Below are 72,089 nucleotides of genomic sequence, written 5' to 3' on the forward strand. Positions count from 1 at the left end.
TGTGTGTCTGTTTACCAAACTTCATATCATCTTTTTTAAAATTTTAGCCACACCTGGTTACCGTGAGTTATCATTTAGTTCATTTTTTCTACATTGACTCATGCCTCATTTCTTAATAAAACTTAATTTTTAAAACTTTTTATTACTACCATAGATAGAAAATAATTATTGTTTACCACAAATAGAAGGTATTATTAAAAATAAATATGGTAAAATCAAAACATTGAAATGAAAATTTACTTCCAGACACTGTTGCCTGCTCAAAGCTCTGTTCTCTCTATGATAAAAGGAGAAATCATCAAGTCTTCCAGAGACACCAAAAACTAATACTAGAAATTTTATCTTTGATATAATCAGATGTATTGAAGAAAACTGAGGAGGAAATGCTTTCCTAACTCTGTGATTCAATACACTTAATACTGACCTTTTGTCACACCTGACTACTTCACATTTTAGTAAACACTCTTATAATTTATTCTGTAATGTGTGTCTAGCTCCAGAGTAGCATCCCCATATCTTAAGGGACAGTGCCAACTGAAAGGATCTGTAAGGAATTTATTTTGTTCCCTGGACCAAAGAATGCTACAGTGGGGGTGAGGAACACTCTCTTCTGTTGCTACCAAGAAAGCATTGACAGGGTTACACAAACCCCTTCTTGCTGAGGATTGCAGTATTAGGCTCAGTATGTTTTCTGTTGCAAGGAACTTAGGGCTTAAGACAATAAGCACCATTATACATAACTAACGAAATGTAATGGGAATAAGCACTATTGATAGCACCAGTTTGCAAGGAGACTTAATCTTGTTAAATCAAGGTCTAACTTGTCCATTTTTTGTGGCAAATTTTATCTGCAAAAACAAACCCCAATTTTTAAAAATAATTATCTCTGTACAGACCTAACCAAGCATACTCCTAAGAGTTGTTTCAGCACTTTCATCTTCAAATCTTTTAAAAACATCAGATCTAAAATACTTCAAAATCAGTGCATCACCATAAATGCTCTTCTTGATGCATTACAAAAATAAAAATGACAATAACTTTAGTTTATCAATTGTCTAATACATACCAGAGACTTTTCATACATCATTTCATTTACTTCATGTAACAACCTTATTTGAAGTGTTGAAAAAATTTGGATATGCAATGATATTCTATTTGTGTGATTCAATGTTATAATAACAATAAGGTGGTTGGTATTATTATCATCCCACTTTTACTGATGGGAAGAGTGAGGTGCCATGCCTATGCTCTTCCCACTATAAAATATTTGTTTCCTGTGTTTTGGAATCAGGCACACCTGGATCCAAATTTCGACTTCACCATTTTCTGCTGGGATATCTTGGGAAATTGAGTTCTCTGAATTAAATTTCCTCCTTTGTAAAATGCTCTTAACAAAGGTTATTGTGGATTTAGTTGAAAATGTGTCCCTGTACAATAGTAAGTATGCAATCAATATTAGTGGCTTTCATATTGCCTCTGCTATTCCTAGGTGATTTTTCAGTGCAGTTAAAACAGCTCAAATTCCATTCACATGATTTTGAGAAGCATATTGGACTGACTTAGAATATCTGGATGCCTATAGCACTTAAAGCTAGAGTCCTTCAGCTGAACATTTATTATAGTGCCTCTGAAATGTTTCTAGCTGTGAGTCAAAACTCACCAACTAGCTTGAAAGCTCCTAGAAAACAAAAGTCTTGTCCTGTGCCTCTTTGAATTCTACCTGGAGCTAGATGCAGAGTTGGGAATATAGCATAATAGTTGGGCAAAGTGTCTGTAAAGGGTGCTGCTACTATCTTTGTATGATCTTAAGCAAATCACTTAACATTTCTGAGCCTGACTTTTCTTTTTTGTTTGTTTGTTTGTTTTTTGACTTTTCATTTTATAAATGAAGAAGATAACATAGTATCTACCTCATAGATTGAATGACACAATGCATATAAATTATTAAGCATAGTGACCAATACATAATAAATGTTAAAAATGGAGCTATTATTAGTATTAGTATAAAGTTCAGTTATCAATAAAGATATTATTGGTTAATCTAATCCAAACAATATACTATATTAATCAGAGTCCTATGAAGGTTTTGATGAAGATTCCTTATTTCTCTGTATTCTGGCATTATTATCAGTGAGATCATTAAAGCATTGTTAAGATGATAGATTAACCCTGAACAATAAGAAGCAGAGAAATATTTTATTTTGCATTCTTTTAAACCTGTTAGCTTCAGGATGATTTGCATTCTCCATTTCTTATAATTAATTAAGTGGTACCATATGGAAGAAATTCTGAATCAAATATCTTACTTGTTTTAGGTTACAGACTCATTAAGTGGCTGAGCAATGAATTTTTGTTGCTATTCATAAACCACTAGCAAAAACAGGATATAACATCACTTCCTTGGGTTTAAAATAAAAATCCCCTTCAAGAGTACAATCAAAGTGAATATGTAGACCAGCCACGTAAAACTCATTAGTATTCAGCTGCTAATGAAGAAAAGTATAGGCTTGGGAATTTACCATATAATAAATTTACCAAAGAGGCATGACATCATAAAGAGATAATACAGATTGCTCAAGCCTATTCTACTGGGCCAACCTGCCTTATTCAAAGTGAGAATTTGACCCCACTTTTGATAGAGTGGGTAAAGTGAACAGGAGAGCAAAGAAAATCCCTGCCATACACACCAAATCTTAAAATGTGCAGGTTGGCATGCAGACCACTGGTATAAACACATGCCATGTATCTGGCACCTGTAAACCTTCCAAAATTAGTCTCCTCCTTGCTTTTTACTTTTACAAAGAACAAATTGCTTTGTTCAGCCATTTGGTTTATCAATTAGCTCTAAATGATTTTCTTGTGGACTGTTTTGTTCTCTAGCAGCTTACTTACCATTTAATTAGGAAGGCAGTATACCCAGAAAAAAATAGTGAACACTACAAACATTGCAAATGAGAATTAGATAATTCTGAGGCCTCAGAGGTTGATAATTTTTGGACCCAGTGAAAATTTGGAAGCACCTTTGAAGGGTAAAGGACAGTTATGATTTGAATGGGCAGAAAGGTATATTTTTTTTCCCATTTCAGACAACTTTGGTGTTTCTATTAAGATTAGTTGGTCAAGGCACTGGGCATACACTAGCTGTTTTTTCTACCCATGTCTCTTCATTTACCTTGTACTTACTCCATGAATCTAAAGAAATAAGCTTAATCGACAAATGAAAAAATGTTATCTACTAAGCCACAAAGGTTTGTGAACTGAACTCAACTTATGTTGAAATATAACTCCAAATACACAAAACTGAACAAGGAAACCTTGACCACATTCTCCAAAGCAATGATTTTAACTTAATTATGCTTCAATCATTGATATAGAACCCCTTGAAAACATTCTCTATAGCACTAATCACCACCTGCATTTATATCAGTCTCTTTCTCAAGCACAGCCTGGCACTCCACTAAACATTCTTCAACTTTGGCAGACAGCTTAAATTCAAAAAGAATCTCTTCTTCTTTGATTTTAAAATTAACAATAGATTGAGCACTCAGAGAGACCTGATTGCAATTTGAGAAGCTACAACACTTCAAACTCTGTTTCCCAGAGGTTAATGCCTGCAATTAGAGAACTCTGAGCAATCAACCAACTGAGCTCTCTAAGAGAGGACATGAGAGTTCAGACCAGAATATGAAACCTAGTAAGTGCTTTAAATATCAATTTCAAAACCTTGAAATCTCAAGGTTTCAAGTGTAGTATCTCAAAGGGAAGTTTTATATATGCGTAATAAAGAGAAACCAAGTAAATTCCATGGTAATGGACTTTTTTGTAAATTTCTGAAAATTGAGTTTAAGAAATCCAAGAAAAATTATTCTAATAGTTACAGTTACTCTGACAAGATTTCCATTTCCCTCAATGTGCCATTATGAGACTGGAAGAAAATTTTAAGAAAATAAAGTCAGGATCTTTTCTCTGAGCTCCATCTCCCTTCTAAAAAAAATTTAAAATAAAAAGCAAACAACACAAAAATAAGCATTTATATTAATTTTAGTTTTGCTTCAGTGTACAACGCCTGACATTTGAAGCACATTACCTTCTCAGTCACAACAAACCTGATCTCAGAAGCTGACACCTATATCTTTGCTCTGGCCAGTGCTAAAGAAAGCCATTCAAAAGCACTGTTTCTTCCCCCTCCCCCAATTTTTAGCTTTTTATCGCTTCTTCCTTCTTCCCATTAAGCTACTCTTGCCCTCCTATTCTGATTTCAGTTTTAACCTATTCCCTAAGATGCTAATGGCTAAGAACAGCTTACCCATCAAAGAAGACTGACATTTCAACACACTCAAATCTCTACTTAACATCTATTATGTGTAAGGTCTCTTGAGTAATTTGAATGGGGATGAAGGTTTTAAACAAAGACACAGACGTGTGCATGTGTGTGCTTATGCATGCAGACACACACACATACACACAAAGTCTTTCTTGGAAATATTCAAGATCTTAAGTCACGTTGAATAGATATCTGTTGTAAGGCCTTTTGGGTGAATCTGACCACACACTTTAGTAGTTATAAAAGATATCTATATTGAGAAGACTGAAAATCCAATATTTGTCTTTCTCAGAAACAAGGTTTTCCTCATCTTTCATAGTGAGGATGTGTTGAGATCCCAAAATAAGCCCTTTGTCTGTACTGATAAATTGGCTGGATTCTCCAGTGAAAGGACTGCTCTCTCCATCATCCCAATTAGTAAAGATATGAGGGGGCCAGAATTATCTGTACTATCTTACATACACAATAGGGATCAAGACAATTCCTTTAAAATATGTTAACAACAATAGCAATAATTCATTTTATTACCATTGACAAACATGTTGAAAGCATTTACTATATGCAGGATACAGCACTGAATTCTTTTTGAATTGCATTCACATTATTAACTAAGGTGAGCACCCATAACAATAAAGTGAGTAGAACAGGCATTATTTACATTTGACAGATGAGAAAAGAATGGCAAAAGAATCATATACCTTTTTTCAATTCCAGAAGTTAAATAAGCAGCACATCTGAAATTATTTCATAGCTCAATGGCTTAGATCTTTACATACTATCTTTAAAAAACTTGTAATCAGAATTAATTGTATGTCTCTTCTATTGTTTCTGCAGTTGCTCAATAGGCAAGAGCTCAAAACCACATACTTTGGTTTAAAGGAATGTTTGTTGTGCAGCAGAAAAAAGAAGGTGCTGATCCAGAGGTATATGTGAGGTTTTCATCCCCCAAAGAGTATAAATCCTGAAGTTGAAAGGACGGGTCTATGAGAACTTGCAAGAGTGAAAAAAAAAAAGGGCAGCTCACAGCTGGGGGAGAGCTGCAGAGTTATGCATCAAAATTGGAATTTCACAGCTCTGGGGTCAGATATGCAGAGGCTGTGGCCCAAACTTGATGATTGTAGTGGAGTACGGGGAATGTGCCTTCGGCTTTATATGCTGCTAGAGAAATCTACTCCCACCCACCAGGTGGAAATCCCTTCCAGACCAAACCAACCCAGATGACACAGCTGGAAAATAAAAACTCAAATATTTAGTAGAGTAGATATCAGAAATTTTTAGAATTGGAAGTGGCCTCAAAAATCATCTATTCTAACACCTCTATTTTTTATAGAGGAAGAAACAAGCCTGGGTGGATGGAGATAGGGGTAACTAGGTTACACACAGATTTAATGCGAGAGCTGGGGCAAGAGCCCAGCTCAGCACTTTTTGTCTGTATTTCTTTCAATTTCATCCTATTTCAACAACAGCTCTTACCTTGTAGCAAGAAAACAGCAGTCTGAGCAGAGACATTTTGAAGTTAAATGGAGACACCATTAGAAAAAACTTCTGTCTGATTTCAGCTTTATAGATTATTTTAAAAATATGCTTTCTACTCACCAGTTGCCTGGAGAGCCTTAAAAGTGAATGACATAGGTGTGCCTGTGTGCAGAGGGAATTTAGTCAAGGACAGTGTACAAATACCTAGGAGGAAGATAAGAGAGCTTCCATAGCAAGGGAAACAGCCGTGCACAGCTGTGGGATAACAAAAGAGTTACAGATTATGTTTGGAATTTCACAGCTTTGGGGCCAAATTCACAAAAGCTCTATCCCATCCTGGGAACAGTGAGCAGAACATGGGAAACATACCCTGGTGTGCCTGGAGCTCCAAGTAGGAGAGGGCTAGAGGCTTAGGAGAAGGAAGCCTTCCAAAAAGCTCACACATATCTGCTTTTGCTGTGTTTGATATTTTACCAGTCCAATAATTTAAAATGTGCATTTTTTTCTAAAATTGCCTGAAGGTAAGAAACATAATGTTGAAACTATTAAAGTCAGCAAACAAAAATGTTTCAAACTGCATCAGGGGAACCTGGATACACATATCTCTCAACATCCTTTTAGCACTTCAGTGAATCTTCTCTTCCAACACTCCACTCACACTCTATATACTCATTTTGCCCTTTCACTAGTCAAAATGTGTTTCTTCAACCCTCCACTCACATCTGCCCTTCCCTAAAATTTCCAGAATCCCTAGGTAGTTCTCAGATCATAGCCACCAGTTCCCAAATTAGAATTTCCATTCCCTTGGAACAGCTGATCAAACTAATTTATAACATAATTTGGATCACTGGTTAACCCAACTATACCTAGAGCCCTCTGAGATAGTTTTTATCTTAAAAGAAAAAGCTGATTGACTGAAAATAATGTTTATTTAAATAAGGGGTTGGAAAAGGTTTTCTGTAAGGGGTCAGGTAGTAAATAATTTAGGCTTCATAGGCCATGTAACCTCTGTTGCAATTACTCAATTCTGACTTTGAGTTCAAAAGTAGGCATAGACATAAATATATTCATGAATGAGCTCATATATGAATAAGCATAGCTATATTACAATAAAACCTTATTTATAAAAGCAGGTTGGTAGTGTGTGGAGCTCAGCAGACTTTCTCCCCAGAGCAACAAGCATTTAATTAGTGAAAATGATAGAAAACAACCATTTAAACTATATGAAAATTGATCTAAACAGCACACAAGAAATGACAAGAAATTATCCAAGAAAATCTACTAAATCTAGTAACTCTCAGCAATGAGTCAAAGTCTGTGGCATTTGAGCTGAGTTTCCATTCTCTGCCCTCCCCAGCTCTGTGTTATAGAAGCTTTACTCTAAGCATGCTACAGTTTCACCTGACAGGGGCAGGGTATATGCTTATCTCATGCTCTCCCCTAGGTCTATGTTGCTCAAGCACTATTCCCAGCAGACCTGGTTGAGAGGACTGGAGGTTCTTCTGACCACCCAACTTCTACTCATAGGGTTAAGAATTTTCCCAAGCAATGACAGTGAATACGGGAGTCTGATTGACCCCATCCTAGTTTGCAGAGATTCCACTCTGGGAAAGACAAACTGAGAAAAATCAAGGGCTACCACACTTCTCCCCCCTCTCCAAAACCCACTGGTAAAGCAGAGATGTTGCTCCGAGGGAAACAATATGTTGTTTCCACTTGTAGCTCCTGTGCAAAGGCATAAAAGATGTGAACAAGGGAAGAGGTCAGCTACAAGGATAGCTCTACCTGAGGGGACTTTTTGGAATAGAGAATGGAAAACTCCATACCTAAGGTCCTTATCAAAACAATGGAGATTTTGGTGGAGAGCAATTAAGAGGTAGCTGATAGCTCTGATATAAGAAAAACAGCAGAACAGCCGGAAGTGTAATAGAGATTCCTAGAAAAAGAGAAAGCCACAAAGAACCCTCTTGGGATCACAGTCGACTCTGAGGGTTGGTAAGGTTATGTGCATGTACTCTCGTGACCAGTCAGAGTAGGACATGGGGCAGAATTGAAAGCATTCCCCAAACTACATACAGTTCAATCAGCAAAAAGTGGAAGTCTTCTTGGCTCAAGGGGTTTAAGCCCAGCCTCTGACCAAACACTGGTGAAATAATAAACAATCCTGACCCCAGGTAGCTCCTAAGAATCTAGGCAAAAATAAATAAGATCACATTCAATTTTACTGGTCTGGAAGACTGCACATACCCAAGGTTGTGTTACCAAAGAAGGGATTTCTCTCACGGGCAGCCACAGAGGAAACTTCTGGGCAACTCATCCCAGTCTGAAAATGAAGCAAAATCCAAGTTCCCTGAACTACAGCAACAGCCTTCAAGCTACATACACATCCAATGGTAAAGGAGGAAAATGTAACTGGCTTAGGGAATTAAGCACAACCTTTGACCAATAAGTGACTTATGATAAACAAGTGGTGAAACAGAGAAGCCAGCCTAGAAGATTAAAACACAAAACAAAACAAACATATAACCAAGGGAAAAATAATCTGAAAAGGACCATCGGAGACTGCACTATGCAGAAGAAATAGACTTCAAGAGAAGCAGCACAGCCAAGTAACTAAATAAATAAACAAATGTACAAGTAAAGAGCAAAAAACAGCAAGCCCCAGCAATGGGGCTCAATATCCAGAATTGCTACAATATATTATTTGTCCAGTATTCAACAAAAGTTCAAAATATGTAGAGAAACAGGAAAATGTGACATACTCACAGGGGAAAAAAAAAACAAAGAAAACAAGCTGACAGAAAGGACACTTAAGAAAGCCCAGAAATTGGACTTAACAGACCAAGATATCGAAGCAGGTATTAGAAATATGCACAAAGAATTAAAGGAAACCATATTTAATGAATTAAATAAAGGTATGAAAATTATATGTCATCAAACAATATCAAAAGAGATAGAGATGATAAAAATGAAAATTCTGGAGATGAAAAATCTAATAAGCAAAGTGAAAAATCCAATGGAGGGGCTCAAGAGTACATTTAGTTTTCAGATTAAAGAATCAGAAAATTTGTGATAAGCTATAATGGAAAATAATCTGAAAAAAACAAAATTGAATCATTTTGCTGTACATTTAAAACTAATACAATGTTACAAATCAACTATACTTCAATTTAAAAAAAAGAGTCAGCAAAATTGAAAATAGATTAATAAAGATTATGCAATCTGAACAACAGAAAGAAAAATGAAGAGTCTCAGAAAAAATGGTACATGATGAAGCAGATTCACATGTACATAATGGAAATACCAGAAGGAGAGGAAAGGAAAAAAGGGACATAAAAGAATTTTCAAAAGACATGGCTGAAAACGTCACCAATTTGGTGAAAAACACTAACCTTCACATCTAAGAAATTAAAAAAAAAAAACCTTAAAATCAGATTAACACAAGTAAGTCTACAACCAGACATATAATCAAAACATTGAAAGATAAAGAGAAAATCACTACCAGGCAAAGTCAAGATGGTGGAGTAGGAATATGTGGAGTTCACATCTCCTCATAGCTGAGGCACCTGCTGGTTGCTGGAGCAGGTCCTTCAACATCTAAAGGGACCGACCCCCGTGCAACCAGATAGGAAGTGGGAGTGAGAAAGGGAGGGAAGAAGAGTGGAGATGGGACAGGACCAGCGCCCCTGTGGGGGAGTTAGGGGAGAGGAGAGGATCCCATGCTCAGAGGACCCCACTTGTGGCAGGGGGATAGGTGGGGTTAGAGGGGGACCTTCAGGGGATCAGGGGATCAGAGGGGAAAGTGGCCAGCATCTCCCCCACCAACTAGGGATCTGGTGAGCCAGCTGGGGTCGTGGCCAGGGACCCCACTCCCTGGGGCCCCCTCACACAGAGATGACAAGCGGGAATGGAGAGGATACCCCCAGGGTCTCTTCCAGCTTCAGGGGTCCCTGGGCCTGGGCCATCCCCTGTGTGCTCCAGACAAGCTCCAGGAACAGACACTGTTGAGAGGAATACATGCAGCAGTGAGGCTCACACAGCAAGTCCAGAGACCTACCTAGAGGTCTTGGAGGCCTATTGTGGAAGCAAAAGTAGGTCATAGCTCATTCTGTGGGTAAAAACACAGATACAGGAGGGACAGGAATTTTTTTTTTTCATTTATCTTTATTTTTATGTTTTATTTTTTGTTTTATTTTACTTTTAATTTTTTTCTATATATTATTGCTTTTTTTAATGTTATTTCTTATTTTATTTTCCTGTTGTGGTTCTGTTTTTCTGTTGTTGTTGATTCATTTTTATTGTTATTTTCTTTAATATATTTTTTTATTTTTTTATTCTTTGTTATAGTTCAGCTCTTTTCTGTTTGTTTGTTTTTTCTTTTTCTTTTTTGCCACACCACATGGCTTGTGGGATGTTAGTTCCCAGGCCAAGTGTTGGGCCTGAGCTCCTGTGGTGGGAGCTTTGAGTCCAAGCTTCTGGACTAATAGAGAACTTCAGGTCCCAGGGAATTTTAATCAGTATATGGTCTCCCAGAGGTCCTCATCTTGCCACCAAGACCCAACTCCACCCAACTGCCTGCAAACTCCACTGCTGGATGCCTCAGTCCAAACAACTAGCAAGACAAGAACACAGTGCCACCCATCAAAAAAAAAAAAGTAGAGATGACAAAAATATATTTTACAGATGAAGGAGCAAGTTAAAAACCTCCAAGGCCAAATAAATGCAGAGGAAATAGGCAATGTACATGAAAAAGAATTCAGAGTAATAATAGAAAAATGATCCAGAATATTGGAAATAGAATGGAGGCATGGATCAAGAAAATAAATGTTTAACAAGGACTGAGAAGAAATAAAGAACAAACAAAAAGTGATGAACACACAATAACTTAAATGAAAAATACACTAAAAGGAATAAAAAACAGAATAACTGAGCTGGAAGAAAGAATAAGTGAGCTGGAAGATAGAATGGTGGAAATAAGTGTTGAGGAGCAGAATAAAATAAAAGAATGTAAAGAAATGAGGACAGTCTCAGAGACCTCTGGGACAACATTAAACACACCAATATTCAAATTATAGGGAATAAAGAAGAAGAGAAAGAGAAAGCATCTGAGAAAATATTTGAAGATATTATAGTCGAAAAATTCCCTAACATGGGAAAGGAAATAGCCACCAAATTCCAGGAAGCACAGAGAGTTGCATACAGGGTAAACCCAAGAAAACACACTGAGATACATATTAACCAAACTAACAAAAATTAAATTCAGAGAAAAAATATTAAAAGCAAAAAGGGAAAAGCAAAAAAATAACATACAAGGGAACCCCCATAATGTTATCACCTGATCTTTCAGCAGAAACTCTGTAGGACACAAATGAGTGGCAGTATATACTTTAAAAAAAGAAAGAGAAAATCCTAAAACCAAGAATACTCTACCCAGCAAGGATCTCATTCAGATTCAATGGAGAAATCAAAAGCTTTACAGACAAGCAAAAGTTAAGATAATTCAGGTCCACCAAACCAACTTTAGAACAAATGCTAAAGAAAGACACATACAGACTGAAAGTGAGAGGATGGAAAAAGATATTCCATGAAAATGGAAATCAAAAGAAAGTTGGAGTACCAATACTCATACCAGATAAACTAGATTATAAAATAAAGATTATTACAAGAGACAAAGAAAGACACTACATAGTGATCAAGGGATCTATCCAAGAAAAATATATAACAATTATAAAAATATATTACATGCACCCAACATAGGAGCACATCAATATACAGGGCAAAAGCCAAAAGCCATAAAAGGGGAAACTCACAGTAACATAATAATAGTGGGGAACTTTAACACCCCACTTTACACCAAAGAAGAGATCATCCTGACAGAAAATAAATAAGAAAACACAAGCTTTAAATGACATAATAGACCAAATAGACTTAACTGATATTTATAAGACTTTCCATCCAAAAGCTGAAGAATACACTTTCTTCTCAAGTGCACATGGAACATTCTCCAAGATAGATCACATCTTGGCTCACAAATCAAACCTCAGTAAAGTTAGGAAAATTGAAATCGTATCAAGTGTCTTTTCTGAACACAATGCTATGAGATTAGAAATAAATTACAGGAAAAACAAATTAAAAACACAAACACATGGAGGCTAAACAATATGCTATTAAATAACCAAGAGATCACTAGAAAAATGAACAAGGAAATAAAACAATACATAGAAAAAAATGACAATGAAAACACGACAACCCAAAACCTATGGGATGCAGTAAAAACAGTCCTAAGAGGGAAGTTTATAGCAATTCAATCCTACCTCAAGAAACAAGAAATATCTCAAATAAACAACCAAATATTACACCTAAAGAAACTAGAGAAAGAAGAACAAACAAAACCTGAAGTTAGTAGAAGGAAAGAAATCATAAAAATCAGAGCAGAAATAAATGAAATAGAAACGAAGGAAACTAGCAAAAATCGACAACACTGAAAGCTGGTTCTTTAAGAAGATAAGCAAAATTGATAAACCTTTTGCCAGACTCATCAAAAAAAAAAGAGGGGTGGGATTCAAGCCAACAAAATTACAAATGAAAAATGAGAAATTATAACTGACACCACAGAAATACAAAAGATCATAAGAGACTACTACTAGCAATTATATGCTAATAAACTGGACAATCTGGAAAAAATGGGAAAATACTTAGAATGGTACAACTTTCCAATACTGAACAAGGAAGAAATAGAAACTATAAATAGACCAGTCACAAGCAATGAAATTGCAATTAAAAATCTTCCAATGAACCAAAGTCCAGGACCAGACAGCTTCACAGGAGAATTCTATCAAACTTTTAGAGAAGAGCTAACATCCATCATTCTCAAACTCTTCCAAAAAATTGCAGAGGAAGGAACACTTCCAAACTCCTTCTACAAGGCCACCATCATCCTAATACCAAAACCAGAAAGATATCACACACAAAAAGAAAATTACAGACCACTATCTCTGATGAACATAGATGAAAAAAATGCTTAGCAAAGTACTAGCAAACAGAATTGAACAACACATTAAAGGATCATACAACATGATCAATTGGAATTTATCCCAGGGAGGCAAGGGTTCTTCAATATATGCAAATCAAACAATGTGATACACCATATTACCTAATTGAGGAATAAAAACTATATGATCATCTCAATAGATGCAGAAAAAGGTTTGGAAAAAATTCAACACTGATTTATGATAAAAAACTCTGCAGAAAGTGGGCATAGAGCAGACCTACTTCAACATAACAAAGGCTATACACAACAAACCCAGAGCAAATATCATTCTCAATGGTGAAAAAAATAAAAGCATTTCCTCTAAGATCAGGAAAAAACAAGGATGCTCACTCTCACCACTATTATTCAACATAGTTTTTGGAAGTCCTACCGATGGTAGTCAGAGAAGAAAAAGAAATAAAAGGAATCCAAATTGGGAAAGAAGAAGTTAAGATGTCACTGTTTGCAGATGACATTAATCTATACATAGAAAATCCTAAAGAAGCCACCAGAAAACTACGAGAGCTAATCAGTGAATTTGTTAAAGTTGTAGGATACAAAATTAAAGCACAGAAATCTGTTGCATTCCTATACACTAACAAGAAATGATCAGAAAGAGAAATTAAGGAAACGATCCAATTTACCATTGCAACAAAAGTAATAAAATACCTAAGAATAAACCTACCTAAGGAGGTAAAAAACCTATATATGGAAAACTATAAGACACTGATGAAAGAAATCAAAGACAACACAAACAGATGGAGAGATATACCATGTTCTCGGATTGGAGGAATCAAATCTGTGGAAATGACTTTTTGGGGTTCTGATAATGTTCTAAAGTGTTCTAAAATTTGATTATAGTGATAGTGTACCACTCTGAAAATACTCTAAACAGATGAAGTTAATGGCATATAAACATTAGATTTGACCTGCATGTCATACCTTGCCAATTCCCAATTTAAGTGGTAGAATTCCAATTTGTTGGCTAGGGGAGAATGGTAGGTAGAGATGCGGCAATGGTTTGGAGAAGTTATTTTTTTTAACATCTTTATTGGAGTATAATTGCTTTACAATTATTTTTTTAGTTTCTGCTGTATAACAAAGTGAATCAGCTATATGTGTACATATATGCCCATATCTCCTCCCTCTTGCATCTCCCCCCACCCTCCCTATCCCACCCCTCGAGGTGGACACAAAACACCTAGCTGATCTCCCTGTGCTATACAGCTGCTTCCCGCTAACTACTTATTTTACATTTGGTAATGTATATATGTCCATTCCATTCTCTCACTTCATGCAGACTTGAGGACATAGGGAGAGGGAAGATTAAGCTGAGAAGTTAATTTTTTAGTCTTTTTCTAACACATACCACATAGGTAAATCTATACAAATCTGAAATGGGAGTGAAGTCAAGTAAATTTTCTTACTTTTCCTCAATCAATATACCTTGAACATTAAACTTATTAGCTTTTTTTTTTTTAGTTCCTTAACAGTTCTGAGCCACTGAAATACAAGCCTTGTTCTTGTCAGAAGAAAGGTGATGAGACCTCTGTATATGGCAGCAAAATATTATGCTAGTGTTGGATACCTGAAGAATGAGAAAGTTTTTAACCATACTCTGAGAGTGGACTTGGAACTTATTACAAACTCTCATAGTGTCTTTTCATATAATAATGTTAATAATAATAATAGGTAACATAAATTGAATGCTTAGTTACCACTTTGCTTATGTTAACTTATTTATACCTCATAACATCCCCACATAGTGGGTTCTATTATTATCCACATTTTATAAATGAGGGCACTGAGGCACTGAGAAGTTAAATTGTGTGTCCAAGATTAAGGAGCTAGTGAGCAGTTGAATCAAGTTTAGAACCCAGGTGGAACTCTAGAGACTTTGCTTTTGATTATTGTGCTATGTGATCATACTACCTCAAGTATGGGAAGGATAAAAATGATTAATGGGCTCAATCATTTTTTCCAAATATTTTTAAAGTATTCAAATTATTTATTTAAATGATTTTTTTACATAGGAATTCTATATATAAAGCATTTTAACATGGAACTCTTTGCGTTGTGTGCCGAGATTCATGCTTTTGCAGACCCCCTGGGGCTTTTTCAAACGATTTTAGAATCTTTGGAGTAGCCTAAGTTTTCTTCCTTTGCTTAATGCAACATCTCTGCATTAGTCTGCTCAGGCTGACATAACAGAATAGACTGGGTGTCTTAAACAATAGAACTTGATTTTCTCATAATTCTGGAGCCTGGAAAATCTCAGATCCAGGTTCTGGCAGGATTCAGGATTCAGGTTCTAGTGAGAGCTTTCTTCCTGGCTTCCAGATAGCTGCCTTCCAGCTGTATCCTAACATAAGGGAAAGAGAGAGAGAGAGAGCATGCTCGGGTGTCTCTTCCTCTTTTTATAAGGGCAGCAGCTCCATTGAATAAAGGACCCATCCTTATAACCTCATTTAACTTTTACCATCCCCTCACAGGCCAGCTTTATCTCCAAATATAGTCACATTGGGGATTAAGGCTTCAACATATGAATTTTGTAGAGGCTATGATTCAGTACATAGTAATTTCCATTATGAATAGTCTAGCTTATGCTTTCATAACTTTATGGGGACAGGGAACTCAGTTGCTTGCCTAGTTTGTCTTTTTAAACTTTTGTCATAGATAATTGCTTGAATATTTATTTTTCTAACATTCAGGAAGCACATGTCTCTTGGGAGTTTTCATCTACAGCTTCCTATCCTCCCTTTATGATTGTGTTGATTAATCTGCTCATGTAAAGGGTGCATAGTGGTTTCTGAATAAGATATTGTTATTCTTTTGTATAACAGCCACTGAGTTATTTAAAGGTAGAGGTCCTGTGCTCCATTCCAAACTCCCAGATTATGCACACTAAACTTCCTCACTTCTTTCAACTGTCTTATCTTGTAAATATCTTTTTATTATCTTAGATGTTCTTTTCTAATTGTATTATCTCCTCAAGTTGTGACCACCTGAACTTTATAAACTATTTTAGTAGCTAGGAGTGACTAGCTCAGAGTAGAATATAACTATCATCTCCATCATTCTAGATGGCTTATTTCCATTAAGAGGGCATTTACCTTTTGCTGTTGATGGTGATTATTGCTCACTGTTCACTGAGTCTGAGTTAATGTCAGCTGAAATTCCTCAGTCTTTTCTACATGTTATGTTGCTTATCCACATCGCTCCTGTTCTCTATGTGGCTGATTACATTTTTAGATATAGAGTAAGGTAAAGCATTTTTTCCTATTTAAAACCCATCTTGTTAGAGCCAGTCCTGTTTAAGATCCTATTGGATCTGCAGTGATGAACATTTCCTGAAGCTCTGTCACAGTTTCAAGTTTTCCAGAAAGTATCCATTCTATACAGAGAAATCCTGAGCCAAAATGAGAGATATATATGCTGCATTTGAGATATGATACTGTCAGCTTATGTTGGTCCACAGCTAGTTGCTTAAGCAACAACTGGAGTAAAATGTAGGTCTGAAATGATGTGAAGTGTCTGATACAGTCACCTACCTAACTAGTTATGCTACCTTGAGCAATCCTCTTACATCTTTAAATCATCTGTTTTCCATTTTCTTCATGGATAAGAAGAGTATAATAATACCTGCTCTACTTATCTTCTAGGATTATTGGGAGTACAACTAATCATGACTTTTGGAAAGCCTACCTAAGAATGAAGCCAAACCAGAGGAAATAAGAGACAAGATATGACCAAAAAACAAAAACAAAAAAAAAAACACCACCAACAAAAACATATATCTGCTTTGATTGTCTGAGTACCTAAGTACAGCAGTGCTTGAAGTCCTGGAAATTTCAGGTACATGAGCTAGCACATATTTTAAAAATCCAGTTTAATTGGGTTTCAGTATTTTGCATATGAAAGTACCCTGACTAAAACATGTAACGTAGGGCATAGAATGATTTGGTTAATGTGATGATAATCCCTGAAAGTTCAAATGCCTACACTTCTTTTCCTTAACCAAAGCATATGGAAGATGGAGGAACACAAATAGTAACGAGACACATGGGGAGGCTCCAAAAAAGGGCAGATGGCTTTGAATTCAACTATTAGGTACTTGATTAATTACTTGGTAGGGAGCATGGCCTTTTGGGATGGGGGACCAGGGACTCACCTACTCCCTACATAGTGGTGAGGGAAGCAGCTTATCAGTACTACATCATTTACATCTTGCTAAGCTAACATTTTCATACAATTTCAGAGATTCTCTAGGCTGAAGAATCTGCTTTATTCAACATTTCCTTTCCCTTTTTGCCACCTCTCCTCTTCTACCATTACTCAGGTCAGAAAATACCAGCATAAGCCTGTATCCAACACATTGAGCATCCTCTTTTCCACCCACAGTGCTCCTCACAAAGATAATATCAAGGAAAATAGAGGTTAAGAGAGATCATTTCTCATTAGACTCAAAATAATTTCCACTGAGCTCATCCTGATTATACTGTTTTGGACAAGATTTGTAACTCTCTTGGCTTCAATTTCCTCACCAGTAAAATGAGGAAGTTGGACAGATCAGTGGCTTGTAGCCATTTGAGGGATTATTATTTGAAAAACCTCACTCACTAGGCTCTTCCTGCCAGGTTGCACTTCCTGAGAGCAGATAGTCCGAGGTGGCCTCAGTCCTGTACAAGAATCAGATTAAAATATGGATGTTCTCCCCCCAAAAGTGCACATATGATTGCACACAAAAATTTTATAAATGCTTTCAGAGATTCCATGACTTTCTGAACTCCATGCATGGCTCACTAATAAAAACTCATGTACAGAAAGATGTCTAAGAATTCTTTTACTCCAATACTTTGTCTCTTATGTGATCAGTATGTTTGACCCAAGGCAAAATTATGTGGTGGATACCTCCCAACACCCTTCCCATTCCTCTTCAGAATTCCTTTCCTGTTAATTGTCCTGAAACTGCTGAGAGCAGATTTACTTGATAAACTTACACTAAGTAAGGAATTTGAGGTTATACATGTAACACTTCTCAACAGAGTTTGCTTTTGCAAAAAGGACACAGAAGGGGAAGAACCAAAAATAAAACCCACTTCTGAGATACTGACTTTTCAGACCTGGTGGCAGGTATGTGAGTGGGTTTTAGGGGTTATAACACTTGCACTGAGTGTTATATTGTGTACAATAATTGACCTTCTAGTCTGTCTATGGATAAGGATGTTTCTTTCTCTGTAGGACATTGTCCACAGATGTATACCCGAATATAGGCTGTATAAAGTAACCTTGGTGGCTTCAGCTGAATCCCCTATTACCAAAGATCTAGTACAGTAGATACCCTCCCTAACTACTTATGCTAATTATAAGGACTTAAAATAAGCAACAACAAAATCACTCCTGCCTTGAATTCTGGTCTGAGTATGTAGATCCTTTGCTCTATTCCCTTGAGTGATATTTTTGATTGGGGAAGCCATCGCTCATTTGCACTTACACTGTGACTTTTAGTGTAATGTTCTTGAATATTTTTCAAAATAGCAAAATAGGCTCCCTTCAGGCCCTAAACCTGTCCTAATACATGATAACCACTATTTATTACTTTTAACACTGTGTTCTGGACAATTTATCTTTATTTTCTAGATAAAGAATGAAAATTCAATGAACAAATTAAACTTTACTACATTGGCTTTGTAAATGAGTATGATCTTGAACAAACTAGCTCTTTGTATTTGGCCACTGGAATATTTGTCCGGAATAGAAACAACTTTCCACTAATTCCCCCCACACACTTTCTTGCTGGATTCAGTAAATTTCTGTAAAGTGAATTCTGTTTTCTCACCTTCTTCCATGATCCTGTAAGAGTCTATACCCCCAGGAAACACAAAACATACAGGTATCAGATATAATACCTTTTTGGCAAAGAAAGAAGGAGTTGTGTAGGTGATCTACGCTGGGGCTGATTGAAAGTTTGGTATTTAGAGATATATTGCAGTCCATTTAGGACTATGTGGGAGGTCCCTAAGTATGAAATCTCCCTTATGCTGTAACCTCATAATCCCAAGACTATGAGAGTTTTTCTTTTGGCCCTGAACATCTCCTGAATCTCCATTTATAAGTTCTTTTTTTATTGTATGAATATTTACAATAATTAATAGAATTTGGTTAAAATATTACACTTTACCAACTGGTACCACTATAGCCTGAGAATCAATAATAATATTCTCTGTATTGAAATCTTAATTTCAAAACTCCAAATCAATCCTCAGCATTTCTTGACTATTAAAGCTGTGCAACTTGGGGAAAATTACTTAACATCTCTGAACCTGTCTTTTTCAATATAAGCTGGGGACAAATAGCACCTAAAACATAGGGTTGTTTTGATAAGTAAATAAGATAATGAATGTAAAAGAGGTAGCACAGTGCCTGGAGCGTTGCCAAATCTCAGGTCATGAAATACCCTCCCCTTTCACACAGAAAAATGTTTTACTTAAACAAGGAATGAGTATAATTAGTACTTTAACTGGTAATTTCCCAAGGAAAACAGGTTAGGTAACTTATTTTTAATGTATTTTAATCTGTTAATTGCAGCACTCACATTTTATGAATGATGATGTGTTAATTCTGTACAATTACATAAAAAGGCATAAGCACTCTGCAGATTATAGAAAAATGCTAGTCATGATTAAATCACAACAAATAAAAATTTAAGCTATAGAAAATTATTGGAAAGGGAGAACTCTTGGTATTTAAATTGCAGGTCTGATGGTATGAATATGCTTAGAAAAACTATATTAATGATAATCTATATTATAACATGCAATATTTTATGCACAACAAAAAAGTTAAGTTGAAACTTAGTAATGTTAGAATTGTGAGGTAAACGTTAGATCATAATGAAACATTTATTAAAAAGAAAATTATCTCCTCAAATTAATAATAAGAGCTCAAACATTTCCTTTATTTCTACTTTAGTATATTTTATATTTCAGAATTCAAATTTTGAGAAAGGATAAAGAATTATCTTGATCTGTAGATTTGTATCCTTAATTTGAGTGGGCTTGACCTTTTTTTTTTAAGTCAATCTAATGATTTAAAATATCAACCTCTTTTATATATAAAGGCAGAGCCATGGAACTTAGTTTTTTACTCTATTTGATATTTGACCTTTCTTCTGAAATTAAATGACTAAGCCTTGCCACAGGTGACATAACTGCAAACAAATCGACCATTTCAGAGATGCCATTAGGTGTGGGCCAGATAGAAATGACTTTGCTGGGGACATTGTCATAAAAGTCAAGAAACCCAGGTTTAGGTTTCAACTTTACCATTAATTGTCTGCAAGATATGAGATGGGTTCCTTCTCTTTTACCTTCTTCATCTTTAAAATGAAAGCTTAGACTAAAGCATCACTCATATCCCCTTCAGCTCTGATATACAATTTTTACTTGACCAATCTGGAGTGAAATTTAACAATGTTCCTATATGATTATTCCTTTGATTCTAATCAGCCTAAAGTTCCTTGACCTAAATAGGTAAAGTGCAGCCCAGGTCAGGAAATTTTACCACTGGTTGTTTTATTTCAAAATGAAGATTGGCTCTTATGAATTCTATCCAAGGTAGCAGGTTGAAAACTCAAGGAGACTGATATGCCAACACCTAAAGCTTATTTGGTGGAAGCAGACAGGAGGAAAATGAGGATACTAAAAGGTGGGCCTGTTTAAAGCATCAAAATATATGGGTTTTTAGAAATCCAAATAATATCTTTCTATTATTTACTTATTGGAATCCTGCCATTATAAATAGACCCAGCCTATTCTCTCCTTCTCCTGGAATACTTGACTGACTTCCATCCTGAAATTCCATTCCTTACCCCAGCCCTCCGGGATCCCTTACTTCTGTTATGAAATCTTGTGACTCTAAATATGTCATTCTTAGATCCTTATAACATATATGTTGCCACATATTTGAGGCAATTGCATATTGTCTTATCTGGTTAACTAGATCCTAAAAAGCTGTTGGGAGGTGGCACCGATCCCTTTACTATCAGCCCCCTCCCACACATTTCCCCTCATTGTCTCCTCCTAATCTGTATTTGAAGCACTGCTCTTAATTTAGCAGTTATTCAATAAATATTTGCTGAATGGAGTGTGAGGGAAAAGAGCATCATGATAAACTCTAGAGAAACCAAAAGCAAATGGGAATTTTTTTCTTTAAATAAACAAACAAAGCATTACCCCCATATTCTGCCAGACCTTGGAGTACAGAATAAAAAGATAAAGCAGAGGTAATCTATTATGGTCTGTCGTCAACATACCTGACTTAATGCAAATTTAGATTAATTTATTCTTTTCCCCCTTATATTTTCCTCAACTTGCTCATGAATATTTTCACCATAGCTAGCCTAGTGTAAAGTCATTAAAGATTACTTTTTGTTCTAGTTCTGTGAAAAATGTCAGTGGTAGTTTCATAGGGAATGTATTGCACCCGTAGATTGCTTTGGCTAGTAGAGTCATTTTCACAATGTTGATTCTTCCAATCCAAGAATATGGTATATATATCTCCACCTATATGTATCATCTTTAATTTCTTTCATCAGTGTCTTATAATTTTCTGGATACAGGCCCTTTGTCTCCTTAGTTAGGTTTATTCCTAGATATTTTATTCTTTTTGTTGCAATGGTAAATAGGAATGTTTTATTAATTTCACTTCCAGATTTTTCATCATTAGTGTATAGGAATGCTAGAGATTTCTGGGCATTAATTTTGTATCCTGCAACTTTACAAAATTCATTGATTAGCTCTAGTAATTTTCTGTAGCATCTTTAGGATTCTCTATGTATATTATCATGTCATCTGCAAACAGTGACAGCTTTACTTCTTCTTTTCCAATTAGGATTCCATTTATTTCCTTTTCTTCTCTGATTGCTGTGGCTAAAACTTCCAAAACTCTGTTGAATAATAGTGGTGAGAGTGGGCAACCTTGTCTTGTTCCTGATCTTAGCAGAAATGGTTTCAGTTTTTCACCATTGAGGACAATGTTGGCTGTGGGTTTGTCATATATGGCCTTCATTATGTTGAGGAAAGTTCCCTCTATGCCTATTTTCTGCAGGGTTTTTATAATAAATGGGTGTTCAATTTTGTCAAAAGCTTTCTCTGCATCTACTGAGATGATCATATGGTTTTTCTCCTTCAATTTGTTAATATGCTGTATCACATTGATTGATTTGCATATATTGAAGAATCCTTGCATTCCTGGAATAAACTCCACTTGATCAGAACTAGAACAAAAAAATTCACAAGTTGTATGGAAACACAAAAGACCCCAAATAGCCAAAACAATCTTGAGAATGAAAAAAAACGGAGCTGGAGGAATGAGGCTCCCTGACTTCAGAATATATTACAAAGCTACAGTAATTAAGGCAGTATGGTACTCACACAAAAACTGAAATATAGATCAATGGAACATGATAGAAAGCCCATAGATAAACCCACGCACATATTGTTACCTTATCTTTGATAAAGGAGCCAGGAATGTACAGTGGAGAAAGGACAGCATCTTCAATAAGTGGTGCTGGGAAAACTGGACAGGTACATGTAAAAGTACGAGATTAGAGCAGTCCCTAACACCATACACAAAAATAAGCTCAAAATGGATTAAATACCTAAACATAAGCCCAGAAAGTATCAAACTCTTAGAGGAAAACATAGGCAGAACACTCTATGGCATAAATCACAGCAAGATCTTTTTTGACCCACCTACTAGAGAAATGGAAATGAAAACAAAAATAAACAAATGAGACCTAATGAAACTTAAAACCCTTTGCACAGCAAAGGAAACCATAAACAAGGCCAAAAGTCAACCCTCAGAATGGGAGAAAATATTTGCAAATGAAGCAACTGACAAAGGATTAATCTCCAAAATTTATAAGCAGCACATGCAGCTCAATAACAAAAAAACAAACAACCCAATCCAAAAATGGACAGAAGACCTAAATAGACATTTCTCCTAAGAAGATATACAGATTGCCAAGAAACACATGAAAGAATGCTCAACATCATTAATCATTAGAGAAATTCAAATCAAAACTACAATGAGATATTTTCTCACACTGGTCAGAATGGCCATCATCAAAAAATCTAGAAACAATAAATGCTGGAGAGGGTGTAGAGAAAAGGGAACACTCTTGCACTGCTGGTGGGAATGTGAATTGGTACAGCCACTATGGAGAACAGTATGGAGGTTCTTTAAAAAGCTACAAATAGAACTACCATATGACCCAGCAATCCCACTACTGGGCATATACCCTGAGAAAACCATAATTCAGAAAGAGTCATGTACCAAAATGTTCATTGCAGCTCTACTTACAATAGCCAGGAGATGGAAACAACCTAAGTGTCCATCATCGGATGAATGGATAAAGAAGATGTGGCACATATATACAGTGGAATATTACTCAGCCATAAAAAGAAATGAAATTGAGTTATTTGTAGTGAGGTGGATGGGCCTAGAGTCTGTCATACAGAGTGAAGTAAGTCAGAAAGAGGAAGACAAATACTGTATGCTAACACATATATATGGAACCTAAGAAAGAAAAAAAAATCATGAAGAACCTAGGGGTAAGATGGGAATAAAGACACAGACCTACTAGAGAGTGGACTTGAGGCTATGGGGAAGGGTAAGGGTAAGGTGTGACAAAGTGAGAGAGTGGCACGGTCATATATACACTACCAAACGTAAAATAGATAGTTAGTGGGAAGCAGCCGCATAGCACAGGGAGATCAGCTCTGTGTTTTGTGACCACCTAGAGGGGTGGGATAGGGAGGTTGGGAGGGAGAGAGACATAAGAGGGAAGAGATATGGGAACATATGTTTATGTATAACTGATTCACTTTGTTATAAAGCCGAAATTAACACACCTTTGGAAAGCAATTATACTCCAATAAAGATGTTAAAAAAAGACATTCATTTAGTTTTGAAAGACTTTCTCTGAATACCATTTGAAATGATTGTATTACTTTCAGTTCTTGCTGAATTGTTTAAAAAAAAAAAAGATTACTTTTGGCAAGTCAGTTTTCCCATCTTGGGATCTCTTCAGTTTTCCTTTGTGACCTGCTCCCACCAACTACTTCTGTCTTTCGAATTCTAATTAACTCATTCACACCAAGGTTTTTAAGTAAGTATATTTCTAAGACAGCATCAGGATTTGAAAATCAAGACTTCAGGAAGAAGGGAATGCTTACCTCCATAGGGCTAGTGTTTCAGGCATTAGTGAAGGAAGCATTTTGAAGCAGAGAGCCCTACAGGTGCTTCCTATATCATACAGGTATGTCCTGGTGTGAGGCTGGACCTGCACTAACATATTTCTTTCTCCTATGGCCTATGTGAAAAATTCCCTCACTCTGATCTAAAGATACTACTCACGTCTTGGGACTTGCCTTCAGTTGCCTCTTGTTCATCTTCTAGTGGTGCTGATGGTGTTAGTGGTGGTGGTGTGTTAGGTGCCTAATACAGTGTGGTGCTGGGCTCTGGGCCTCTGAGGCTTCTGGGAACACCATCTTTAAGAGGCTGTGGCTATAAATCTGGGCTACAGGAAATCAACTTCTTTTCACTCAGTCCTCCCAAAACACTGAGTGGAAATGGGTGCTTACCTGTACTTCCTGGTCACAAAGACTCTGAGGGGAATGGGGAGTTGGTGGATAGGAAATGGTGGGTTAAGTATCTCCAAACCTCTTAAGGAATATTTATTTCATTATCAGGAGTTTGGATGTTTAAACATAAAAGAATACCCTAGGCAGATGTCTTCCCCACCTTGATGTCTCCTATTGGGAGCTACCTAAGGGACATCCTTAGATAGGGTGTGTCCACTTTCATACTTGAACACAATAATTGAGAGTCTGTGAGAAAGGAAAACAGTGAAGATTGCAGTGATCAACTGTCTATGGATGGGACCAGGGGCTCCTAGCTTCAGCAAAGGGCTTCATAAGCAAATAGGTTGTATACCACAAAGTCAAAGCTGAGTTCAACCACAGGATTGGAAGACAATACACTGTGGCCCTATAAATAGAAACGAGAATTTCTGTGTTAAGTGTGAAGCTTTGCAGACTGTAGTGGTAGCCCTGCATCATTAATCAGAAAGAGAGAGAGAGAAAGAGAGAGAGAGGAAGAGAGAGAGAGCGAGCTTTAGCATAAGCTACCCCTGGAAAACAGAAATGTTCAGTGTTCACAGAGTGGCTTGCATATTTCACTCTGACATCTCACTACCATGTTGTTCAACATGGTAGTGATTATGTAATGCTAAGATTTTTATTTTTTTCTTTTTCCTCTTGCTTTCTTCATTTGTCTTTTATTTTGATTTTTTTTTACTTTCCTTCCAACCTCATTCCCTACTCCCTTCCTTCCTTCCTTCATTTCTTTCTTTTTCTTTCTTTCCTTCATTCATTTTTTCATTCATTCTTTCTTTCTTTCTTTCCTTCCTTCCTCCCTCCCTTTCTTCTTTCTTTCTTTCTTTCTTTCTTTCTTTCTTTCTCTCTTTCCTGTTTTTGGTGTGGTAGTGAAGGGGGATTGGATTGGTTGTTCTCAGAACAGGGAGCTGGAATTGTTGCACAGATCAGTAGTGTCCTTGTTGGAGTGGCTGTCACATGAATTCTTTGGAGATCTCTGGAGAAAACAGAAAGAAACTGAAACGGTAAGCTCTAGTTTTTAAATGCATATTAGCTATTATCTGTGCCTTTCACCCTTGTTGTCTTGAATTGACGTCTTCACACCAGATTCTGGGTAACCTGTCAGATCTGAGGGTGGTATCGATATAATAAATCTGGACCATCCTTTTATGTCATTTCCTTGGTATTTGCACAAACAAAAATAATTATACAGTTGGCTGCCTGAGGTGAGAGGGAGAAGGCAACTTTGAACTTGGAGAAATGTAAGTTTGACATGGAGAGGTTTTTCATAATGTGTTTCCCTCAATTGATATTGAATAAAATAGTCTTATGAACATTCATGATTTAACCAACTCTTTATTAAGCAGAGTTACTTGTATGAATGTGCAGGATGTTTTTATCTACTCTTTGCTATACTTCTTTGTAGATGATATTTTTATCTGTCAAAATATTAAATTAGATTTGTGTTATTTTCAAAATGAGCTATGATTAAAAAATAAAAGAGCTATAATATCTCAGGACCCTTACCAGCATGAATGTGTGTTCCTATTAGCTTATATAAGTTACATACTTTCACTTTAAAAGTGAATTATAATTAATGTTAGCTATAAAGAGTCTGCGTTCAAAGAAAACACTCCAGAAAGAAAACAAAACAAAACAAAACATATTTTTAATGATAGAGAGAGGAAATAAGAAAATAATAGAAACAGTTGCTTATAGAGAAGCTGCATCTATCAGAATAAATAATCAGTATATTTAAAAAGTCAACAATGGATAAAATAATTTTGAATTAAATTTACATTTTTAGACACATAACTGACAACTTATTTTGACAAAATGTAAGTGAAATTGTTTTCTGGTTCGCATGTTGTTTTTCTTTTGTGCTCAAAGAGGAAATATTAAGGAAGTTGCCTTCAGACTTTAAATGATGAGGCTATCAATAGCATGAAACTGTTAGAAACTCCATTCAGAGATTAACAGAAAGGACATGATAGATTTTTATGGTGCAACATGACCCAAGATTAAATCCCAAATGACTTTCCTGCTCCCTTCTCTGCTATCAACAGTGGTGTACAGGGACTTCATATTATACTGCAGTAATCTTTCCAGGGAAGAAAAAAGTTATAATTTTATTCAACTAGGAAAGCTACATTTGTTAGAGAGCTTTGGGTCATTCAGCAAGGAGTATATCTTTCTGAATGTTTTTTTTGCTGTAAATCTCAGGTATGGTGGCAAAGGTACCAACCTTATAGATGGGATTCAATTTTTTTTAATTGAAGTATAGTTGATTTACAATGTTGTGCCAAATTCTTCTGTACAGAAAACTGACTCAGTCATAAACATATAAACATTTTTTATATTTTTTCCATTATGGTTTATCACAGGATATTGAATATAGTTCCCTGTGCTATACATAAAGACCTTGTTTATAAGATGGGATTCAATTATTTTAGCCCAGGGAAAGATTCCAAGCTAGCAAAGTTTTGGAATACATAAATGCCATACTCCAAGAAGTCTGTGCCAAAAGGGAATTGTTTTTTTAATTATAAAATTTTCTTTGCACTTGTTAACACATGTACTACTCTACCTTGCATGTTTGCAGTAATATTTCTGTGAGACAGGAACCATCTATTGTATCTATTCTGTTGGGGCCAGTGTAATATAGTACAGAATATTGTAAAGGTGAATACATACAAGAGGGACATTGACTCTTTCAAAAAGCTCACTGAATTTCCACCTAGGGATTTTTAGGAATTAATGGACTCAATTTTCCCCCTTTGCACTAAGTAACTGAAATTAAAAGGAGAAAGAAGCATGCTCTCTGTCTTCCTCTGATAGACACTGTTGGCACCAATCAGATGCTTGGAACCAAAAAGGGAATTTAACTCCTTTTTCTGACTCCTACTTAATCCCGGAGGAGAGACCATAGACATTCCTGTTTCCCTTGCCCATTAAAGTGACATCCCCAAAGCCTTCCTCTTATGCCGTAGGTCCCAAGAATCAGTTGCCAGAACCCTAGTCAGAGAATATGAAATTATCAGAGACAGACTCGAATCTTGTCATTCACTGGAGCAGTGACGAGCATATGAGACTCTTTTATGCTTTGGGAAGTGACATAGATCGTCAGTTTGCATTTTACAGTTGAACTGAAGCCCAGAGAGTTGAAGTGAATGGGTTAAGAACCTCTGTGAGTCCATAACAGAGAAAAGGTTGGATCCTAGGTCTTGTGACACTTTGTCCAGTGTTCATTTCATTTTACTGCCTAACAAGGCTTGAGGATTAACAGACACATGAATTATTCATTAAGAAATGTTAAAAGATGTCATTTTGAAATCATTCAAGGACTTCTCAATACCGGGGGCACAATTCAGGTTTCTCCCAAGGGCCCTGATAATGTGACAAACCTTGATTTGCTGGGCTTTACCACTGTTTACTTGAAAGAATAGGAAATAATTATTCCTACTGTGCTGACAGGAAAAAAATCCCAAAATGCAAATTGATGTACACTAGGTGCCGTAATATAATACTACCACAGACTTGGCCGTGGACTGGATGCTTATGTGTTATATCGAGTGCCAGGGCGTAAGTTTGGCAAAGCTGTAAGAGAGAGTATTAAGAAAGTGTTGAGGTCTAGGAGAGTCCAGATTTGAGAAGGGGATCAAGATTACAGGGTATCTGCCTTGCAGAAACAGGTATATGAGGCTTAGGATAAAGTGCGAGGAAGCTAAATATTGTAATAATTGCTAGTATGTGAATCCCAAAGAGGATGCAGTAGTTAGTGGCTTGACTATCACTAATGTTTATCATATAAGAGGGTGATAATCTTAGATTTGAAAATTAAAGTGGGCTCTCTTGGTATAGTCATTGGAAGACAATTGCGAGTAGAGACTATGCTTCACAGGCATCACTTTCATTTGTAGCAACAGCTACATTAGCATCAGCCAGATGCAGATAGAGCTCTTGAGAAATAATCAGAAGTGCACGATCTTAACGAAAATCAAGTCTGTATAGACCCTGGGGATTTGGGTATGGGCCAAGAAGTTCACTAACTCTGATTACCTAGTAAGGAAATCAAAGTTTACACCGTTGGCCATGATCAGTATGTGGGTCACATAGAAGTGTGACTTATGTCCAGCACATAAGCCAAGGCTGCCTATTCAGGCTCAGTTTTATCTCAGACAGCATAATTGCTATCTCACTAGGTACCTAAATATATATGCAGATGTCTACCCCAAGTCAAAAGCCCCTCAATTTCTTCCTTAATTATTGACAATATATTTGTTTCTTCCAAGAGCTTTTGCTTACACTATTTAAGGCAGACAATGACAAGGTTTTGTCCACGTTCTTAGCAGCAGAAGAAAAGTTTTAATATTGTTATAATTACTTAGCTAAGATTCTTTTCAGCTTTACTTGGAAGATCAGATTCAGGTATTTCTCATACGCTAATAAGATGCTACCAGATATCTCTTAAAAGCTAATGACATTTTTTATATGATAAAATATTTCTTACAAGTTATTTATAGGATAACAGTACTGATGATGATTTACTGTCTGGAGTATTGAATCTTTTTTAAATGACACAAAGTGACCTATGAATTGGATCTTTAAAACTAAAAATTTGTTATTTTGGGTAGCTACTCTGAAGTGTCTGACCAAATGGTATGCTGGAAAATGAATGACATGTGGAAGATAGACTGATTTATTATTTATCAGGTGTGCTCGTTTTTTAAATCCTTTCAATTCTAAAACTGCAAAAGGAAATGTTTTCTTGATATTTATCACTAAGGTCACTTCAATGGATATAATTAAGCCACCCTGATTACAGAGGTAAGATAGTGGTTCCAAACAACAGAAACAATTTCTGTTCTAGATTAACTATAAAACGTTGAAGATCTCTTTCCCTCTCTTCTTCCTCGAAAATTGAAGTTGTTGAAATTAATGAACATTTGGCAACTTGACATATATTGTGCATATTAGCGAATCAAGGATATGCACTAGACATTCTTGTAAAGAGTCTAAAACAAAAGACTGGTGTTACCTTTAAACACAATGATATGACAAAGTTAGATAACTTTTATTAAAAATTCTATCAGAGGTACTCTAAGATATGAAGTTATCTTTATACATTCTTCTCACAGTGGAAACTTGAATGATTATCCAAATAATTCAGTTAATGTCGATAGAGGAAGAGCATAACCTGGGTGCAATAAACAAACTTTTCTTTAGTAGACACAGTGTTGTCCTCTTACTCTTTTTGTCCAATTTATCTGGTTAGCTTAAAATTGTAAGTGCAGAAATAATTTAGAAAATTGTCTTTGTTTTCGTTTTTGTTTGGCTTAGGTGGTAGGGACCTGCAAAGGGGATTTTTAAATCTATATTTTCCTGCCCTCTATTAATTTTTATACCTAAAGATTTTACTCATTTAATATTCTAAAGATATATTTATTTAGCAGTTTCTTCCCACATTTCCATAATAATTATAGCATTCTGCTTCTATCTTCTTGGGTCCAGCTTTGACTGGGACCTGATTTTGTTCTTGTTTTGTTGTTGTTGCTTAATCTTTTTTTCCCCCCTTCATTCTAATATTTTTAACTCTGAAGGTGCAACCAGACTTCTCTTTTTTTCTAAGGATGCTAAGCTTAAAGCTAGGTGGTTCTAATTTTTAATACTTCATAAAGCAATTCAGTATAATAAAGGAAATTTCAGTCACTAGACTTAACATTAATCTCTCTGAGGAAGAGCCACTGATGATAGAAATACCTGGTTTTGTTGTCAAAATCAGGCACAGTCCATAACAAGACATCAGGTACAGTAAAGTATTTCCCTCTGAAAGTTTATGACTTCCAAATCTTATCAGGACTAAAAAAAAAATTGTGTTAATTTCACATCAATGGATATAATAAACTCATCCTGATGATGATCTACCTAGCTGAAGCACAATATGAATATGACAGACTGTGAAGTTGTCAGTCTAGGTAACCAATCCAGGTTAAGTAGGGAAAATAGACTTTTGGGCCCTAGTTATCCAGAGTTGGGGATAATCCACTAAATTATGGGCTGCCCAGCTTTGCTCTGGCCATTTGCTGAAGGGTCCTTTTGGTCATGGAAAGTAGAGTAAACTTTCCCCAATTTTGGACCATGAAATTTGATTAAGCAAAGCACTGTAAACACATTTAGCAATCTGCAGAGACAAGAGTGCTGTTTCTCAGCACTCACAGAGTATGACCTGGATTATATTTTACATATAATTACTTGTTAATAACCATCTTGATTCAAAGTTACAGTTGTAGTCATTGAACATTGAAAATTGTCATCTGTGTGCCTGTTCGTCTTTCCTAGGGGAATAAAATTACTCAGGAAATTTAAAGCTGCCTGACCTGTGGGAATCAGTAAATTTGAAAATCCCTGTGACATCATTCAATAAGGAAGAGACATAAAGGTTGATTACCTTGGGTTATAAGTTGTTCCGTGACTGGGACTTGGGACAAACATACAGAGCTAGAATAAAAACTTATGCTAAACCAGTATCTGGAAAATATGGGCATGAGGGTTAATCATGCTGGCTCCTATCCAAATGCAGTGGGATCTCCAGTATGCAGGATGCTTTAATACACTGGATAAAGATGCAGTCTGTTCCCCAGCATTTTCATTTAGTGACACATTTGTGAACTGGAAGGAAATATTTTGGACACTATAAAATGAAAATTGATGGTGAACCACCCTAATAAACTCCCCTCCAAAGACTGTATGATGTTGCTTTGGAGATTTTAAGTCTAATCTAGTAATGCATTCATGCATTAACCCCCTTGTCTTATTGGCCCAAAGAATATAAAATACTTCTAAGTCGCGATGATCAGTTCATTATCTTTTCCCATAAACTCTTAGCATGTTTATTTAAACAATATAATTAGTTTTCATGTTTAATAGTGTGTTTTCAAAATAAGATTTTAATTTCACATAGCCTTTTTGTGGGTATGGAATTATTTTTAGGTTTGAAAAATTCATTTTGGAATATAAGTTAGTTTTGATTTGCTCAGTCTCACTGCTAAGTGTGTTGATTTCATTTTCTTTATAGAAAATTCTGAATCTTTGGCCTTGTTCTATTCTCACAACTCTGGGAAACCAGTCTAGTTTTTATAGGAAAGGAAAAATAATCAGAATTTTCCAATATGATTTATGGGTTTTGATGTACATTTAGTGGTTCCCAAATCCTCCTCAAAGCTCAAGCTGTGAACTTCAAGGCAGGGCCATGGTCCTCACCATGGACTAAGGGTCAACATCAGATTCAGGTCATCCTTGAGCTGTTTTCTCCCCCTAAGAACTTATGCCCTATTTGAAATCATGTATCTTCCTAGTAATGACTCCAGAAAAAGCTATTAAATATTTAAGAAGCTACCTAGAGTCTAGAATTTACCAGGTTTTTGGAGCTTATCTACTACTAGCTCTAACTTTTGTTTGGGGTTCTCTGCTATAAAAATAATAATGATTATGATTTATTGTGCACTTATGAAGTACTAAGCATTGGGCAATATCTCTTATCTCTTGAAAATAACTATGTTATTTCACACACTTTATAGATTAAAAAAAACAATGTGCAGAAATTAAATAAGTTTCCCAAAGTTTTACAACTGTCTTGTTTGAATTTCAAACCCAATTCCATTGGTTGCCAAAGTTTTTCCTTTATGCTATACTATCTCTATATGATAAAGTCACATCACACTACTTTGACCCTTTCCACTTGAGAATCAAGAGAGTTTATAATAGAAGGAGTTAAGATGTACCAATTTAAAAATAGTTTTTTTTTCTTTTATTAGGTTCGGGCTGCGTGAACTAGGAAATAAGGGGGTAAAACACATAACATGAGGAATAAAAATGGATAAAACATGGGGATCATAGAAAATATAGATGAAGTACTTTAATTCTCTTTAACCAATCTATATGGTGTGATTACTACTTTTCCAGCATAGTATGGGTAAGAATATGAGTCATATAAGATAAAGCCCCTGCCCTCATGGAGCTTATTTACTTGGGGAAGATAAAGTAACACATATTAAACCTGACTATACAAAACAGATTTAGAAGATATGTGACTTCATGACATATTTTTCCTTAAACAGAGAATCACTATCCCCATTCACGTTTAAGCTGAAGTGACGCAAAAAGGAAATCATATTAGAGCTTTTACAAAAGATTTGCTTTTCTATCCCTAACCTATGTCATGCTAAGTTTAGAGTAAATGTTCTGAATTTTAGATATAAGGCCATATTAGAGACTAGGACAGAATATGTGGTTTTAGATACAAGTTAAAATAAAAACAAGGAAAGGGCACAAACAAAAATTTACAGAGAGACTCTCCTAAATAAGTCTCGGGGAATAAAATAATTTATGTGTATACTTCATTGCCAACCTCCTATTACACTCTCTATTGGGTATAGGGCATCAAAATTGAAGGGAAAAGCATGAGGTCCTTCATATAAAAAACTGATGCTACATACCAACCATCAGAATAGAAAGTAGAGCTATATTTATATTTGTGAGTCATTTTTTCCCTTAAGACCAAGGCCTTGGAGTTAGAGGATGCCTGTCCCAGGTTCACAACACAATCTATGGCTATATTTCAGAAAGAATTAACGAGAATCTGACTCACATACTTAAGTTTAGGAGCTCAGTGTTGTAAACATCTAACCCACCTAGTTACAGATCTCTGGGTAAAAAATTAAAAGAAAAAAAACCAAAAACACAGTAACAGGGTTTTAAGATAGTTCATCTGATAATGTTGGTTATTACCCCATATCTTCCTGGTCTCTGCAATGCTCCCCACCCCCTGCCCATGTTTATGTTTCCGTATCCAAGAGGAAATAAAGGAAGGAACTTGGGACATCCATCCCTGATTTAGAACTCTGTTCTAAATCATACTTTGAGCAGGTATCAATTACAGGCTTGAGCTTCAAGTTGTGCTCCTTTGGGACTGACTTGGGGTATAAACCTGAACAAGACAGCAAGATTTCTCATTTTTCAGTTTCTCTATCTATGAAAATAGTGTGATTAAGGACACCTCTTTCTATAGGGTGTGTATCATAATGCTAATGCTAATACTTACTAGGTACTTTGCACTCCTTTGGTCAGAGTTCCTCTATACAATTTGTAAAATGCCATGTGAAATTGGATTGAAATCACTCTGGGAAAATTAAGTTGCACCTGTCTTTCACCTGATAGGTTTCCTTCAGTACATTGGAGCATTGCATTTGGTCAAGCTTGCAGTTCTAAATGCTTATGAGAAGGGTAATTGTTATAAGGCTTGCAGCAGAATAAATGAGAAAGAGACGTGTGAGTTTTATGGATTAGTGAAATCACTGCTTTTATAAGTGCCTTATGGAATGGCCTAACACATTAAAAACTATTGTGGGTTTGTACTCTAAATACATGGCAGATTTTACAGAGCTGGACATTTGAATTGCTCAATTTAACATTTGATTTTACTCATTTCTCTTTTGTTTTGTCTATTGTGTCACTGCTACCAGTCTACAAGTTTTCAATGAGAGAGGCCATGTCTCCTTTCTTTTTATCTCCAGTGACATCTAACATGGTGACTTGATTTACTACATGGCATTGCTCATCACTTAATTCCTTTGTCCTTGACAGATAATTTAGCAAATTGTAGCAGCAGAAAAGGAGGTAAAGAGGAAAAAAGAACATTTGTCTCATTTTGGTTAATTTCCAGTCTTCTATGTCAGTAGAAATGGATGTCTAGGTGTCTGTGTTTCTGTATGTGTGGGGGCTGGGGTAGAGAGAGAGAAGAGGAAGAGATAAGAATAGATGTTGATGTTTTGCACATAGTAAAGACCACTGGTTTCCATGTCATTGCAAAAAAAAAAATGAGGGATACTTGTTTCTGGTGATTTGTATGCTGTGGTGACTTAGAAAGTTGACTGCCTTAATAACATAAACAAAACTTTCATCCAAAGAGTTGGACTGTATGAGGGGGAGAGAAATATGTGTGGATACACACATACTACAGAATGTGTAGTTGTGAGGAAATGTGATGTTGATAAAAAAAACACAAGGATTTTGAATTAAAACTTAAATTCTAGTCTTGGCTCTGCTATTAACTTGCTATGTAAATCAAGATGAATCCCCTGCTTTCTCTAGCCCTCAGTTACCTTGTTTGTAAAGACTAAAGCATCAGTAGAGATTAGAAGGTTATTAATAGAGATGTAATAAAGACTAATAGTCTAATCTTTAGTTTAAATACTCAATCAGTCTGCCAGAAATTTAAAAATTATAATAAGGCTCACCGAATCATCATGATGTCATCTTTGGGCTTATTAATGAAAATGGCATGTTGACCCAAGTGCTCAATAAGTATTTGCTCTCTGAACTTGTTGAATTACTTACTCCATATGTAGGCTGCTGAGCAGGCTTCAGTGTATGATGTAAGGGGTTTAACCTGATTAAAACCTCTCCCTTACTCTCCTCCTATGGTACTGTACCATGCTCTTTTTTGCTTAGGTCTGCAATAGTTCCCATGAGTTATTTAAAAATAGGCTGCTGGGAAAATGTCTGCATGCTTTTTGTGAAGGTCTTGGATAATATCTTCTAGTCCTCTGTCCTTAATGCATTAGCTTAAATCTACTTATTTTCTGAGGTTAAAAGTAGAGACACTGGGGCTTCCCTGGTGGTGCAGTGGGTGAGAGTCCACCTGCCGATGCAGGGGATACAGGTTCGTGCCCAGGTCCACGAAGATCCCACGTGCCACAGAGCAGCTGGGCCCGTGAGCCATGGCCGCTGAGCCTGTGCGTCCGGAGCCTGTGCTCCGCAATGGGAGAGGCCACAGCAGTGAGAGGCCCATGTACCAGAAAAAAAAAAAAGTAGAGACACTGGCCCTAAAAATGTTTTGATGAGGAGCAGTCCATGACAGGAATAAGTTTGTGCACATCACGAAAGTCTGCCTAAGATTATGGGTCTTGGATTGGATACGGACTCCAGGCAGGTAGGTTGTGATGTGAGGACTCTTGATCAGACATGAGGTGATGAAGCACTTAAAAATAAGAACACAAAATTTCTTCATATTTTTCCAATTTTTATCTAGAATTAGACCTATCTGCCAAATCAAACTTTCTAGTAGACTTAAGAGTATCAGAACCTTAGGGATAATTTAGTCTACAAAGTCCTTCATTTTACAGATGAGAGACTGAGCACCAGAGATGGAAGGAACTTTCCTAAGGTTATACCACTAATTAGTGATACGGCCAAAACTAGAAGCCAGGTATCCTATGCCTAACCAGTGTTCTTTCCCCTACATCCTGCTTTCGCTCAGCTTAGGTGGCCTGTTTTGGCAGTTGAAAAAGCCAGCGAGTAAAACAGTAATTTTATGGTATATGACTGTTCTAGAAGAAATTGATGAAGTGACTGCCAAACCAAAATCCACTTGTTGATATCTTGCCTGAGTCCTGTCCATGAAATACAATAAATTAAATGACCAAAAAAAAAAAAATTCCTGAGAATATTCACCATCTTAATAGAATCTGCTTCTAGTCAGCTGGATTTGCCTGGTAGAGTTTATGATTAATCTGCGGCCCTGCTCAGTCATTGAATTCTGTCCCTATGGTTTATTACTCTAGTTTGTCCTCACATATCTGCCCAGTTTAGGTGGTACTTGGATAATTCTTGTTCTACCTTCACACATGGCAAACTACCAGTAGAGATTAACTGTCTGTAACTTCCTGTCTGGGCTTCCTTTCTTAGTCCCCATGACAGACTTCTGTGGATACTGGGACACCTGATAATGCATTACTCATTCTCTTCTCAGGTCTATTTATTCAGCATTGTTACCTTTTTTTTAAAGAAAAAGCAATTTAGAAAGAACTTTAGTCTACTTTATTTTCACCATTAATTTTCTTCATCAGGTCCTTTTAAAGCATATATTGAGAGGTTCCTGTGTGCCCAGCACGTTATTTGCTATGTCTTAGAGGCAAGAGGAAAAGGACAAATAACGTGTATTGACCATCTATTGTGTCAAGCATGGTCTTACTGGCTTTTACTTGGGATATCCCATGTAATTGTAACAATACACCCCAGGAGTAGGCATTGTTTATTATACCATTTTACAAGGGGGAGAAAGAGGGAGAGAGAATAGAGGGAGAGAGGGAGGGAGAGAGGGAGAGCAGAGGGGAGAAACAGAGAAAGAGAGACAGAGAGAGAGAGACAGAAAGAGCGAGAGCGAGAGCGAGAGAGAGAGAGAGAGAGAGAGAGAAAGAGAGAGAGAGAGGAAGAGAGCCACTTTCCCCAACTGAACCTGGCATTTGAACTCTGGTCTCTTTGAAAGGATCCCCTTCCCCAAGGAGCTGGCAATCTATCTGAGAAAAGATTGTTAAAATGACTGTTTTGAAGCAAACTTGTTTAGGTGGCAGCTGCTATGTTAGTTGCCTGCCTTCTATCTTTCCCGCCCTCTTCTCCCCTTTGTAGAATTCTCTGCCAAAACTTATGATACAATCTGGCTTCTCAAGTAATCCTACTACATTACACCACCTAAGGCTATCTGCCTCTACATTCCTTTACCTCCCTTCTTCTACCAAGTAAAACTCTCGCTCTTTATATTTCATCCCATTCACTTTTTAAGGTGAACTACCTTATCTGATTGATTACAGTTAATGGGTTAAAGTGAAAGTCTTCCTTGTAGTAGTTTCATTTTAATAGGAGATTCTTGGAGACAAAGTGCCTTAAAGACAAAGTGCCTTAAAGGATTCAATCTATAATGGTATATTTCAGGCAAAGTGGCAAGCCTGAGCAAGTGATCCCTGGGTAAAGTGAAGCAGAGAGGAGCAGGTGTGGAGTGTGTTTTTTTGATGTCCTCAAATCACCACACATAGGAAGCCATCTATAAGCATTGCAAGGGTACCTGTAAGGTAGTTTTGCACAGAAGTTAGTCTATCTTCTTAGCACCAGCTGTGCTGACAGCCAGTGGCCAGCTGGGTCTCCTTTCATGTGTATTCACTAATTAATTAAACAGTTGCGGTCATGAGAACTTAGAAAAATCCCTAACTGAGAAAAAAATCAGTTTCTACACTCCAACTGTGTTGAGTTTGACTATAAGCTGTGAGATTTTCCTGGGCTAGCTCATTATAATGAAGAGCTCCTTATGACAAGGGAGGGACTGTGAGCCCTGCCACTGACATCCTTATCCACTCTCACCCTTTCCAAAAGCTGCTAAGTCAACAGGAGATGTCAGATGGTAGTAAAGGGATTTCCACTCACCCTACTTTGCTACCACTAAGGGCTAAGTGTAACTCTTTTCACGCTCTCCTTTGCCCAGTGGTAATCTGTTTCTGGGGTCTCAGCATCTACTTGCTGAAATTTTCCAGCCCTCCTGAGCATCGTCTTCATGCTGCATTTGATCACTGTTCTTCTATGTTCTTTCAGGTATGAATGAATTAAACCAGCTAGATTCCCTATGGCTTCTTCAGGGGACCCTATTGCTCTGATTAAAGAATTTCCCCAACACTGGAGAAAACAGTACATACTAAACTATTATCTTGACTTCTCTTTTGGCATCACCCCTAAAAGAGTGCTCTTTCATTCTGTGGGCCCTGGGCAGGCAATGAGAGCCTGTCCCACATCTGGTCCACTTGATAGATTACCAGGTAATGGCCAGTTAAATTACATTTATCTCAGTCAATAAATGTAATCTTATAGAACATGAAAAGCTGTGGTTTATAGAGTATTTGGTAGAATGTGATTTTTATTAATAGTGTCCCATTGAGTCATACTGGAGCCTGAGACAAAAGGAAGAATCAGTTTAAATTATATAGATAGATATAGATATAGATATAGATATAGATATATCACTCAGCACACATTGGCCACCCTAGTCATACAATAGAGGATAATATGTGTTTGTTGAGAAAAGGGATGCCATTTGCTAAAAAAGAAGATTACAGTAGCTGTAGGTGACTCATGCATATTAGGCAAGCACCTATTCACTGATTACTAAGCTTAAGGTCAATGAATGTAGGTTCAGAACAGATTATGGAGATAGGGGTGGTGTTTGTTATGCTTGCTTTTGGCTCCTTTGTCTTGATACCTATTCTTAGAAGAAGAGTATTACTGAAAAACCAGCCTAGATATCTAACAATCAGAAGTGGACATGACTAATAGATGCCTAATACTTAAGCTCAGTTTAAAAAATCATGAGTATAAACCAAATTGACAAACCTTCAGCTAGACAAGAAAAAGAGAGAGGACTCAAAGGAAACAAATGAAAGAGAAGTTACAACTGATAGCACAGAAAAATGAAGTATCATAAGAGACTACTCTGAACAATTACATGGCAAAAAAATGGACCACTGAGAACAAACAGTAAATTCCTAGAAACATATAATCTTCCAACACTGAATCATGAAGAAATAGAAAATCTGAATAGACATATTACTAATAAGGATATTGAAACAGTAATCAAAAATCTCCCAACAAACAAAAGTCCAGGATTAGATGCCTTCACTCATGAATTCTGCAAAACATACAAAGAAGATTACATACCTATCTTTCTCAAACTTTTCCAATAAACTGAAGAGGAGGAAATCCTTCCAAACACATTTTATGAAGGCAACATTACCCTGATACCAAAACCAGACAAGGATACCACAGAAAAAGAAGACTACAGGACAATATCCTTGATAAACATAGATGCAAAAATCCTCAACAAAATGTTAGCAAATCTAATCCAACAATATATTAAAAGGATTATATGATCAAGTAGGATTTATTCCAGAAATGTAGGGATGTTTCAACACATACAAATCAATCAATGTGATATATCACATTAACAAAATGAAGGGTAAAAATCATATGATCAACTCAATAGATGCATAAGAATCATTTGAAAACAAATCACATACATTTATGATAAAAACTCCCAACAGGGCTTCCCTGGTGGTGCAGTGGTTGAGAGTCTGCCTGCCGATGCAGGGGACACAGGTTCGTGCCCTGGTCCAGGAAGATCTCACATGCCGCAGAACGGCTGGGCCCGTGAGCCATGGCTGTTGAGCCTGCATGTCCGGAGCCTGTGCTCTGCTATGGGAAAGGCCACAACAGTGAGAGACCTGCATACCGCAAAAACAAAACAAAACAAAACAAAACAAAAAACAATAAAAAAACCTCCCAATAAAGTAGGTACAGCAGGATGATACCTCAACACAATAAAAGCCATATATGACAAACCAACAGGTAAAATCATACTCAATGCTGAAAGCTTTTCTTCTATGATTAGGAACATGATGAGGATTCCACTCTTGCCACTTTTATTCAACATAGTATTAGAAATTCTAGCCACGCCAATTAGGCAAGTAAAAGAAATTAAAGGCAACAAAATTGGAAACAAAGGAAACTGTCACTACTTTCAGAAGAAATGATACTATATATATAGAAAACACTGAAGACTGCACCCCAAACTGTTAGAAATAAGTGAATTCACAAAAGTCACAGGATACAAAGTCAATATACAGAAATCTGTGGTGTTTTTATACACTATTAGTGAACTATCAGAAAGAGAAGTTAAAAAAAATCCCATTTACTATTGCATCAAAAAAAAAAACAACACAAAAAACCAAAAAAAAAAAACACCTAGGAATAAAATTAACCAAGGAGGTGAAAGACCTTTACACTGAAAATTATAAGACACTGATTTAAAAATGGAAGAAAACACAAATAAATGCAAAGTTATTCCATGCTCATGGATTGGAAGAATTAATATTGTTAAAATGTCCATACTACCCAAAGCAATCTACAGACTCAATGCAATGCCTATCAAAATTCCAATGGCATATTTCACAGAACTAGAATAACTAATACGAAAATTTTTATGGAACCACAAAAGATCCTGAACAGCCAAAACAACCTTGAGGAAGAGCAAAACTGTAGGTATTATGCTCCCTGATTTCAAACTATACTACACATCTGTAGTAATCAAAACAGTATGGTACTGGTGCAAAAACAGACACACAGATCAATGAAACAGAACTGAGAGCTCAGAAATAAACTCACACGTATGGACAATTAATTTACAACAAACAAGCAAGGAACATGCAATGGAGAAATGACAGTCTTTTTAATAAATGTTGTTGGGAAAACTGGACATCCATGTGCAAAATAATGAAACCATCTTACCCAACATACAAAATTAACTCTAAATGAATTAAGTACTTGAGTATACAATCTAATACCATAAAATTCCTAGAAGAAAACATAGGTGGTAACCTCACTGACATGGGTCTTAGTGATGTTTTTGTGGATGTTACTCCAAAGGTAAGGAAAACAAAAGCAAATGTAAACAAATGGAACTACATCAAACTAACAAGCTTCTGCACAGAAAAGGAAACCATTCTCAAAATCAAAAGGCAGCCTACTATATGGCAGAATATATTTGCAAAGAATATATCTGATAACGGGTCAATATCCAAAATATATAAAGAATTTACACAACTGAACAACAAGAAAACAATCTGATTTAAAAAGTTGTAGAGGATCTGAATAGATATTTTTTTTCCAAAGAAGACATACAGATGGCCAACAGGGACATGGAAAGATGTTCAACGTCATTAATCATCAGGGAAATGCAAGCCAAAACCACAATAAGATACCACCTCATGCCTGTTGGAATGGCTATTACTGACAAGACAAGAAATAACAAATGTTGGAGAGGGCGTGGAGAAAAGATAACCTTCCTACACTGTTGATGAGAATGTAAATTGGTGCAGCCACTATGGAATTCAGTATGGAGATCCCTCAAAAAATTAAGAATAGAACTACCATATGACCCAGCTATTCTGTTTCTAGGTATTTACCTGAAAAACATGAAAACAATTTGAAAAGATATATAAACACAAATGTTCATTGCAGCATTATCTACAATAGGTAAGATAGGAAAACAACCAAAGTGTCAATCAATGAATGAATGGATAAAGATGTGGTAAAATTTCATTCTTTTTTATGGCTAACTTTAAATGGAGTATAATCTATAAAAATATTGAATCACTATGTTGTATACATGAAAGTAATATAATATTATAAATCAACTACACTTCAATTTAAAAAGATTATACACACACGCACACACATGCACACACAATGGAATACTACTCAGCCATAAAAAAGCATGAAGTCCTGCAATTTATGACTACATGGATGGAACTTGATGAGATTATGTTAAGTGAAATAAATCAGATGGAAAAAGACAAATACCCTATTATTTCACTCATATGTGGAATCTAAATAAACAAAACAAAACAAAATGAAAACAAAATGAAATGAAAACAAAGTCATAGATACAGCAAACATTAGTGATTACAAGAAAGGAAGGAGGTTGGGGGAGTCAGTGAAATGGATGAAGAAGGTCAACTTTATTGTGATGGAAAGTAACTAGACTTGTAGTGGTGATATTTTGTAGTGTATCAAATGTTTAATTATAATGCTGTACACCTGAAACTTATATAATAAAAAAAACGTGAGCAAAATGACTATGCAGGTCACTAAAATATGGAGAAAAAAAGACCCTAAGTATGGTCACTTTCAGTTATATTCCTAACCATAAGGTCAGGGTTTTAATAAATAATACAATACCTTGTAGTGAAAATATCCTTTGTATGTGAATGTGTACATGTCTAACTTAAGTATTTAGTGTATGGGTTTATGGATATATGAAAGCCAACTTGAAGCCACTCCATCCTTTCTTTCTAGTTGCACTTTCTCGTAGAAGGGGAAAGAACCTCTTCTCAAGATCACTTGAGATTTTTCCTGAGGTAAACAAGATGACTATAGCTGGAGAGCTCAGTGAGACAAGGAGAAAAATTTAGGCATCTGTCCAAAACATATTATGTTTGTAACACACGTAAATTTGTGATTTATTATAGGTGGAGTAGGTTACACAGTTGATATATTTCTGTTGTCTTCTGTGGAATAAATATCTGTTGGCTCAATTAAGGTACTATACTTCCATTGGAAGTATTAACAAATGAAAGTGCTGGTTGAGCCTGAATCCCAGTCGTGATATAAAATTCAAATTAACTAGGGGAAATTCAAATGCATTTTCATTTATTAATAACACTGAAAGTCCATAGTCAAGATAAAACCTCAGGCTCAAGAGAGAAAAAGAGAAATACTCAACTATTACAACTAGCAAACAAACAGAAAAGCTAAACAAGGTGAACAACAACAGTAAAACCTTTGTATTAATAGGTATGCAATTTGTAATTTGTATTAGTAGGTATGTAACTTGTAGTCTATGTAATTTGTTTAAATTATTTCCTCCTTGAGACATTAACCAACATTCAGTCTTTAGTGACAGCATTTATGCATACATATAATTATTTTACACTGTTTAAAATACTAAGAACTTGTTCATTTTATTTAATAATTTATATAGCACTTGGTATAGAATCTTACAAATAACAACTCATTAAATACCCATAGAGGAACGTACTGTTACGTCTTTTTACAGATGAGGCAATTGAGATGTAGAAATGTTTATGTAACTTGCTCAAAGTCACACAGATAGTCAGTTGCAGAGCCTCAATTTGAATACAGGAACACTGGCTCCAGATTCCGTTTTCTTGCCAACTACAAATCATGCCTCATTACTTATAAAATGTTTGCATATTATGCAATAATTATATAATGCATGTACTTGAAAACATATATATGAAATGGAATGCCAGGGCTATTTAAAACCCAGACATAGGGGAATTACCTGGCAGTCCAGTGGTTAGGACTCTGTGTTTCCACTGCAGGGGATACAGGTTCAATCCCTGTTTGGGGAACTAAGATCCTGGAAGTCATGTGGTGCACCAAAATATAAATAAATACAATAAATAAAATGAATAAAATCCAGAAGTAAAATGACAAAATATTAGAGCCAGAAGTGCTACTAAAAGTTATTTGGCTTAACCTAGACATTTCAGAGAAGAAATAGAAGCCCAGATAAATTGACTTGCTCAAGGTTACACAGATATTCAATGACAAAGGTGAAAGAAGAACTCAAGTCTTCTCACTCTCAATCTGATATTATTTTCATTACACTAAATTGCGTTTGCTATTACTAATTTAAATAAATACATCACTATTTATATTTTTGAATAAATGTCACCCTCAAATGAAAAGCTATATGCTTACAGTAGTGATGCTGTGTTTCACCAAATAGTCTCATAACTTCTTCTTTGAAATTATCTTTGAGACTGGATTTGAGCTAATCAAGAAAAATATGTCATAACACACTATGGTCATACCTTATCATACCTTGCTTTTGGCCAAAAATGGCATGTTTAACTTGATCCTTAACTTCATTGTTCAGACTTATTTCTGAATGGCTTTTGCCTGTTTCCAAAATTCAACTACCCTTAAAAGACAAAGATTTTTCACCACAGGGATTATTCTAAAGTATATGAGGCAGACTCTGAGTGCAATTCTAAGGGAGAGTTCCAAAATTTTCCTGAGCAATAAAGAATGTAATTGGAATAAGCCTATAGCCTTTCAAAGTGACAGCTTAGGGAAGACAAACTCGTTTGATTGCTTGCTTCCTGATAAGTTTGTTTATCTATCTATCTATCTATTTATTTATTTTGATATATGTTGGTCCATTTTTTAGGTCTTTTAGTCTCTCAGCAAGATTTTGTGAATACCAGTGTACAGTTTTTTCGACATCATTTACCAGGTATATTTCTAAGTATTTCATATTTTGATGCTATTGTAAAGGTTATCTTTTTCTAATTTCTAATGTACAACTATTAATTACTAGTACATAGATATACAGTGGATATTTCTTTATTGACATTTTTCTGGAAACCTTGCTATATTCAGTTATTAGTTCTGGTAGTTCTTTTTTTGAAGATTGCATTGTATTTTTTTACATAGACAATCATGTCATTTAGAAATAAAGATAATTTTGATTCTTCCTTCCTAGTCTGGATACCTTATTTTCTTTTTCTTGCCTGGTTGCCCTGGAAAGTTGTACAACATTGCATAGAAGGAAAGAGAGCAGACATTATTTACTTACTCTTGATCTTAGGAGGAAATAATTCAGTCTTTCACCATTAAATATGATTTAAGAATGTATATATATATATATATATATATATTCTTTTTCAGATTGTTTTCCATTATAGGTTATTACAAGATATTGACTATAGTTCTGCCTTGTTATTTCTGATAACTTTATTGTTTTAAAAAATATTATCACTGTGAGGAATCCAATGTCTTAACTGCTTCAACTCATTGATGGAGTCTAGAAAGGTAATGTTTGTGTGTGTGTTTGTGTGTGTGTAGGTGTGCTGTATTGTGTCTTTTGGGTGACTTTTCCCAGATAAATAAGTTCACATGGAGAATACCATTCATTCTCCCAGGCAAAGGAAATTTATTGGAGATGAATACCTTGGTGTGGTATGTAGGACATGTTGATGACATAGTTGAAGAAGTTGTGAGAGTAATAAGGAAGTCAGATAGATAGAACTAGAACTAAGGAAAAAACAACATAGATAACAACAGTGTGGCAGAGAAGGTCAGATGGAGGAAGTTGCAGTCTAAATAGGAGGGAGAGAAGAGGAACAGGGCAGAGGGAGGAAAGAGATTAAAGAAAAATTTAAAGTCAAAACTTTGAGTTGTTAGTGTATCAGTGACGTACCCAGTATTAGGAAGAACAGTGAAAGAGAAGGGTCCTAGTTTTAGATAAATTTGCCCTTAAGATTGCTAACCATTTGTTTCAACTTTCCTTTTATCCCGTCTGTAAAGCCTTGTTGAAATGATCGATGGACAGTTAGGTAGATCACAAACAAATGATGGAAGCACATTACCATTTGATGATCATCTTAAAATAAAAAGTAACCATATTTCTCATGTTCACAATTACTCTGTCACTGATGTCAATCATTGAAACAAACGATTGGCCTTCCAAACTGTCAAAGAGTTGTTTTTCCAATCTCGTTTACCCTGACATACACTTAAGTTTGTAAGTATGAGGTGGGGGAACATCTGAATTCAAGGGTTTTTTTGCCATCTCTTAGAGCTAAATGTCATTGCTTTAACACTTGTTAAAATGTTACAAATAAAACAGGAAGAAAATGCAATGAATTCAATTGCAATGAATCTCAAGAAGTGGTTAGTCACTTAGTTTTCAATCCAGTGATATAAAGAGTCATCAAAAACCAACCAAATACTGCAAATGATGCCATTCACTGAAAAAAAAATCCTTTTATTTACTGTCACCAGTTTTGGTTTCAAAGTACCTTCTCTCTTTAGCCTTTCACAAGATACATTTAAGTGAAAGGCATTGGAAATTAATAAATAGCAAGCTTATGCCTAAATTACTTAGGTATCCAGAAGTCCGGCTGTACTCTCTGAGTAGATGATGAGAGAGAGAGGTAAGCAATTGGCTTATGTCAGAGATAAAAGTGAGCAAACTAACAAGTAAATGTAATAGGAAAAAAATATAATCTTTTCTCAACTTCAGATTTTGGGAACAAGTGCCTGTTCAACACACTTTCGGTACTTGGTGAGTTCCCTGGCTATGGTGGGGGAGGAAGTTGTCATTTCCTGCCATAAGAAGGTAGCAGGTGGTGGTAAAAAAAAAAAAAAAAAAAAAAAAAAAAAAGAGTAAAAATAGCACCACATTACCACAAAGAAGTGTGCTCTTCTCCATTTTGGGGTGTGTGTGTGTGTGCATAGTGGGAGGGTAATACTTTTTAAACCTGACTTCCTTTTATTTGCACTTCGCTTGATTGCAATACAATGTGGCTGTTTAAATGTATATTAAGAATTGAGATTTTTAAAAAGGCTATTAGTGTGATTTGAGTCGTGCACTCTGCCTTAGTTCAGAGCTTGCAGATAAATTTGGTAAAATTGTAGTTGAATAAGTTTTTAAACGTTAAGTGAGCATAGAGCTTGTGGGGGTCACTGTTGCTGTGAAGGAATAATTTTCTTTTTGATTGTTTCTGAAATTTCTTCAATTTGATTCCCAAACACTTAAGTGAATACATTTGATTGTTTTGAGGAAACCATGTAGGAAATTGTAATCAGTTCAATGTTATGGCATCCAGAGCACTTATTTTATCCATTGGCAGGTGACCAATAAGAAAGATAGGGCTTCCCTGGTAGCGCATTGGTTAAGAGTCCGCCTGCCGATGCAGGGGACATGGGTTCGTGCCCCAGTCCAGGAAGATCCCACATGCCGCGGAGCAGCTAGGCCCGTGAGCCATGGATGCTGAGCCTGAGCGTCCGGAGCCTGTGCTCCATAATGGGAGAGGCCACAGCAGTGAGAGGCCTGCATACCACACACACACACACAAAAAAAAGATAAAATTTTCCTGTTATTAAAAAAGACAACTTCATACAGAAAATAATTCAAATGTGATTCTCAGCAAATAAAAAAGAAAAACTCTTTAAAAAGTGGTTTTTTAATCTCCAAATACTTCGCAGTAGCCAATATCAATGATTAAAACAATAGCTAGAAATTACTAAATATGTTTTTAGATTTTATAACTTGAAGAGCCTTTAAGTGACATATTTCAAAACTTATACAGAACTGGATAATTGGAAAAAATATTCTACAGACTTACAGGGACATTTGTATTCAAATTTAACAGGCATTTACTAAAGGTCTACCAATGAACATTTAATACAGGTCTGTTCTAAGTGTTTTGAGAAATACATAGATGATTAGGACAGAATTCTTACTCTCAAAAAGCTTACAATCTAGTGAATATATAGACAACCAACTATACTATCAGACAGGATGAAACACAGCAGACTATAAAAGAGGTATAAGCACTATGCAGTGGGAAGTCAAAGGAAGGAGAGTTAATTCCAATTTGGGTGAACTCAAGAGAGTCTTGGAGGAAGAAATGAGATTATAGAAATTCTCCTTTCTATCAAGAATTTTTCTATCAAAGTGGGAAAGTGGGGATGGGGGACTGGACCTTGAAGACATTTCAACTAAATTAAAAGAGAGAGAGACATTAAAAGGTACATGATGTGTTCAAGATAAGCCTGGCATGGTGGAAGCCTAGGGAATTTGGAAGAGTGTAAAAAGAGATTGGGCTCAAGAGAGAAAATAGAGCTTTGAATGTCAGATATTTACATCATCAAAGTGTGAATATTTGAAGGATTTTGCACAAGTGCATGATATGCTTCAACCTGTATCTGACAAAGACATCTGCAGAAATATGTTAGTCTAAAATAATAAAGTTGTGATATTTAACATAATAGAAAGGAAGTACAGCTATTGCTCATGTCAAAATGTTGTAAACAGAGATAAAATATGAATGTCTGTTCCTCCTGAAATATTGCTGAGTGTTACTGATACTATGCTGGAAATGTACAAAAAGTTTGCAATTGCTGGTCCGTATTCTTTACTTGCTTGCCTATTCATTTTAGGTGGAAGATGACACTCTATACTTTGAGTCAAAACAGAACAGAAGCTCATAGTCTTTCTGTAGGAGCATCTGCAAAAGACTTTAGAAGAAGAGATTTTCTGGGTTTCTTAGATACTTTTCAACCCATACTACAGACTGCAAGAAAACAGTGGATGATATATATCTGCTTCTTTTAAAACAAATTTATCTATTTATTTACTTATTTATTTTGGCTGCATTGTGTCTTTGTTGCTGCTCACAGGCTTCCTCTACTTGCCGCAAGCAGGGGCTATTCTTCATTGAGATGTGCGGGCTTCTCATTGTGGTGGCTTCTCTTTGCTGCTAAGCATGGGCTCTATGCACACAGGCTTCAGTAGCTGTGGCACGTGGGCTCAGTAGTTGTGGTTCATGGACTCTAGAGTGCAGGCTCAGTAGTTGTGGTGCATGAGCTTAGTTGCTCCACGGCATGTGGGATCTTCCCAGACCAGGGCTCGAACCTGTGTTCCCTGCATTGGCAGGCAGATTCTTAACCACTGCACCACCAGGGAAGTCCCAATATATATCTGCTTTTAAAGCCAAAGAACAAGATCAATGAAGGACAGCATTGGCTTGTCCTTCATTATATCTCAATCTTGAACTATATTACCTTTCACTCCAGTGAAATGTCATCAGAAGTGACCCAAATATTACAAATAATGCCACTCACTGAAAAATTATTTTATTTGCTAACAGAGCATTATGCAGTAAAAACAAATACACAAAATTCCAGTCAAATATTGCACATGCATCAAGCTCCAGAGGCTAACATAATCCCAGACTTGACTTCAGATGGGGTCTGTGATTCTTTAGGACACTTCAGCCCTGTCCTAGAGAAGAGTAAAATTTCTCGGTCTTTGTGAATCTAGTGCCTAAAATATTAGTGTGGGATGAAGAGAGTGTCATATGAAAGGGTCCCATATGACAATTTTCACAACCTCTTTTCAATCAATATGTATATGATGTCATCTCAGACAAATGTGATAACAGTTCTGGTGAGGACCTACAATCTAATTTGATGTTTGATGTTTCATACCTGGGGCATCCTTATTCCAGACTTGGGCTAGAGTGATCTCCAAGTGAATATGTCATTACCCGGTTCTTGGATCCATGGGTACAGTAGATTTAGCACAAGGGTCTTTGAAGTTAGTCTAGGACTCTCCCCATTTTACCCCCTATAACCCTCCTTTTGGAGACAGATCCAGGGAAAGAGAACCCTCCACTTCTAACACTTTACAATCATAGCTCTTTTCTCAAATGTGGTGGCTTACAAAAAAGGAGAGTTTGGGAAGAAGAAACGTTAGCAGTGATGTGCCAGCCTCTCTGCTTCCACCTAAGCCAAGGGCCATGCACCGGTCACAGCATTCCCATCACTGGCGGAAAATTAGTCAAGGAATACAGTCATCATTTTCAATGACACTTCAGTCTCAGTAATCAGAAAAATACCTCTAAGAGCCAAGAGTTTCCAGAAGACTCAGTTTGCTTCTACTAGTCAGGAGGGTTGCTGATGCTGGAAGGAGAACTGTAGGACCACAGTAATGGTTCCTGGTATGTGGTTACGCTTTAGACAGTGACTTAAAAGACTTTTGGGACTTATTTTTTGAAGTGAGAATCTTGATTAATTTATAGGATCCACTTTCTAAGTATAGAAAACACGGTAGAATATTGAGAAGTAAACAACTAGAAGCCTGTTGAGAGAAGACATACTACCAAGAGCCATAAAATAAAACAGGTCCAGCAAAGAAAAAAACACCACTAGGGGAGGCTTATATTCAGTCATCTGGGATAACAGTGTTCAGTGTCTTGTACCCCTTTCATATGCCTCCCTTAAAGCCTGATTGAAGAACAGTATATATTATCTGTCATTTAAAATTCAAGAATAGGACTTTCCTGGCGGTTCAGTTGTTAAGATTCTGTGCTTCCAGTGCAGGTGCCATAGGTTTGATCCCTGGTCGGGAAACTAAGATCCCACATGCCATGCAGTGAGGCCAAACGATTAAAAAAAAAAAGTAAAATTCAAGACACCCCCCTTTATTAGATTAATTGTCTTGTTCTTTGGATATCAAATGTTCCCTGGGAATTTTTCAGAGTAATTACTGAAGGTTCTATGAATGCTTTATAGGGTAATTACTGAGGGCTAAACAATTCCTTTTTGCCATTTGCATTTAAGTATTTAAAATTCAATTTAAATAATTTTCCATCAGGATTCTTTATGCAGTTTCTGAAGACCCCAATATCTGCTGAGAGGTTTCTATATTATGCTTTGCTTTTTAAAAACACAATGCTATACACCTTGTATAATATAGTGTGGATAAAATGGCTCCAAATTATAAGTAAAACACAAGTAACTGTGGAGAGGGGGGTAACCACTGAGCACCAAGACCAGAAAGATCTGATACAATGAGCAGAAAGACAAAGGATGCAAAAGCTCTGAGGTCTATTACACACGATCCAGAAATCCTGAGTTTGTCTGAGGTACTGACATTCCCCAAGAAAAGTTACCAGGTTTAAATTACTGCACTCCATCTTTAAGGGTGGGAGGCTGAAATTCTAAGCCTAAACTCTCCCTATAAGGCAAAAGGCTTATCTTTAAGAAAAAGGAGTTTGGGCCCCAGCCAACAAGTAGGAAAGGACTTTTCCTTTCTTTTTCCTTAAAGGAGGGCTTTTTGGTGATCCATGAATTTACACCACATTAGGTAGCTACCTACACCCCAAATCAAGGCCAGCTCCGGAATGAGGCCCTGGAGACTGGTTTAACTTTCCACTTCACCCTTGCTCTTTTTACCAGAACCCTTAAGGTTGGTTTACTCCTCCACTTTCACAGACTATTAATCCTGTGAAGCAGTGGATAGGGTACACTCTCAAAGAGAAAATTGCAAGAAAAAGAACTGCAAAAAAGTGAAAAGGGCCAGAAGGACCTGATTATCTTGGACCTTAGTTTATTTTATGTAAGCTTGGAAGCTTATAACTTTCCTTAAAAAAAATCCCCCTTCTTGTCCAAATGCTCATGTCTGGTCTGAGACACAAGGTGACATTCAAAAGAGCTGAGGAAATTCCCCACAGCCGTGTCAGCAGTGAGAACAGAAAATATGTACCATTTTCCGACTGTAACATAACTTGTGATCTTCTCATCACTTCTACAAAGTGAAAATATTTTAAATGTAACATGTAAAATGAAACTTTGTGTAAAATGGTTACTTGTATTTTAAATAGAAAGTTATTATATACACCATGTTAGCCCAGAGACCACATTTTGAGAAGCCCTGCTTAAGAAAAAAGGAAAGAATAAAAATAGACACCTATAAATCATGTGGATAAGAGGGAGACCCTGAGAGGTGGGAGCCGTGTAAGAACAAACTATTTTTTTTTTAATGGATGGAAGGAGCAAGAAAGTGGATAGTGGTTAAAGTAATTTTTAATTATCAGTACAGATTTCAACAGCTTCTGCAGTAACCCATTCCCAATACCAATTGGCACATGTTGGTCTTCAGGATACGAAATGATTGCAAACTAAGATATCTGAGGAAAGGCAGCATGTCTGGGCATTATTCACTCTGATGGGAGATTGAGTGATGACCTTCCTTCTTTCTATGAGTAATTAAAAGTGTATTACTCAGAGCAGAGCAACAAGATACAGAATCTGATGAAGAGGAAATGTGCTTCAGATCTCAGAAGAGACATTTAGACTCAGCTAAGTGAAACTTCCTAGCAAAACAATAACTCTAACTGCTTTGTCCACACATAGGTATTTCATCCCTTCATGGAGCTGGCCTATCAGGGAATCATAGATGTCAGAGATAAGAGGAGTTGGGAACATGATTAGATGTGGTATCTATACAGAACACCCCTCTTTTATTTATTTATTTATTTATTTATTTATTTATTTATTTATTTATTTATGGCTGTGTTGGGCCTTCGTTGCTGTGCATGGACTTTCTCTAGTTGTGATGAGCAGAGACTGCTCTTTGTTGCGATGCACAGACTTCTCATTGCAGTGGCTTCTCTTGCTGCCAAATGCACGCTCTAGGCACGCGGGCTTCAGGAGTTGTGACACATCAGCTCAATAGTTGTGACTCATGGGCTCTAGAGCGCAGACTCAGTAATTGTGGCACACGGGCTTAGTTGCTCCGTGGCATGTGGCATCTTCCCAGACCAGCGCTCGAACGTGTGTCCCCTGCATTGGCCGGTGGATTCTTAACCACTCTGCCACAGGGAAGTCCTGCATGTGCTTCTTATTGCGGTGGCTTCTCTTGTTGTGGAGCACCGGCTCTAGGTGTGCGGACTTCAGGAGTTGTGGCTTGTGGGCTGTAGAGCGCAGGCTCAGTAGTTGTGGCACACAGGATTAGTTGCTCTGTGGCACGTAGGATCTTCCCACACCAGGGATCGAAACTGTGTCTCCTGCATTGGCAGGCAGATTCTTAACCACTGTGCCACCAGGGAAGCCCCCCACCCCTCTTTAAAATAAAAATTTTGATGGAACATTCTCCCTAGGAGAATTAGCTAGGTAAAGACTTTCTAAAGTATTTGCTTACTGAGCTGTAGTCAGCTCTTAGATATAGTTGCTGGACAGGTTTTCTGGAAATACTGTAAATTATTTCACTTTGAAGATTTTCAAAAGTGAAAAAGAAGTCCTGAGATTTGCTATGTGTGCTGATCAGAATCAGGAAGAAATTGTTCTGCTCTCTTCTATTCAATATTTGTGATTACTCGTGTATCATAAAAGTATAATTGCCTCCCACACACATGTACGCTCCTTGTTCTGTCCCACATTATTTGCAGTCACTTGTAGCACTAGGTCTGCTTTTTCTTGGCTTACTAAAGTGTGTACATAACCAGAACTCTAAAATAAAGTTGGCTTTTGAGCAAGCAGTTGCATTTGACCTGTGATTGGATGGTTGCTGGGCAGAGCTCCACATCCCAAAATATAGTCTCTACTTGCCACTAATATGTCTCAAAGACCACCATTATAAATTAGGTCTTTTAATAATTTTAATAATTCACTTTCCTTTATTAAAATACAGAAACACATTTTGCTGAGATTTTACTAAGAAGTCTCAGTAAAATAACACAGAAAGCTATCCGTGATATTCTTTTGAAACAGGTTTTCCCAGAAATAAGCAACCAAATACATAATATTGCTGAAAACACTCTTGAACCATATCATGAGTAAAATTCAGTGAAGCTTCAGGTTCAGGTAAACGGATAAATATTCATAAATAAAAATACTAAATTCCCACAAGAACTATATATAGAATAGTTTCTGGCCTGTATATTGCTGGAAATCAGGCTAAATTCAGGCCATCAGTTTCATTTTTTCTCTTATGTTTTTCTTCTTCCCAAGGAAGTGCGTAAAATTAAGTAAGGATAGGCTCCTGAAGCAAGAAAAAATTGCTCAAGGTATCTGGCATGTTGCTTCAAATAAATAGCTTATTTAAAATTGGAGTCTGTTCCAGTGTCTGTTACAATACGGATTCCTTCCTGAGAAAGGGAAATCTCAAAAAAAAAATAGTAATATGCTCTGAAAAAAATACCTCCTTCATCTTTTGTGTCCATCGCTCTTAGATAAAGGAATATTTATATTAATTATAGCACAGCTGACTAGGGTTTTTTTTTTCCATGCTTGAAAGCCTTTCCAACAATCCCAAGCAACTTTTCCTACTAGAAAATAATGTTATCTGAACAAAGGGAAAACATTACCAGCTCTCCCAGAAGGAAGTCAGAAGTATATTAAGGGAGATTCTGTATTCAGGAGCATTTCAAGTTTGCAGTTTAGGATATACAGATGAAAAAACATTAAAATGTGGCCAGTGAGGGAACAACCAACAGGAAAAATACAGACTTCAGGAAGATAGTCTTGACTTTAAGTTCACATCACTTAATCAAAATGTTCTTAATATTTAGTTGGTTCCCCTCTTTTGTGTTTTTAGGGTATACTGTACATTGCCTATGATCACAGTTTTCATATTGTGCAGCAATTATCATTCTTCCTTACTAGACTATAAGGTCTAAGAAGACAGAGATCTTGTGCCTTTTTCCACCACCTATATCTCCAGTAGCAAGCATGCACCTGGTAAATGATAAATGCTGAATAAATATTTGCTGGATAAATATTGGATGATCCCAACATATTCCAAACCTAGTTCTAGGTGCTTCGGGGGGTATAAATGTATATAAGACTCAGACCCTGACTTCAACAATTTTCTGGCATAGTTGTGGTGCAGTGGGGTGAAAAGGGGAGCAGAGGCATAAATAAGACACAGACGTAAGTTACTAATGAAAAAGCAGAAGAAGTATGTGCTTTAAAAGAGGTATAAATGAGGGTTTTAAAAAGGAGTTAGGACAACAGTGTTGAGTTAAAGAAGTTTTCACGAAGAACAGGAAATTTGAGAAAGGTCTTCACAAATAAGTAAGACTGGTATGCAAAAAACAAAACAAAACAAAACAAAACAAAAGATATTCCAAGCTGAGGTAGCAGACTGAAAAAATGAAAAAAACTATTTGTGGGGGAAGAAAAAGTCAGTTTGAATAGTATGGAGTGCAGTTGGGCTGGAGTTCTGGGCATGTTAGGAGAGCACTGGGAGACAAAATCCTAAAGGTAGATGGCACTGTATTTAAGGAAGCCATTGACTGCCAGACTGTATTTTGTGATTTGTTGGGCAGTAGGAATCCATTAACGCTTTTTAAGAGCTCATTTTAAGGAAAAAAATATCTGACAGCATTATATAGTATGGAGTAGAAAATGATAAGGGATAGGAAAATAAATTAAGTAATAAGGTCCTGAACTAAAGTATAAACAATGCAAATTTAAAGAATAATATTATGAGAAAGTTGCAGAAAGTAGTAATAATAATAATATCAGTTATTAAGCACTTATGTACCTTACACTATGCTAAATAAATTATATACAGCAGCTCAATTAATTCTCACACTGACTCTCTAAGTTAGGTACTATGATTACAATGAGAAATTAAAGAATCAGAGAAGTTTGGTGATATACCTGAAGTCACACAGTTATTAATTAAAAGAGCAAGAATTTAAACCCAGGTAATCCTGACTCCTAAACATATATTATTTCCCCCATAGTATGCTATCTTCCCTAACTTGTTTGGAAGTGGAAAATAAATGACAAAGAGTCAATGCCTCCAAGACTTTGAGACAACCTAGGAAAACATTAGTGAACTTAATAGCAATGAAGAAGTCAGGAGCAGAATCTGTTTTGAAGTTTTGAGGGATGATGATTTTTGTGTGAGATATATGGATTTTATTTACTGAAATTATTTCATTCAACAAATACTGAGCACTTATTTGGGTCTTCCACAGTCCTCAGTTCTGTTTTATAGCAAGTAAACAAAACACACAAGAATCCTTGTCCTCCTGAACTTTACATTCTAGTAGGGAAAATATATAAAAACAAAATAAATAAGTAAAAATCAAAGAGTATGTTAGTTACAACTGGCAATAGATAAAATAAATGCTGAAGGGAGATGGAGAGTGTTGGAGGTGAGCTGCAGTTTTAAATAGGAAGATGAGGGAAAGCCTCATGAAAAGGACCCACTTGGGTAAAGATCTGAAGGAGGCAAGGAAGTAAAACAAATAAATAACTAGGCTAAAGCATTTCAGGCACAGGGAACTGCCAATTCAAATGCTTTGAGGCAGGAAGGTTCTTGGTCTGTTCACCTAATAGCAAGAATGGTAAAGTTGCTGGAGCAGAGTCCAAGGGGGAGAATCTTAGAAGGTGAGGTCAGAAGAGTAACCAGGGGCCAGATCATGTAGTTAAAATAGGCCATTTGTTGTAAGGACTTTTATTTTTCCTCTGAGTTAGATGAGAAGACATTAGGAGATTTTTTATCAAAGAGGTGACATTATCTGACAAGATATGACATATTTTCAATAAATAGAAAAGTTGGCTTCACTTTCATATGTTAAATTTTAAGACAATAATGAAATATCCAAAAGAAGAGGTGTTATATATAGTTGGAAAGAGAGGTACAGCTCAGGATTGACATATAGATTTAAGAGTCATTGGCTTTGATAGGAGAGGTGAATGTTCATTAGAGGTTGACTGGATGTTTATTTGTATAGTTCTGATTTCTAATCAGTGATGTTAGCAGGTGACGACTTTTATATAAATAGTTAAAAGGTGGTTGAAAACCCAGGGCTTGTGACTTTTTGGTCTGCCACCTAATTTTGCCTGTCACCTAATCAAAATCACTACCTGTGAAAATATTTTAAAGATGTATTTCAGTTTGGGAGCTGAACAACCTCTAATTTTAACCACTCTTTCAACATTGATGTTATTCTTTACAGTCTTGCTTCTTTTTATTTTATAATACTGTCTCTCTACTTCCTTATCTGAGAAATCTCAAGTATTTAACCCCTTCAATCTGAATGCATAGTTCATACTATTTATCAGCATGTTTAAATAAAGTGTGCATCATATCTTTGAACAAATGTGCTATTTTACTTACCAGGCAATTGAGGCAAAATAATAACAATTAAAATTCCTTCAGGGGTTGAATCAAGCCAACTTCAAACATGGATTTGATAATCTACATGGATTTGATAATCCATGGCAGGATGTTTTATAATTTCTACTTCATTTTTGTTCTTCCCCCATACCTTTAAAGTCAGTTAACTCCTCCTGCATTTCAGCAGCCTCGAGGCAACTATCCAGGTGCCTAAACTAAAATTTGTTTTAGAACAAAGGTCATGGACCTAGCTGGGTCACCTTTTTGGGGATTTTGATTCTCTGTATTGATGTCATCGTCCTTTGTCTTGGATAATTGAGAGGTGACTAGATGACCCTTGTTATTGCAAGTAATTAAAGAGAGGCTGGTTGCCCAGTAATTTTCAGACATCTGGGGAAGATATGAAACAAATCAGTGGCCCCTATATGATGGTTCAAGGACAAATGCTGGGTTGGTTATATCTGAATCATATGGGGATCTTTTTAGAAATACAAATTTCAGGCCCTAAGTACTGAATCAGAATCTCTACAGGAGACACCAGAAAATCTAAGGAAAGTTGTAATTTTTTCTAAAATTCCCCAGATGAGTGTGACAATCAGTGATGTTTGTGAAGCTGTGGTCTACGTCAGAGCCTCTCAAATATTAATAATGCCTAAGAATCACTTGTGGTTCTTCTTAAATTGCTGATTGTGTTGCAGTAAGTCCCAGATGGGATCTGAGATTCTTTTGCATTTCTAAACAGCTCTCCAGTAATGCTGGTTCATGGATCACATTTTGAGTAGTAAGGGGCTAGATTTCTTCTCAGATTCCTTCTAGCTATACTGTCTTGTGATTCTAAAGTGTCTTATGGAACTTGTGACTAATCATCCTCATTCACATCAGAACTTTCCATTAAAGGTAATAGATTTTTCTACACATAGGCTTTTGTTTTTTCAAAAATTTCTAGACAATAATTGGCTAATTTTTTTTTCATTTGCAGCTCTGACTTTGTTTCTCATTTTTTAGTTTATGACACATGACTGCAAAAGTCCCAGAAAGATGATCTATCCAAGTTAATCACCTGTGAAGAGTTGTGGACCCACTGAGTACTAAAGCAAACCTTTCTTCTATGTGAGCCAAAAAAAGAAAAACAGCCTGCCAAACACCAGTAAAGAGATGACTGTCATCATATGGGAATTCGAAGAGCTACTATATGGCACATTTATGATCAAATGGAAGAGGATCAACTGTTATGATGTCCCAGAAGGCCTTTTAACTGAGTAAAGAATAAAGAAGAAGGGAAAATTATAACAGCTTGTCATCTGTGCTTGCACATTAGACTTCAATGTAGTTAATGTAGACAAATCCAAAGCAAACATGCAGATAGTTATTTGAAAAAAAAAAAAAAGTCATGTATAGAAGCCCAGACCAATGCAATAAAAAGGAGGTTATTCTATATTCAGTCTCCCCAGCCCATCGATGATCAGTCTTTTAGAAACAGCAGCAGTAGATTATAAATTTAGCTTTTAAGCCACCATTTAGCAAAGGCAGTTTCTCTAGAAAGAAACATGCCTGCTAATGACACATGTGCTGGGACAGATGGATCCAATACAGATTTTCGATACTTCATCTATGCAGTGACATACACCGTCATTCTTGTGCCAGGTCTCATAGGGAACATATTAGCCTTGTGGGTATTTTATGGCTATATAAAAGAAACCAAACGGGCTGTGATATTCATGATAAACCTAGCCATTGCTGACTTACTACAAGTCCTCTCCTTGCCACTGAGGATCTTTTACTACTTGAATCATGACTGGCCATTTGGGCCTGGCCTCTGTATGTTTTGTTTCTACCTGAAGTATGTCAACATGTATGCAAGCATCTACTTCTTGGTCTGCATCAGTGTGCGAAGATTTTGGTTTCTCCTCTACCCCTTTCGCTTCCATGACTGTAAACAGAAATATGACCTATACGTCAGCATTGCTGGCTGGTTAATAATCTGCCTTGCCTGTCTGCTATTTCCTCTCCTCCGAAGCAGTGATGACACCCCTAGCAACAGAACCAAATGTTTTGTGGATCTTCCTACCAGGAATGTCAATCTAGCCCAGTCTGTTGTCATGATGACCGTTGGTGAGTTGATTGGATTTGTCACTCCTCTTCTGATTGTCCTGTATTGTACCTGGAAGACGGTTTTATCACTGCAGGATAAATATCCTGTGTCCCAAGACCTTGGAGAGAAGAAGAAAGCCTTGAAGATGATTCTAACCTGTGCAGGAGTTTTCCTAATTTGCTTTGCACCTTATCACTTCAGTTTTCCTTTAGATTTCCTGGTCAAGTCCAATGAAATTAAAAGCTGCCTAGCCAGAAGGGTGATTCTGATATTTCATTCTATTGCCTTGTGTCTTGCTAGTCTGAATTCCTGCCTTGACCCTATCATATACTACTTTACCACTGATGAGTTCAGAAGGCGGCTTTCAAGACAAGATTTGCATGATAACATAAAACTCCATGCAAAAGCATTTGTGAGCAGCCATACCACTTCTACCTTGACAACTGAACTATGTTAAAAAAAAAACTGGTTGTGGACTGAAACTTAAGCTATAAAATTTCAGTGACATACTATATACATATGATCTCAACTAGAGCCAGCAGCTGTATCTGTGAACCTAAGACAAAGAGAGACTATTAGGTTGAAGTCATTATAAGCACTTAGTTTTGTTAAAATGGACACTGAGTTTCCTTGTATTTAGAAGCAAAGTAATTGTCTATTTATACTAGTAATCAGTTTATATCCCAATATCATATTTTAGTTGTCTTTAAGTAGGATGGACATTATATTATTCTGCAAAAACAGTGTTAAAATCATGGACCTTTTTTTTTTTTTTTTTTTTGTGGTACGCAGACCTCTCACTGTTGTGGCCTCTCCCGTTGCGGAGCACAGGCTCGGGACGTGCAGGCTCAGCGGCCATGGCTCACGGGCCTAGCCGTTCCGCGGCATGTGGGATTTTCCCGGACCAGGGCACGAACCCATGTACCCTGCATTGGCAGGCTAGTGTTTGAAGACTCAAATAGCTATTTCCTTCATTTCAATATCAGTATGAAAAATCATCTGTCACATCTATTAATAGAATGAAAATCTGAACTCAGGCCTCTGGTATGTTTAAAATAAGAACAAGAAATAAATTCACATACTCTCTATGACTGTATAAATTGCCATATTTAATCTAACCAGGGCAGGTGGCTTGTCAAAGTTCATACAATGTGACCCAAATTGCCTTTAAAGGTCCAGGAGAAAGCAGATAGGTGATAATCATAGTTCTGATTCTCTTAAACTATTTCCAGAGAACACCTCTGAAGATGTACGGATCTACCAAGTAAAGGAAATGTCCACCATGCTTCTAGAGTGACATCAAGGTACCTCTGACAGGTTACTGCACTTTCTGAGCCTATGGAAGAAGTAGTGCAGTAAGTTTAGGCCACTAAGTTTAGGCCAGAGCAAAAAGATGAAGTTATTTCTTATTAAGTTAGGTGGCAACTGTCAAGCTGCATTCACAAGCCAGAGTAGGTTTGGAGGCAGCCAGGCATGTGGACCCTAGAGTCTTCAGTAATTTTTCAGGCCCAGCTTTGCCCCAGTCATACCATTGTAAGGCCAGCACAGCCTCCATTCCAGCATCTGGGGAAGTCAATATTTTCCCCTTTTGAGAAAAGTGCAGAAGATTAATTTTGGCCACATTGGACGCCCATTAAAAAGCCTTGCCTGCTACTTGCCTGCTACCTGTTTAGTACTACTATGCAGGAAACAGACCCAGGATATGAATAGTAATTTAACCTGAGGTCTTAAATATTAGAATACTTTGAAAAATATTTTGGCAAAAAGCTCTAAGTTTCAAAGAGTGCTTTAATTAAAATATGTGTGCTTTAAAATGAAGAAACATGCTACTTCCTATCTGGAAGGAATGTGAAAATCAAGGAAGAGCTCCATCATATTTACAGAAAGGGAGTTATTTTAAGCACAGTTACAATACCAATATGTTTGGGGGAAAAGAAACTGGTGAAATTTAATTGAATTCTAATATCTAAGATGAATGGAAATTTTTCTAATGATTTCTCTAGGCAAGTGTTGACTTGCTTGTACTCTGTTATTAAGATAATACCCTGCTAGAAGATCGACTTTGTGCTGCTAGCAATTGTGTATGTATTTATATCCTAATTATTCATCATAAGGTACCTATTTTGATGTGTTAAATGAGTTCTAAATGAGTGTTAAATTGTGTTTTAAAATGGGTAACTGTAATTATGCCTGGTCTCTTTGCTTTAAAGTGATTTGGCTTTGAACATAATTCAGTGTTGTAATGGCATTAGAAGTAATAATTTTGTGGGTACTTGTGATGAAAGGGACTTGTCTATACTATATGTGTTTATTATTTTCTATATTAGCATGAATTACACTTTTTAGGGTCATTTTGGGAGACCAGTGATTTAATTTCATTAACATATTAATTTCACTTTAAACATATCTATCATTTTAAACAGGAGGGAAATATATGCAGGAGATTACTGAACTTCTTAGAGGAAATGTTGAGGTTATAGCCCATTTATTAGGCAGTCCAGAAGCCCTTGAAAATTATTTATATCATTTGAGGAAAAGACAGAGAGAACAAGTGTCCAGTATTCTTATGCTGTTTAGCTAGGACCACACCTTCTCTTCAGGCCTGCCCATCTAAGTTTGTATTCAATGCTGTGATTTACTTTATCAAACCGTCCTCATCATCAGTATGTTTTGTCTTCTGTCCTATTCCCTTGTTCTAGTCAGTACCTGATAAATTTATTCACACTAAGGTACTAATGACTAATGTTAGCTTAATATTAATTTGCCAAGGGATATCTGAATTCTAGGCCTAAGGGATGAACTTTAACTCAAAGTGTACATCTCTCACTTTTAATGGAGGGATTAAAGACACTGAAGCAGACTGGAAAGGAAGATATTTTGAAGAAAGTCTTACAGCAGTGTCTTTCAGGTTACATATAGTAAGTGATCACCTAATTTTCTTACAATAATGGGGATGCTAAATCTTAAGAAATATATCTAAAAACATGACTATCAGTTTCTCTGATCTCTGCTTGTTTTCTTTCTTTTTGACTTTTTCCCCTTCCAACTCTGGATCTGATTTCCAGGGAAAAGTCTAAACTAGGAGAGAAGTACTGTTGCAGCTGCCATCCAGACAGTAGCCTCTTGAGTGTCTCCTTTCCTTGGAGAATTTTCTCTCCAAAGCTCCCATTTGTCACTTTCCGGGTTTAATGAAAAAAGTAAAACCCTCAAAAAGTAAGCACCATCAACTACAGCAATATACAATTCAAGATAAATGAACTCACATTTTCTATTAAAGTTATTTGAGCTCTGATTGCGAAATGTACACACAATTATTCCAACAAATATTTTTTTAAGTGGCTTTCTAAAAAATTTTTATTCATTTATTTATTTATTTATTGGCTGCATTGGGTCTTCATTGTTGAGCATGGGCTTTCTCTAGTTGTGGCAAGTGGGGGCTACCCTTAATTGCAGTGCGTGGGCTTCTCACTGCTGTGGCTTCTCTTGTTGCAGAGCACGGGCTCTAGGCACGCAGACTTCAGTAGCTGTGGCACGTGGGCTCAGTAGTTGTGGCTTGCGGGCTCTAGAGCGCAGGTTCAGTAGTTGTGGCGCATGCACTTTGTTGCCCCAAGGCCTATGGGTTCTTCCCAAACCAGGGCTCTAACCCATGTCCCCTGCATTGGCAGGTGGATTCTTAACCACTGCACCACAAGGGAAGTCCCCAACAGATATTTTTAATATGGAGTGATTTCCATTTTATTATTATTGCTATTATTTTATTGTTATTATTATTATATTCAAATGGTTTATATGTTTACATTGTCACTTGGTTTAGGAACTAATTCTGTTAACCTGTAATTCCATGAAAAGGAGCCATCTGCTCTAGGAACAACAGATCAAACTACCTTGGTCTGAAACTATGCATAAGTGGAACTCCTGTGCAACGTCATTTTTCTGTCATCTTTTTGTTTTTACTCCCAAAACACTGTGAAAATGTTGCACTTGGAATATATTTATGTCTATAATTTATAATATGCATTTTAATAATAAATATGGTCTCTCTATTTGCATAGAAAATTTCTGCCTCCAGAATTCAATGTCACTTTTTCTGCAAACTGATGTAATTGATGATCTTTGTCAGTGTTCTCACATACATGGATGTAAGTCCCCTGAGGCTCTACTCTCCCTTTTTCTCTGGAGTGGTGCATTCTATTTTCAAATGGAAAGATGAATCACTTCCCCATCCTACCCTACACCTGCCATCCACTCTTCCCATACTGGTCACACCCTACTAAGATTATTCCCCATCCTCACTTGTTGACCAAGTATATCCAAATGACTTAAATACGTGTACTTGTTAAAGTACAGTCTTTGGGCAGAAAAGAAGATGAGGGAACAGAAGGAATGTTTTAATCTTAAGGGATTTTAAGACCCAATAGTTTGATTTTTCTTATAGATTAGCAGGGAAAAAGTCTTATCCTTCACTGTCCCTCTCTGCTCTTCTCAAAACAGATCTACATAAACAAAACAAAACAAAACAAATAGTAAAGTCAGAAGAATTGTCTCTGGCTCTCCTCTCATCCTAGTTATCTTTCTTCCACTTTAGCAACTCCCTCCTCATCTTACCTATATTCCTAATGCTTTCAGTATCTTCTGCAATAACCAAGTTGTTATGAATTACACATTTTGACTGCTACAGAAAAAATGTTCCTAGGAAGTGGTAAAAGCTTTCCTATGGAGAAATTTCTGATGTTTTGGTAGACTTGAAAAAAATAATGGGATATAAATATAGGATTTGACCCACATTTCAAATGTCCTCAAATAATGTACATCCCTCCTACATGCCTTCTTGAATCCACCTCACAAGTAATTTCACTGCCTTCACTGTACCATATTTTGAGAGGGAAGAAGTGAGAGATAAACTCTCAAGTAAATGTGGCTCTTTCAACTTATTTATTCCTCAATAATTAAAGGATGTGATGAGTGTTTGAGGGGCAGGCAGTGAGCTGTATCTTTGTTGAACTTCACAGATAATTTCTTCAGCAGAACTTCCTCAGCCTTAAACACTTACTTGATTTTTCCAATACCTTATTTCTTCTTCCATTTTTTGTTGACTAAGTTCTCTTCATCTAACTCCTTACTGAACATCTGTTTATTCATCTATAGGCATAGTCCTTATTTAAGGCCTTATATTTTCCTTCTTGGATCTCTTCAAGGAATAATAGAGCAACTGTTCATTGGTGGGAAGTGGGCTATAATTAGGCCTATCACTCTGACCCCAATATCTTCCTTTTGCAGGAGCTTCAGAAGCAGAGCTGAGAGGCAGATCTAGGATCTCTGTTCTTCAAGTTTGATTCTGTCCCACAATGGAAAGATGTTTTTTAGCGTTTCCTAAATAATGTTGAATATTCACAACTTGAACAAAGACCAGGATCATTTATACCTTTTAAAATGCCAATCTAATGAGAAGAAAAAATAAACAAAAACAGCTTGAAACAATAACGATCTAAGTTTGAGGCTCAGGGAATGAAAGTATGAAGAAAGTAATCTTACTATAAACTTCCTACACCATACCTGGATAAAGTAAAACATTGTAATAATGGGTTCAAAATAGTGTCACTAAATAAGTTTAACTTTTTCACTCAGATGCATATAAAGATATGTATATATATATAAATATATATATATATAATGTATAACATATATATGTATTTTACTATGGAAAAATTCAAATATATTCAAAAGAAGAAAAGAAGAACAATTAGTATAAGAAACCCTCATGTACCCATTACTCAGCTTCAACCAACAGCAACACATGGCCAGTCTTCTTTCCTCTATGTCTGCACCTACTCTCCTTACCCCAGATTATATAAAAGTACATTTCATACATTATATAATTCAAAATTTTAATATTTTAATAAGTTATAGTACCATTTAAATGAACTATTTAATATATGATCAAAAAGGGTAAGGGATAAGAACCGGTTTTAGATGTTTTTCAGTAATGACATCAACCACTAAATTCTAACAAGTATAAAAATTTAATTTTTATCAATCTGAACAAGTTCCAATTTAGATAAAATCATCTATTAACCTGATCTTGTTTGCTTTAGCTAAGCCTTCCTTCTACTGAAGAAGTGTGATACAGAATAATGTTGATTTCAGTTCAAGGATCCCTCCATCCAAATTTATTATGACTCTCATGGGAAGGAGTCCAGCACATTCAGGTCTGCTAAAAGTTAAAATACCACTGCTGACAGCTTAAATTTCTACATTTTTGTCAAAATCGTCTACTAAACAATACTTCTAGAGCAGTATTAGAATGCATCCATGTAAATGTACATTCTGAAATTTTTCTGAGACCTATGTCATTGTTATGTAAACTCTGTGAATACTGCTCATAGTTAGGTGGCTATATTTCTCTAAAGTTTCCCTCAGACATTTCACATTTTCTTCCTTTGAATCTTTTTTTATAAGCTGTATTGATTAGGCTACAGTTTTATCTGTGATTAATAGAAATGTGGCTTAAACTAGATAGAAATGTATTTCTCTTTCATGTAAAAGTCTTAGCCAGTTGGTGGCTTTTTTTTGAAAGATATTTGGTTATACATTTCCTGTCTTATAATTCCAACACATTTGAGGTGTTTTCTTAATCTGAATGGTGCAAGTTTTCCTATCACATTCACATTATAGCTAGTCGGATGGGGGAATGGGGAAAGGGAGACATCCTTCTTTTTTAAGGGGGTGACTGGAAGTGTTGAAAATCCATTCTGCTTGCAACTCACTGGTTAGAAATCAACTACATGGTCCTGCCAAGCTGCACAGGAAACTAGCATATGTAGTCATTATTAAGGGTTGCCATATGCTAAGCTAAAAATTATTTTATTCTGAAAAAAATAAAAACAAATATGATGTAACAATGTGTATTATCTATCACTCCATGGATATCAGAAGTACTAGGGACGTCGTTTTGCCCCAAGAATTCCATACAAACCATAAAACCCAGTAGTCTCTTGTATGCTCATTCCATGTTATAAAACCATCACTTCCCTCTAATGGAGCAGCAAATTCTCTTCCCTCTTGAGGTTTTCTAAATCATCCAATGGCACTTTTACCTACAGCAAAAGGAGGGGCAACCTCCAGAAAAGAGTTATAGTGGTGGTGCTCTGGGAATGTATGGACAACACTTAAAACCTGCAATACGGGGGATCAAACAAGGTTATGGGAAGTGATTGCACTGGTCAGGATCCCACCTATACTTTCTTTACTCTGTTCTCAGAGAGGAAGCAACACTTCCCTTTCCTGACTTCCCACCAGTCAGCTCAGATGCAAAGCATAGGCTTGCCCTCAAACTTGATTGGTCCAAGGAATTAAAATTGCTTCAAAAAGTGTCTTGCAGTACCTGTTTCTTCTGCCTAGAATGTTTTTGCAACGGTTATCTTTTCCCTTCCTTCAGTTAAAGTTTGTCAGTTCTCAAAGTTGACCACCCTAACTGAAGAGCTCCCCACCTCTCTAGACACAAGTTCATTTCTAATAAGTTATCTTTATTTTTTTCTCATGGCTTCTTATAATGTGTACTTATTTTATTTGTTTATTGTTCACCTGCCCTACTTGAATATAAGATTTTTTCTCCTTTGTGTATACAATGCCTACCTCACTACTTGCAACATAGTAGACAATAAAAAAAAGTATGTTGGGAGAGTGAGATCAGTGACATGATAGCATAAGACATTCCTCCTTTGTATACCCCTTTTAAATCAACAAATTAGACATCCATACACCAACAAGAGCACATTTGTGGGAACTTCTGGACTTTGTACATTGCTCTAAAGGACCCAAGTTGTCCACCAGTGCAGATAGTAGGATATAGACAGATCACCATATGGGTTGCAGAACCAGCATAACCAGTATGAATGCCTGGACCCCACTTGCTACTGTTGGGCAAGAATTAGGTGAATACTGAATTCAGCAGACACTTACCCTCAAGAAAGGACTTGCAGAACTCCTGCCTCCTGAAGGGAGAATCTAAAACAACCTTGGATAAGAAAAAAAAAAAGAAAAAAGAAAAAAAACATGAATTTTGTCACAGTGGAGATGGTGAAAGAAACTTTCTCAGTGTCGTCCCAACCCCTAAAAGGCATTGATTGTAGCTGATTTATCTGGTGGAGGTGACCTCTCCTGTGGAGAAAGAGAGGGTTTCCCCTTATGCCAGCTAAATGGGATGCGGCTGGAGAAACCAAGTTTCTCCACAAGCACCCAGAGTACTAAGGTGGGGGCTCTGAAACTGGGGGAATGGAGCATATTAAGAAAGAGGCAGATTATGGGCTTCCCTGGTGGCGCAGTGGTTGAGAGTCCGCCTGCTGATGCAGGGGACATGGGTTCGTGCCTCAGTCCAGGAAGATCCCAAATGCCGCAGAGCGGCTGGGCCTGTGAGCCACGGCCACTGAGCCTGTGCGTCTGGAGCTTGTGCTCCGCAATGGGAGAGGCCACAACAGTGAGAGGCCCGCGGACCGAAAAAGAAAAAAAAAGGAGGCAGATTAGAATTTCAAATGGCTTTGAGGGACTTAGGCTCAGCAGAAAGTCCAACCACATGTCTCTAGGAGTGCCACAACTGGAGATTTATCTACTAGGTCCTCAGACTCCCTAAACACACATCACCAAGTGTTAGACCCAGACCTCCCTCCAGTCTGCTACCAGTTCCTTGTGTGTGCTCCCAAATACATCATGAAGAGCAAGCTTAGGACACAGAAAGTGTGCTCTGAAAATAGGCAACTCTTTCTCAAGGGGGAAACAAATACATGAACTATAGCACTATTTTCTGAAATACAAAAGAGAGGTTTCTAATAGCCAGCCTTGTTAATTATAAGAACCAAAGAAGACATAAAAGCTTAGTTAAGGAGACATCTGCTACTTCAAATGTGAAAGCAGAAACACAAAGCTACAACTTTTTTTTAAATTCAAGGAAATATGGCATCACAAAAACAAAATGATATTTCTCCAGCAACGAAACTCATCTAACTGATATAGACTTCAAAATAGCTGTTATAAAGAAATTTGATGAGCTACAAGAAAACTCAGAAAGAATTCAACAAATTAGCAATAAGAAAAGAAGTTATTTACTAAAGAGATTAAATTATGAAAAAGAACCAAACAGAAATTCTGGAGCTGAAGAATTAAAGAAATGAGATAAAAAATGCAATAAAAGCCATCTGTAGCAGGGCAGACTTGATGGAAGAAAAAATAAGTGACTTGCAGATAGAAATATGAAAATAATGCAGTTAGAAGAGGAGTGGGAACTAAGAGTTAAAAGGTGAAGAAAGCCAACCAGAGTTATGAGATTCAATAAGAAAGGCAGATATTAGAATAATTGGGCTTCAGGAAGGAGAAAAGAAGGAGAAGGAAGCAAAAGTTTATTTAAAAAAATAATAGCTGACAACTTTTCAGACCTGGGAAAAGACTTGGACATATAAGTCCAAGAAGCTAATAGAACGCCCTGTAATCTCAATGTAAAAAGACCTTCTCTAAGACTCATTATAATGAAACTGTCAAAAAAAATGATGAAATAATCTTAAAGGCAACCAGGGAATAAAAGAAAATAACCTACAAAGGAAACTCCATTAGGTTATCAGCAGATTTCTCAGCAGAAACTCTACAGGCCAGGAAAGTGTGGAATGATATATTCAAAGTGTTGAAGGATAGAAATTGCCAACCAAGAAAACTTTATCTGGCAATGGTACCTTTCAGATAAGAGGGAGAAATAAAGGTTTTCCTAGACAAACAATTGCTGAGGGAGTTCACCACCACTTGATCTGTCTTGCAAGAAATATCGAAAGTTCTTCAAGCTGAAATGAAAAGACACTAATCAGTGGCAGGAAAACCTATGAGAAAGTACACCACACCCTGGTAAAGATGAAAGATAGTCAGATTCACAAAACTGTAACTCTATATTAGGATGATACGTTAACCACTCAACTATAGTAAAAAAAAGTTAAAGGAGAAGAGTAGTAAAAATAATTAGAGGTACAATAAATTGTTAACAATGACATCACATATAGAGAAGCAAATTATAACATCAATTACACAAAAAAAGAGGAGTAAAAGTGTGGAGTTTTATAGGCATCCAAACATAAGTTGCTATCAACCTAAAATAGACTGTTCAGAAACCTAGAGTAGATGCACAAAAGACAAAGAAACGGGAAACAGAAAATACCACCAATTTACAAAAGAATGCAGAAACAGAGAGAAATAGAAACAATAGAAATACAAAACAATCAGAAAGTAATTCATAAGATGATATAAATAAGTCCTTACATATTAATAATTAGTAAAAATATAAATGGATTGAACTTACCAATCGAAAGGCACACAGAGATGGGATGGATTTAAAAAATACAAGACCAACTATATACTGCCTAAAAGAGGCCCATTTCAGATTTAAGGACAGGCGTAAATTCAAAGTGAAGATATGGAAAAAGATAAGTCATGAAAGTGGAAACAAAAAGATATAACAACCATAAATATGTACACACCAAACATTGGAACACCTAAATATATTAAGTAAATACTAATAGATCTGAAGGGAGAAACAGACAACAATGCAGTAATAATAGGGGACTTTAACACCCCACTTTCAAAACTAGATGAATCATACAGACAGAGAAACAATAAGGAAACAAAGAATGCAAAACTTACATTATACCAAATGGACCTAAAAGACATCTATAGAATATTCTAACCAAGAGCAGCAGAAGAAATATTCTTCTCAAGTGCACACAGAACATTCTCAGGGATAGATCATATAAGACATAAAACAAGTCTTAGCAAATATAAAAAGATTAAAGTAATATCTACTATCACTCTTTTAACATCTTTATTGGAGTATAATTTCTTTACAGTGGTGTGTTAGTTTCTGCTTTATAACAAAGTGAATCAGGTATACATATACATATGTTCCCATATCTCTTCTCTCTTGCATCTCCCTCCCTCCCACCCTCCCTATCCCACCCCACTAGGTGGTCACAAACCACCGAGCTGATCTCCCTGTGCTATGCCCTGCTTCACACTAGCTATGTATTTTACAATTGGTAGTGGATATATGTCCATGCCACTCTCTCCTTTGTCACAGCTTACCCTTACCCCTCCCCATATCCTCAAGTCCATTCTCTAATAGGTCTGTGTCTTTATTCCCATCTTACACCTAGGTTCTTCATGACCTTTTTTTTTTCCTTAGATTCCATATATATGTGTTAGCATACAGTATTTGTTTTTCTCTTTCTGACTTACTTCACTCTATATGACAGACTCTAGGTCCATCCACCTCACTACAAATATCTCAATTTCGTTTCTTTTTATGTCTGAGTAATATTCCATTGTATATATATGCCACATCTTCTTTATGCATTCAACCAATGATGGACACTTAGGTTGCTTCCATGTCCTGGCTATTGTAAGTAGAGCTGCAATGAACATTTTGGTACATGACTCTTTTTCAATTATGGTTTTCTCAGGGTATATGCCCAGTAGTGGGATTGCTGGCTCATATGGTAGCTGTATTTTTAGTTTTTTAAGGAACCTCCATACTGTTTTCCATAGTGGCTGGATCAGTTTACATTCCCACCAACAGTGTAAGGGTGTTCCTTCCTGGTTTGCTCTCCAGCATTTATTATTTGTAGATATTTTGATGATGACTATTCTGACCGGTGTGAGGTGTTACTTCACTGTAGTTTTGATTTGCATTTCTCTAATGATTAGTGATGTTGAGCATCCTTTCATGTGTTTGTTGGCAATCTGAATATCTTCTTTCAAGAAATGTCTATTTAGGTCTTCTGCCCATTTTTGGAGTGGGTTTTTTGTTTTTGTTTTTGTTTTGATATTGAGCTGCAAGAGCTACATATATATTTTGGAGATTAATCCTTTGTCAGTTGCTTCATTTGCAAATATTTTCTCCCATAACTTAATAACTGTTATTAAGTCATGTACTGTTATTAAGTAGTGTATTATTTATGAAGTAGTGGTTATTAAGTAGTGTATTGTTATTAAGTAGTGTATTAAGTAGTGTATTGTTATTGGTTATTAAGTAGTGTATTGTTTAGCCTCCATGTGTTTGTATTTTTTACAGATCTTTTCCTGTAATTGATATCTAGTCTCATAGCGTTGTGATCGGAAAAGATACTTGATACGATTTCAATTTTCTTAACTTTACCAATGCTTGATTTGTGACCCAGGATATGATCTATCCTGCAGAATGATCCAGGAGCACTTGAGAAAAATGTGTATTCTGCTGTGTTTGGATGGAATGTCCTATAAATACCAATTAAGTCCATCTTGTTTAATGTATCATTTAAAGCTTGTGTTTCCTTATTAATTTTCATTTTGGGTGATCTGTCCGTTGGTGAAAGTGGGGTGTTAAAGTCCCCTACTATGATTCTGTTATGGTCCATTTCCCCTTTTATGGCTGTTAGTATTTGCCTTATGTATTGAGGTGCTCCTATGTTGGGTGCATACATATTTACAATTGTTATATATTCTTCCTGGATCGATCCCTTGATCATTATGTAGTATCCTTCTTTGTCTCTTCTAGTAGTCTTTATTTTAAAGTCTATTTTGTCTGATATGAGAATTGCTACTCCAGTTTTCTTTGATTTCTATTTGCATGGAATATCTTTTTCCATCCCCTCACTTTCAGTCTGTATGTGTCCCTAGGTCTGAAGTGGGTCTCTTGTAGACAACATATATATGGGTCTTGTTTTTGTATCCAATCAGCCAGTCTGTGTCTTTTGGTGTGAGCATTTAATCCATTTACATTTAAGGTAATTATTGATATGTATGTTCCTTTTCCCATTTCCTAAATTGTTTTGGGTTTGTTATTTGAGGTCTTTTCCTTCTCTTGTGTTTCTTGCCTAGAGACATTCCTTTAGCATTTGTTGTAAGGCTGGTTTGTTGGTGCTGAACTCTCTGAGCTTTTGCTTGTCTGCAAAGGTTTTGATTTCTCCATCAAATCTGAATGAGATCCTTGCTGGGTAGAATAATCTTGGTTGTAAGTTTTTCTTCTTCATCACTTTAAATATGTCCTGCCACTCCCTTCTGGTTTGGTGAGTTTCTGCTGAAAGATCAGCTGTTAACGTTATGGGGATTCCCTTGTGTGTTATTTGTTGTTTTTCCCTTGCTGCTTTTCATATGTTTTCTTTGTATTTAATTTTTGATAGTTTGATTAATATGTGTCTTGTCGTGTTTCTCTTTGGATTTATCCTGTATGGGACTCTCTGTGTTTCCTGGACTTGATTAACTATATACTTTCCCATATTAGGGAAGTTTACAACTATAATCTCTTGAAATATTTTCTCAGTCCCTCTCCTTTTCTCTTCTTCCTCTGGGACCCCTATAATTCGAAATGTTGGTGCATTTAATGTTGTCCCAGAGGTCTCTGAGACTGTCCTCAGTTCTTTTCATTCTATTTCCTTCATTCTGCTGTGCAGTAATTATTTCCACTATTTTATCTTCCAGGTCACTTATCCATTCTTCTGCCTCACTTATTCTACTATTGATCCTTTCTAGAATATTTTTAATTTCATTTATTGTGTTGTTCATCATTGCTTGTTTCCTCTTTAGTTCTTCTAGTCCTTGTTAAGTGTTTC

At 36.4% G+C, this 72,089-nt stretch overlaps 1 protein-coding gene across 1 annotated transcript; it reads left to right on the top strand.

The window, feature by feature from the left end:
- The first annotated feature begins 25,446 nt into the window (after nt 1–25,446).
- GPR174 (G protein-coupled receptor 174) lies at nt 25,447–59,085 on the top strand. Its single transcript, XM_082610391.1, has 2 exons — nt 25,447–25,515; nt 57,390–59,085. Exon 2 carries the CDS (start codon nt 57,932–57,934, stop codon nt 58,931–58,933), a length of 1,002 nt encoding a protein of 333 aa, XP_082466517.1. The 5' UTR covers nt 25,447–25,515; nt 57,390–57,931; the 3' UTR covers nt 58,934–59,085.
- Nucleotides 59,086–72,089: the final 13,004 nt, after the last annotated feature.

Source organism: Mesoplodon mirus (genome assembly GCF_964341445.2).
Source record: "Mesoplodon mirus genome assembly, chromosome: X".
In the NCBI taxonomy this organism is placed as follows: Eukaryota; Metazoa; Chordata; class Mammalia; order Artiodactyla; family Ziphiidae; genus Mesoplodon; species Mesoplodon mirus.

What these genes read in the sequence shown, in the direction of transcription:
- GPR174 (XM_082610391.1), top strand. Translation starts at nt 57,932, where the DNA reads ATGCCTGCTAATGACACATGTGCTGGGACAGATGGATCCAATACAGAT.